The sequence below is a fragment of the Lactuca serriola genome, chromosome 5 (assembly GCF_051521515.1).
Source record: "Lactuca serriola cultivar US96UC23 chromosome 5, Lser_US96UC23_V15, whole genome shotgun sequence".
NCBI classification, from domain to species: Eukaryota; Viridiplantae; Streptophyta; class Magnoliopsida; order Asterales; family Asteraceae; genus Lactuca; species Lactuca serriola.
In genome coordinates, this window is record NC_136412.1 from 284,853,933 (window position 1) to 284,926,021 (window position 72,089).

The 72,089-nt window shown below is 35.8% G+C and overlaps 2 protein-coding genes and 1 long non-coding RNA gene across 3 annotated transcripts; 1 reads left to right on the forward strand and 2 right to left on the reverse strand.

The window, feature by feature from the left end:
- Positions 1-17,991: 17,991 nt before the first annotated feature.
- Positions 17,992-18,873, reverse strand: LOC145054517 (auxin-binding protein ABP19a-like). Its single transcript, XM_079002733.1, has one exon. The coding sequence runs from the start codon at positions 18,803-18,805 to the stop codon at positions 18,179-18,181; it is 627 nt and encodes a 208-aa protein (XP_078858859.1). The 5' UTR covers positions 18,806-18,873; the 3' UTR covers positions 17,992-18,178.
- Positions 18,874-19,759: 886 nt separating this feature from the next.
- On the reverse strand, positions 19,760-21,016 carry LOC145050583 (uncharacterized). The gene has a single exon (XM_078998809.1). The coding sequence runs from the start codon at positions 21,014-21,016 to the stop codon at positions 19,760-19,762; it is 1,257 nt and encodes a 418-aa protein (XP_078854935.1).
- A 14,883-nt stretch (positions 21,017-35,899) lies between these two features.
- LOC145051683 (uncharacterized) lies at positions 35,900-39,694 on the forward strand. The gene is made up of 2 exons (XR_013683770.1): positions 35,900-36,009; positions 39,485-39,694. It is a non-coding gene; the product is annotated as an uncharacterized LOC145051683 (long non-coding RNA).
- The last annotated feature ends 32,395 nt before the right edge of the window (positions 39,695-72,089 follow it).

A 72,089-nucleotide genomic window follows, 5' to 3' on the forward strand; every position in this document is an offset into this window, starting at 1 on the left:
AATGAGAACGCATTGACGACAATCCAAAACCCCAACCTCTACTGATCGAAACCCATGCGAAACTACACATACCAACTCTAAAGTTGATCAACTATTGCTCCTCCTGGAGTATAGATAGCAATCTATACGTTGAACTAGAAAATCTCTCAACAATCGAAACTTGACCTCAACGACCCAACCTCCTCGAAACTGGAACATTGGTGAACCCGAAAGAAACACTGACCACAATAAGATCCCTGTCCAATGACTACCTGCCGTGAAGATACTCATTCTCTCCCGAGTACATACAACACGCATCATCTCACTATGTATCTTGCCTTGACTACCACAAGACCCAAGCCTTATATACCTGGACCGCAGATCCCCATAAACCAATCTTTTGCACTGCAACTTAAATGGATTGCGGATCCTCCTAACATAATACCCAGTTCTCCCCCAGTTAGGGTTTGAACCATCGCTAATTTGCATACCAATCAGACTACACTATAGACTGGATCACCATATATACCATACTCGACTCTTGGGGCGTACCATGCAACACTCGATGATCTTCCAGATAAAGACCTAGCAACTCCACGTATTCTGAATCTCATATGGAAACCTCGGAAACTTTCCAATGTGACTGCTTCCAGTCACCCAAAATCTTACTCGGCTGCACAAATAGATATTTCGACAGTCCTAAAATAACACTAACTCTTTATCTGGAAATAATGGACTATCGCACACATGATTCTCTGAATCCTCAACCAACACCCCATCGTAAGAATCGACATAGAAACAGGAGACCTCACTCTCACAGTCGATTCCCAGCATAGATAACAAAGGTCTTCGTCCCAAGATACTTCCCCTGGTTACCTGGAACTGTTGCTAGAACACACCTTACCATGCTCATTTGAGGCGTATCCTTGTCCTCATCTATCACAGTCCCCACTGATGATTCCTTCCGGGCATACGAATAACTCAAGGCACTCATACCACAAAAATACCTTTGGTGCTAATACCGTAACTATCTAGTACCCCACGGGGTCTTCCTCAAATCTCTAGAATCAAAAGCTCACTCATCTTTCCTTCTAAAACGAAAAGCGATAATAATAAAATCCTTTACATAGAATTTTCCATCACAATCCATCGGCCGATCACTCAGCTCAGACTGCAATCCTCCACAACGCATCATCTCCTCTTCCTTTTTGAGTCCTGCGACTCCAATTGGCACCTCACCAGTCAAATCCCTCGAGATCTAAACTTAGATTTTCCTCGCAAGGTATACTCCATTTAAGCTCAACCGACATGGCCCTCTAGCCCCATAATTTACCATATCCACTCTCATTCTGAACAAACACAACCAGATAACCGGTAAAGACGGAAACACACTCTGCTAGAAATCATGGTACCCAAACCATGTTATCTCCCCTCAACGTGCTACTTAGAACCTTTGAAATTCTTCTTGTTTCAAGTATGGGTCGTCTGCTTTCTTTAGTACGGGCCCAATACTACCTTCCACATCTACCCATACTTACCACAAGGATCATCCCAGAATTCCTAAGTAGCTGATCAACCTTCCCGATCGACCAATCCTATTCCACATGCTCGCTCCCCAGCGAATACTCACCTCTAAACAACACACTCATCGGAATGAAATTACTCCCTAGGATCTCCTAGGTTCCTACACTTCTCTGCCACAAGCTGCTGAGGAACTCCTCACAATGTCAACTAACTATTCTAGCTAACTTGCATCACTCATGAGTTCCACCAAGCACAAAGGAAGTAGTATTCGGGCATCGAGCGACCTCCACCAACTCATATGACCACTCTAGCATACAATTCCAATTGCTCTATCCACAACACAAAAGGCATTACCGAACTCAGGCAATCCTACCTCTCAATTCGTCGAAGATCTCTAATCATACATATGCAACACCAACAGCTCACATAACAAGCATAAAGGCATCTCTCCTAAGCAGGCACACTAGCATGCAATATTGAGCAAGTCCCTAGCCCTAAACTAGCATGTAGTTCTATCAGCTCATAATAACAACACATAATCATGTAAGGGTATTTTGGGAAATCACCGCTCGGGCTCTAGTTGATTGTACACACCACTTTGGATCTGTTTTCAAAACTCTTTAATCTCTTTGAAAAATCGTGTGATGAAAAATCATTCTCTGTTGAAAAGTTATCAACTCCTCAGTTTGAGTCCATACATACCCGAGGGTGTGCCCGAATCCCTCAAACCAAGGCTCTGATACCAAATTGTAACACCTTGAATTTCAAGACAAAATTTTCATTTTTAATTCTTAAAATATTACTCATAAATTCGAGTCATCACATATATTGTATGTTATTATCAAAACAATATCAAAGTATCCCAAAATCCTCAAATCTCCATAAGCTGACGGATGTGTGCAATCATGTCTCCGCCTTCCCGCGATCCTGAGATGTACCTGAAACACATTTTACACAAACACTGTAAACACAAAGCTTAGTGAGTTCCCCAAAATACCACATACACAAATAATAAACCTCTCATGGCTATGTCTCGGTTTGGACCCTCCCATCAAGTGTCTCAATGTAGACCCTCCGGTCTCACGGCTCGGTATGGACCCTCCGGTCATGTGTCTCGGTGAAGACCCTCCGGTCATAGCTCAACATATATATATATATATATATATATATATATATATATATATATATATATATATATATAACAGCATAAGTCACAAAGACAGAATGCATAATAACACATAAAGAGGATAAGACCCTCCGGTTGGTAATACAAATAAGACCATCCGGTCAATAATATAAACAAGACCCTCCGGTCAACAACATAAATAAGACCCTCCTGTTAATAACACAATTAGACCCTCCAGTCACTCATGTATTACCACACAGGTAAGTATAGTGAGAAGACTCATCTCAACGCTTAGCGATTAATCCTACTCTGCCGCTGTTGCTGCTAACCACTCCCGATCTGAGCCAAACAACCAAAGCCATAATCAATAACTGAACAAAGCTAGAATCCAGACCTAGGCATAAAGATAGCCCAGATAAGCAAGCCCACTAACGACCTAAACCTATTGGGGCCACCAAGGCCCAAAACCAAAGGATTCACAAGGGCCCACTAACGGTCCAATTTTCCAAATTGGGCCCAACCCTATATAGACCTAAACCTAAAGCCCAATAATCCTTAGTCCCAAAAAGTTGATCTCAAATGGCCCAAAAAGGCTCAACGCAACAAAGTGGCCCAAGAACGCAAAGCCCAAAACACCACAAGCCTAAGCCCGACTAAACGTCGTACGCTGGGCATACGTTCAGCTACGCTGGGCGTACACAACGAACCAAATCACGAATCATGCATGGTACATTGGGAGTATCAAATCTTATGTGGGGCATAACTCGGATTAACCAAAATTGATTTCATGACTTAACCACTTAAGCTCTTTGCACCCAAACTTCAGGGAACCTTCGAAATTCACTCTTAATTGATAAAGTTGGAAACTTTATCAGTTTGCATGTCTTAAAGAGGCCTAACAATGCAATTTAATCCTTTGAGATCCATAAACCACCTTAACATATGCATGGTCCATTCATAAGCATCAAGCAAGCACCTTTATGAACTAATGACCTCAGAGATACTAAGAGTAGCATCTCAAAGCCCCTGGAGTGGTGGCAAACCACTAGATCTCACGCATGAGACAAAATGGGACCAAAACTCATATAATACTATATCTAAGTTTCAATTGAGCAAGGTTGGAGCTTTATACCTCTAATGAGCTGGAAATAAAGAAGAGAGTCCAGATCTACAAGCCTTCCCTTTGATCCACCAACTTTTATCAAGTCTCAATACTTAAATGAACACCAAAACCCACTAAAGATGCACACAAGGAGCTCACAACATTCTTGGGGGAGGCTAGGGTTCATAATTAGGGTTTTAGAACCATGGAGGTTGATACATAAAGGAGTCTTGAAGTTATAATGATCTTTATATAGTGCCCAAACCCTAAAAATTAGGTTTGGCATCTTGATCATTACACGGGGTGTACCTTTAGGTACGCGGGGTGTACTCTTTTATCACACAAACTACCTTATCCATATCCAAAGTTGGCCTAGACTTTCTCCCTTAAAGCCTCAAAACCTTATCATACCCGGATTACGGCCCACGGGGCTTAAATGACATAACGATCCTGAACAGGATGTTACAAGTTCTCACGACATGAAGGGTTTCCCATCACAACGTGAGGGTAAGATGGATGTCCTGACTATTTTGTTTGAGGATTCTCATGACATGACTGTTGATTTGAGGATGATCGAGTTGAATCAGGACTAAGTTAGTGATAAGGATAGACTCACTTTCTGATGTTGTGACTAAGGATTGGTCACGCCGTGAGGATCAATCAATAGGAAAGATGACTGTTCACTTTGACCACCACTTTGAGTCTCCCCTCTCCTCTCTTATTTATTTTTGGATTTCTTAGTGGATTTTGGAATGAAGCTTTTTCAAGATGGATTTTTGGAGCCTTGTATAAGAAGATCTCAACTTCTAATTATCTTTTGGACCTTGGGTATGATTCAAGTTTCCACATTTATGCTTATAAGTTGCTAGATCTAGTCTCCTTTGCCCCTTTTCTCCATGTTTGTGAAGTTTTGAGTGACAAGGTTCCATAAAGTTGGCAACTTTATGGATCCTTGGGATCCTTTTTAGGTTTGATGTTCCATATCTATGCCCTTTTGATGATTTTGGATCTTTGGTGCAAGTTTGGGTCCATTTCTTCCATGATTATGCCCTAGGGTGAAAGGGACATGCAGTGGACATACATGTCCATAAAGCACCGATTCTTATTTTGTATTTGGAGTCGGAAAGCCACTAAGGAAGTATGAATGAATGGTTGGGATGATTAAGGACTTAATGCAATTAGGAATCCATATCAGTTCTCATGATGTGAAGGGTTGGCCTTCACGACGTGAGGATAGTTTGGGTGTCCTGACTGTTTTGTTTGAGAATTCTCATGGCATGACATAAGTTCTGTCACAATGTGACTGTTGATTTGAGGATGATCAAGTTAAACTGATATTTAGTTAGTGATTAGGTTGGACTCGCTTTCTGATGACGTGACCAAGGATTAGTCATGACATGATGGCCAGTCAATGGGAGAGCTGATTGTTGAATTTGATCGTTGACTTTTGACCAAGGTTGACTTTTGGTCAATTTATAGGTTTTAGGGTGTAGACTGAGTGGGTACTTCTTTATTGTTATTTAGGTGTTTTGTAGTACCATCCTTCACCATGTGAGAGCTATTGTGTTTTAGCTATTACCTATGATGTGGGTCTTCTACTATACTTGCATGTGTAGTAGTATATGTATGTCGACCTGTTGGGTCTTATTTGTTGATTTTTGTTATATGTGAAATGAGTTGTTGCTAACTTCTAGACTGTTATATGTCCATGGGACTACTAATAGTCTCCAAGGTTGTTGATAACTTGTGAGGTTTGTTGTTAATACACGTGGCGTGTTGTTAACCCATTGGGACCACTGATAGTGTGACATCTCATTTCCATGTTTTTACTTTTGACCCTTGAGATAAGATTTGTTTGCAAGTTTGGTCCTCCATTTTGTAATAGAGGGTGCAACATGATTACGCTGCGCATACACATTGGTACGTTAGGCGTACTTGGCCCCGTGCATGTACATTGGGCGTACACATTGGTACGCAGGGAATACGCAACATGGACTCAACCTTAATATTTAGGGTTTGTACACTATATAAGCACCATTATAGTCCCAAAACCTTTCCTCTTATTAGCCTCCATCCTGAAATCGACCCTCCTTGCAAACCCTAATCTATTTTGAGCATTATGAGCTTTTGGAGTGAATAGTGGGCTTTCTTGGTTGTGAAGGAAGATCATCGAGGAAGTGGATTTGCTCTCAAGACTTTGGATCCAACATTTTCTCTTCATTATGCATCTTGTGGATGTAAAAAGCTTCAACCTTGGTGTATGTTTCTTATTAATTTAGTTTTAGCTCAAAGTTGCCACCTTTTTGTACCAAACTTGGTCCTTGTGAGTAAGAGGTACTCTATGACGTTTGAGTTGTCCTTTAAGAGGTTTTAGGGTGTGTTAAGTCATAAAATAGTGTTTTTGGTCATTAGTTTCTCTCCATGATTGAGCTAGATTGTCTTAATGGGTAAATAAGCTAGGGTTTTTGAAGCTAAGGTCTTAATAGCGATGCTAAACCATGAAGTTGGAAACTTTATAGTTAAGAACATCCTTTTGAGCCTAGAACTGGATTTTGGATGTCAATAATTAAGGATTAAGCACTTAATGGTAAGGTGGTGAGCAACAACATATGTTGGGCGTACCAAGGGGTACGTTGTACGTACATGGTCAGCTCCCCGATCCTTGGTCAATCACTTAGTACACCCCACGTACTCACCGAGTCAACTTGGTTGACTTTGACCTAGATTTTTACTAGGGTTTGACCTAGGGGTATTTTAGGTATTTTGACCTATATGCTAAGATTGTGTCATTTAATTTATTAAGGTGATTGGTAACATTGATCTAGGAGCAGCGTGCTATTCAATTTGCTTATCTGTTTGTGAGGTGAGTTTTCTCACTATATTAATGGGTCGAAGGTACTAATGTCGGCCCCTTACTTGTTATGTGGAATACTAGGTCTTTCTGTGATACTTGTATGAAAGACCAGGGGGCCACCCATCCCTCTGGAACGTATCGCAATATTGTCCGCTTTGGGCTCCCGGCATGAAAACTTCCCAGGGGGTCACCCATCCCTGGGTTACTCTCGCCCAGGCACGCTTAACTGCAGAGTTCTTATGTAGTCTGTCACCCTCACAGCTTTAAAACACGTTGTGACAAGAAAGGTATCCACACCCCTTATAAGGAAATGTTTCATTCTCCTTCCAAGTCGATGTGGGATCAGGTGCAACCCACATTTCCTTATATATATATATATATGAGAGAGTTTTAAATATGTATAAATAATACATATCAATTATATTCTATTTATAAAAAATTAATAATCATAAATTTTAATATATTTTTTATAATTTTTCAACGCATATAAGATTTAATAATAAAATAGTAAAAAAACTCGGGCTTCGCCCCGGATCGGTATTTTTTTAAACCTTTTTTCCAATAAGGGCACCGTACTTTAAAAAGTTTATTTTTACCTAGAGTAGCAACGTTCTTACATAGTGCTACAAATGCATAATATAATATCCATTGCTATCATTGGTGATTAAATATATGTGTATTTATTTGAGGAAAATAAGACAGTTTAGTAGAATATCGAAGGTGGGGGGGGGGGGGCACCAAAAGCGACAATACATAAATTAATGTGGCAAAAACTTGAGGTGTCACATTTGGTAAATGCAAGAGACCAAAAGTGGGAATCTTTTGAACCCTTTATGTCTAGCAGTAGAGGATATCGAAGTTGGGGCACCAAAAGTCTCATCTCCACAAACTAATATGGTAAAAAGTTGATGATGGACCAAAAATGGTAAAGTGTTGAAACTTTTGTGGCAAAACTTTGAAAAAGTTGAGGAGGGAACAAAAGTGACAATGTGTTGAAACTTTTGAGGAAATACTTAGAATAATAGAAAATATATTATTACTAAAACCTTTTTGCTTTCGTAACATCTCAAAATCATAACCAGTTTAAACTTTTCAAATTAACCCATTTACTAATACAAGTGTTTACAAAACCATTGTTTTCAAAACATTATTCAAAATAGAGTTTCCCAAGATCAATAACATAAAATCAGGATGTGTATGGTGATGCCTTCTCCTTCCCGCGATCCTCGGAGGTACCTAAAACCATAACCAAAAACTATAAGCCAATGCTTGGTGAGTTTCCCCCAAAGTACCACCACACAAAACACATATCGTATACAAAAAGGCATGTTGGGTCCAATCAGTCATCGGACTGGAATATCCCCAGGTCCACAGCCATAGGTCTGGTTTACCCCTGGCCCAATATACTACAGGTCCACTCAGTCATCAGGCTGGAATACCAATATACAGTGGGCCCACTCAGTCATCAGACTTGAATACCCTCGGGTCTACTCATCTATTGGGCTGGAATACCCCCGGTCTGTTGACTCAGGCACAAAGCAGTAGAGTCTCAATCCCATACAATATGTCGACATATAACAGATAACAAACAAAATCAACATACAGATAATCATGCAGTCAGAAATCACAGGTAGTCCTACAGATCTACCAACCTACGCATATTAGCAACTGTCATTTAATCATATAGGTCTATTCCATACTCAACATACTATAAACCAATGTATAACAGAATAACATCCACCGGCCTTGGTGCCTTCGACCCGCAAGTATAGTGAGGAAGACTCACCACACAGTCTGAACAATAGTTGATGAGGTCTCGACTTCGAATCTCAACTCTAACACTCACTTATTCATCCAAATGCCCAATTCTCAAACATAATCGAAAATACCCAAAATATGCCTAGGTCAAAACCCGTTAAAAGACAATATTCCCAAAAAGTCAATTGAGCCAGCCCAGATGAGTACGCCCAGCATACACGATGATTGAACATGTACAGACCTGGTAACCACGAACGAGCATCATATGCCTTGTACGCCCAACGTATGCAGCTGGCTGCCAACCCAACTCATTAAGAGCTTAACCCTTAAGCCCATAAGTCCATTTTCCAGATCCAAGTCCAAAATGATGTATTTGACCATAAAGTTTCCAACTTTATGGTCTTGCATGGCCATTAAGTGCCCAACACCAAAGATCCTAACCTGTTAATGCATTAAGACCATGCACGGGAAGAAACTAGTGTCCAAGATTACATTTTTATGACTAAAGAGGCTCTAAAACCACTGAAAGGACAAATCGAATGGATTGTAGTAACCCCTACTCATAATACCAAGCTTATGGGACCAAAACAACATAAAATCAAGCCCAAACCAAGATCTAAGTATAACTTCACCAAGTTTAGAAATTTATACCTCCAAGTGGTGCCAAAATGATGGTGTGATTCTGAATCTAAAGTGCTTCACTCCTCCAAGATGGTTTCTACTTACTTCCGTCTTCTTCAAAGGCACAAACAAACACACTCAAGCTTAAAAATGCTCACAAGGTAGATTAGGGTTTGCAAAAACGTTTTGAGAGTATGGAGGTTGATGAAAGGAACTAGGTTTGATAGTTAATAAAGAACAAATATGGTCCAAACGCTAAATATTAGGGTTTGGGACTTCATCCCGTATGCCCAACGCACGTTGCTGCGCCCCATAGTTCCAAAAATGGCAATATTAACCCCTTCCCAGCCACAAATCTTACATTTTAAGAACCAAAATGTAATAAATCTCAATATAAGGGTCAAAAGCGAAAGTGCCTCAAAACCATATGTTACAATTCTCCCCCACTTAACCTAGAATTTGTACTTGAAGTTTGCTGCAATAAATAACTCTTGGTAGTGCTCCCACATCTCATCCTCGGGTTCCTAGGTCCACTCGGAGCCTCTCCAATGTTGACACTAAACCTTTACCAAAGGTATCTCCTTGTTGCACATGACCTTCATCTTTTTCTCCAATTTAGCCATTGAGCTTTCAATATAATTTAGGTGCTCATCAACCTGAATATCATCTAAAGGAACCATTGCCTCTCTGTCCAACACAGACTTCCGCAACTGGGAGACATGGAAAGTGTTGTGGATCTGACTGAGCTCACTCAAAAAATCCAACTAGTAGGCTACCTTGCCTACCCTGGCAATCACACGGAACGATCCAATATACTGGGGATCCATTCCCCCCTCTTCCTAAAGCATATCACACCCTTATAGGGTGAGACCTTCAGTGGCACCAAATCACCAACCATACAGACGCTCATAAGGCGGTGCACTAAGGCAAACATTCGTCAAGCGGTCTTCGATGCACAACCAATACATCAACCAACAACTTTTCTGACCATGTGATCCAACCAGCTAGTCCCTGAGTCTCCTGACTCCCAAAAATGCACTAAGATCCAACAAATTACATGCAGAAATAAACAGACTTGATCACTGGGCCCACATTCTATGTCTGTCATGCTCCCGTTATTATGCCGATCTTGTTAACATTCTATCATTCGTATGGAAACTCACGACCAATAGCACGGGGGCCTAAAGATATTGAACCTCGTTCCATCGCCTTGCAGGCACCCAATCAACGTCCCTCTCAGTGCCAACCAAGCACAACAATGACATACTCTTTTACCATGCACAATTCCTTTCACAGTATAAGCTGCTACCAATGTAAAATCCGATGAAAACATGGCCGCACACGAACCGAGAATGGAATAATCGGTCGCACTCTTGTTCCAATTCATCGTCTATAACCCAAAATAAGAACCATGCATATAGTTCGAACCAAGTGCTCCATTGATATCTTACCCATCCCACACACACCCCTCACGACAATATCTAATGAACTTACCATAATACACACCCTTAGGGAACCCATAACCTTACCCAAATGTGGTGAAGTACCTGAGTTCTAACAAAATGATGATCCTCAATCATTAACATAAAACCTCCTTATAAATGATAGAAACAAGATCAAATATCTTCATTGAGACTGAATGGATCCCATCAATACGTAACTAGCTCGATAAAACTTTTAAGGTTATCTAGAAATACTGCTAAGAGTCTAGTCGGATCCACCCAAATACCAACCCTACCAGCACGACATGACAAAAATTAGAATCCACAAAGATTTAATGTTTCTTCTGGAAAACTGAGAAGCATTGTCCCAAATTCTAGACTCCCAATAACCAAGGAGATCTTCCAAACTCGAGGCAAACTTTACGATAGGTTGATGAATCTGTTGAAATTTAATTGATGCATCTCAAAAGTTCCGAAGAATCTTAGCTTTGATGATGTATGAAATTACCAATTGTCGAGAATACATTGACACATAATCTAGTGAACCAAACCCACGCGGAGATGAACATACCCATCTTTGAAACTGATTTATCGATTGACAACTGCCCAATCTAGACTGTAAATAGTAGTCCATACAACGAGCTGATAAATCCTTCGATAACCGACACTCAACATGAGCGATCCTAGCGCCTCCTCATCTATTCATTGGCATCCTAAATGGAGCCAATGGCTACAATGAGCTCCCTAGCTAATTACTTCCTATTGAGAGACAACTCATATATTTACTAAACACATTCATCCAATAGCCACTTGCTCTACAACCCTGACTTGACCAAATCTTGAACCGAAATGCAGTCTTCTACATGTCATCCTTTGTAACCCTCACCTGGTGATATCCCGACCTCATATCGATCTTGAAGAACCAAGATTCTCCTTGCAGATGATCAAAGAGGTCATCAATCCCTGGAAGGGGATAGCAGTCCTTCACCTTCAACTTGTTCAACTCCCGGTAATCAATGCACATCCGGTGTGAACCATCATTCCTCTTGACGAATAATAGTAGTGATCCTCACAGAAAATTGCTTGGTGGGATAAACTGCTTGCCTAACAGATCCTAAAGTTGAGAGGACAACTCCTACATATTAGGCGGTGCCAAACGGCATGGTGCCTTTGTAATCGGAGCCGTACCTGGCACTAGGTCAATCCTGAACTCAACCTGCCTATTAGGAGGCACGCCAGGTAACTCCTCCAGAAATGCATCCACAATTGGCCCATCTGAAACCGATGTCTGCTCCCCAACCCGTGTATCAACCACATAGACAAGATAACCCATAAAACCATGTTGAATGCACTATCGAGCCCTGGCTGTCGAACAAAACCCTGAGCCAACCCTGGTACCCTTTTCATAGATAACCAGTTCTCCCCCACTTAGGGTTTTAACTACTACTTGCTGGCCCTCGCAATCGATCATGGCACCAAACCTGCTTAGCTAATCCATCCCCACTATCACAAATACATCCCTCATTGGAATAGGGATCAGATCAATTGGATAAGGCACCCCAAAGATCTCCAATACGCAACCCTGATACACTTTGGATGTAGAAACCCCATGTTCGTTGGCGATAGAAATCCGCGATGGATCTTCCAACTCTTTGTATACAAAATGGAATATAACAATTCCTGAATAATAATTAGAAATCGCAAGGAAAATCCCAAACCTTATATGAGTATGTAAGAAACCTTTCCATCATTACCATTTCCAACCCTTCAGGAATGGTCCTCATACCTTATGATTCACAAAGCACCCATACATCCGAATCCCTGACCCATTACGGCCTAAAGATGCTAGCATAAAAGTTCTAACAAGCTACTACACGAATAACTATCTATTCGAAATTGAACGGATGATCAAAATTTCATACCTGTGCCTTCTTGCGTTTCAACCTTGACCTCCTGTCGGACGGTGGACATTTGGGTTTGCACTCCCTCCGCTACCCATGTAGGAAAGTCATGTTTGAGATGACCCAGATGGTGTTAGTGGAAACACATCCGATCCTTTTTTCAGTCGCGAAAGACATGCCCTCTCTCTCCATACATATAACATTTGAGCATGAGACAAGCAAACCCGTGGGTTCCCCCACACTTCTCGCAGATATCATAGCTCCCTTGACTTCCATTGCCCATGTTAGCAGCCTCGAACTCTTCATCTATTGCTGAAAGAGCCTTCCTTCTCTTTCCGAGTCGTGCCCACACATCAAGATCTCCCCCAGTAGTCATCTCAGTGGTCCCCCCCACAGGCTGCAAGGCTGCAGTTCGCTCCTTGAGCTTGGCAATTAGCCTGCTAGTGACCTGATCGACGATACCCAATAATTCTTTATGCAATATCTGTGAAACCTCAATGGTAATCATCTCCCACATCTGATCGAAAGTCCACCTTGACATATCCTAGCCATCAGCTCCAGATCCCCTCGTGAACTCCATACTGAAAATGAACCAAAAGCATCAGAAATGCGACAATATATCTTGCTACAACCACACAACGAGACTACCCCTTGGGGTTGTGACTTCGTTGTTATGTGTACGCAAGGTTGTAGAACTTGTTACTCGGTACCTGTTCGGCTGACTACCGAGTAGCGAGTACTCGGGAGTACTCGGGGAGTACTTGAATTTGGAAATTTATGTAGAAATATTTTTAAGGAAATTATATATGTCAAAATCATAAGATAAATTCATAAGTTGATTGAAATATATAACAAAATTGGATATATGTGAATACACAAAAAATGAAAAACACATAACGGTCTCACTTCGTGAATAATTACTGAAAATTTAAGATATATATATATGTAGTAATAATCACATGTGTGTGTTAAATAATAAATCATTAAGTATATTATACATATTAATCACCGAGTTGACTAAATTTCACAACATTACTCAGTTCGTAAGGGGCCGATCGGGGAGTACTCGAGATTATGTAACTCGCCTCGGCAAGGGGGGAGTAGCGAGTACTCGGAGGAGTAATCGGCCAACTCGGCGAGTTTTACAACACTGTGCGCACGGGTCATGTGCTTTCAGCAGTACGGGCTCATACTACCTTCCACACCTACTCGTATTTTTCTCAAGGATCATCACGACCACCTAAAACTAATACAACAACGGAGATATGCATACATCCTATCTTACTCTCTCTCGAGTGGCTAAAACATTCCTCCTCACGCAGACCGCTCACAGACATACTCATTCATAATGATACTCCCAACACTTGATAAATAGCACATAATGAGTACTATGTACTCCCTATCATATCCTAGGATCCATACCTCACCTTGCCATCAACTGCCAAACGACCCCCATCGGTGCCAGTTAACTACTACATGAATACAATCACATGCAACATAACTTAAATAATCTTAAAATAAAAGATTCAGCCCTACAACGGTTGTACTCAAGTAAGAGCTGCACGGTAGGATCAAATCCTTTACCCTAAATTTGTTTAACCCATGCAACATGTGACTTAACGTATTCAATTTGTAGTTAGTTCACACCCGAAAGAGTTATACAACAATCAACAAGAAAACTCTATAGGAAATAAGGCATCTTGTAATTAGGCAATTTTATCATGCAATTCCTGAAGATCCCTAGCCTATCACTAGCATGCGATTCTAACATATCATAATATTATATAATAGTGTGGTAATTTGGGGTCTACTTACTGGCTTCGGCTGATCGTACACATCATATCCTTTCTTGGTTACTTTTGAAAACAATTTTGGAAGCGACTTTTGAAAACCATTTGGAATTTGTTTTGGAAATTATTTTGAAAACTTTTACATATCCTTAGTTTGAGTTTGGATTCGCACGAATGCTCATTTAATTCTCTCAAACTAGGGCTCTGATACCAATTTGTAACGTCTAAAAAATCACAGCCAATTTAAACTTTTCAAATCAACCATTTACTAATAAAAGTGTATACAAAACCATTATTTTCAAAACATTGTTCAAAACATAGTTTCTCAAGATCAATAACATAAAATCAGGATGTGTATGGTAATGTCTTCGCCTTCCCACGATCCTCGGAGGTACCGAAAACCATAAACAAAAACTGTAAACCAACACTTAGTGAGTTTCCTCCAAAGTACCAACACATAAAACACATATCATATACAAACAAGCATGTTGGGTCCAATCAGTCATCGGACTGTAATACCCCCCGTCCATATCCATCGGTCTGGATTACCCCTGGCCCAATTAGTCATCGGACCAGAATGCCAATATACTATAGGTCCACTTAGTCATCGGACTGGAATACCAATATATAGGGGCCTACTCAGTTATCATACTGGAATACCCTCTAGTACACTCATCCATCGGGCTAGAATCCCACACCATATGTCGACATATAACAGATAACAAACAAAATCAATAGACAGATAATCTTGCAACCAGAAATCACAGGTAGTCCTATAGATCTACCGGTTTAAGCATATCAACAACTATCATATAATCATACAGGTCTTTCCTTACTCAGCATATCATAAACTAATGTATAACAGAATATCAATCAAATGGGCCGCCATTGGTGCCTTCGGCCCGCAAGTATAGTGAGGAAGACTCACCTCATAGTCTGAACAGTAGCTGATGAGGTCCCAACTTCGAATCTCAAATTTAACCCTCACATATTCATCCAAATGGACAATTCTCAAACACAATCCAAAATACCCCTAGTTCAAACTTGGTCAACAGCAGGTAAAAGTCAACATTCCCAAAAAGTCAAGTGAGTTAACCCTGCTGAGTACGCCCAACATACTCAGTTGTACACCCAACATACACGATGATTGACTAGACACGAACCTGGTAACCACATACGCGCATCATATTCCATGTATGCCCAACGTACGTAGTTGGCTACCAACCCAACTCATTAAGAGCTTAACCCTTAAGCCCTTAACTCCATTTTCTAGATCCAAGTCCAAAACGATGTCTTTGACCATAAAGTTTCCAACTTTATGGTCTTGCATGGCCATTAAGTTCCTAAAACCAAAGATCCTAACCTCTTAATCCATTAAGACCATGCATGGGTGTTGGGGGTCAGAAATGGCATCGACCAAGTCCTCTCATGATAGCCAGGAGTGCCGCAATCGAATGCCTGGTCCTGGAGGGATGAATGCGCTATATAAGTAAGGTTGCACTCTTTCTAACACCAATTGGTTTTAGATCAACCGGCAGCGCTGATGCTCAACAAGTGGTATCAGAGCCAGTGACGAGAGTTCGATTCTCTCAAGGAGAAATTTATGAGGGGGGATTTTTGGGGGTTAGAAATGGCATCGACCAAGTCCTCGCACAATGGCCTGGAGTGCCGCAATCAAATGTCTGGTTCTGGAGGGCTGAATACGCTATATGGGTAAAGTTGCTCCCTTTCTAACACCAACTGGTTTTAGATCAACCGGTAGCACTGATTCTCAATAATGGGAAGAAACTAGTGTCCAGGATTACATTTTTTGGACTTAAGAGGCTCTAAAACCTCCGAAAGGACGACTCAAATGGATTAGAGTAACCCCTACTCATAATACCAAGCTTAAGGGACCAAAAGAACATAAAATCAAGCCCAAAACAAGATCTAAGTATAACTTCACCAAGTTCAAAACTTTATATCTCCAAATGATGTCAAATGATGGTGTGATTCTGGATCAAAAGTGTTGCACTCCTCCAAGATGGTCTCTACTTTCTTCTTTTTTCTTCAAAGACACAAAACACACACACTCAAGCTTAAAAATGCTCACATGGTAGATTAGGGTTTGTAAAAACGTTTTGAAAGGATGGAGGTTGATGAAAGGAACCAGTTTTGAGAGTGAATGAAGAATAAATAGTGTCCAAATCTTAAATATTACGGTTTGGGACTTCACCCCGTACGCCCAACATACGCAATCGTACGCCCAACGTACGTGGCTCCACCCAACAATTCCAAAAATGGCAATATTAGCCCCCTCCCAGCCAAAAATCTTACATTTTAGGGAACAAAATGTAATAAATCTCAATATACGGGTCGAAAGCGAAAGTGTCTCAAAACCAGATGTTACAGTTTTAATTTATATATATATATATATATATATATATATATATATACACACACACACACACACGCACACGCACACGCACACACACACACACATAAATTATAAAAATTAAAACCAAACAAAAAAGAGGAGAGAAGTGTGGTAGTTTTACTACACGCAATGGAACTTACCGCTGTCAACACAAGAGGCGGTGTGGTATTTCCCTTAGGGAAAATGACTGATCAAGATAATCATCTTTTTCATTTTGTTCACATTTAGACAATTTTTTTTGTACACATTTGACCAATTAACTTGTTATATGTGTTTACATATTACCATTGTCAACACATTTAACAAGTTAAATAGTCAAATGTGTACAAAAAAGAAAATTGCATAAATGTGCACACAACGAAAAGTTAATTACCCTAATAAGTCATTTTCTCCACTTTTACTAACGATTTTTTTGATATTTGTTTGTATTATTCTTTTCAAACGTTAAATATAAAGTATCCATAATGTCTTAAATATTAATTAAATATTAATCAATTCTAAACTTTACTTTTTAATTAATAAATATGTTTTTATTTTGTGAAATATTATATATAGCCTCATATATATATATATATATATATATATATATATATATATATATATATATATATATCTTTTGTTTTTAAACATTTATAATATTTTTAAAGTAAATAGTATCTGAAAAAAAAAATTAAAGTTTTAACAATAAGTAAGGAGAGTTTTGTAAATAAATAAAAAGAAAATATTGCATGGCAAATAAAAAGCAAATATTATATATATATAATGTAAATGTTTTAAAATTATTCAAACTTTTTAATACTTTTTAATTATAAATTTATAAACTTTTTTTTAATATAACGTTTTAAACTAGTATTTAATGAAAGTATTTTATAATGATATAAAAAAATGTATTAAATTGTCATACAAAATCTATGTAACACTTTAAAAATATTTTAAAAGAAAGTTTATAAATAATTGTATGAAATGTATAAAAAACAATTGTATGAAAATATATATAAAAAAAAGTTAAAAACTTGTAAGAAAAATTTAAAACATTTATAAAATATTTGGTTTAAAAGCAATTGTATGAAAATATTAAAAAGTTTAAAAAATTATAAGTAAAGTTTAAAAAATTGTATTAGAAAAACCTATAGAAAAAAAATATCATAAAAATCTTGAAAGAAATTATAAAAAATCTTACGAAATTTATAAATAAATAAAAAAGTTGCATAAATATAATAAAAAAAAAAAAGTTGACTAAACGTTAAAAAAAATAATTACTCTCCACTTTCCTTTACTACATCAACCCAGTATAGATGGTCCCCTAGTCTTTATACTTAAGTTATACTAACTAAAACTTCATAAATTTAAAGCCAAATTAAGGACCGATTTGCACAAAGAAAACTTTGACAACATTTGATGTTAATAGACACTATAACAATATAACACTATACGTGGTTTTTGATATTTTAACTTTTATGCCAATCTAGAAAACAAAGTGGGTAAAAAGAAACTTGAATTAAGACAATAACAGTACATCAAACTTGACTTACATGAATGTCCTAAATCTCAAAACAAACATAGAATGCCATAATCATTAGGTTAATGAAAACGGACATAAAAATAGATGCAGGTAATTAATCAACATAAAAGAATGGTGTAAAACGTGACATCTCCTCAATATACTTAGCCAGTTCCACCAAGAACAGCCTTAAGCTTCTTCACTGTAGCATCATCAAGGAAGGTAGTCGCCTCCACCAACGAAGAAGGCAAATCATTTGCAAACAAAGCAAAATCAAGAATCTGTAAGCCAGGTGTCGCGCTACTGAAGCTCGCAAATGCAACAGCTGTCACCCCACCAGCATTAACTTGAAAATGCAACAGCCCTTGTGGGAACACCATAAGATCACCCTTCTGTAAAGTCTTGACATAAACAGTGTTAGCCGATGAGATAAACCCAGCCTTGATGAACCCTTGGGTCACCAGTAAAAGCTCGGACCCACCTGGGTGGGTGTGCATTGGGACCACACCACCCGGGGCTAAGTCCAACCGGGCAATGGAGATCCCGAGCCCGTTGACTCCGGGCAGCTGGGCAGCGAATGCTGGAGTGACAGCGGCTTTGATGATGTTGGAAAGGTTTCCTGAAGCACGAAGGCCTGTGGATACAAAGTCATCAACTGTGACTACTGTGGCTGGTTTGCAGGCATATCCAGCGGGGCTTTCTGGGAATTTTACGTCTGCGACACAGAAGTCTTGGACTGCTGCGTGAGTGGTGAAGGTGAAGAGAGAAAGGAGTAAGAGAATGTGGATCATTTTTACTTTGGATTTGTGATGTGGGATTTGAATGAAGGATTGATGAGTGTTGTGGGATGTTTAGGTGGTGTTTATATACAGGGTGGATGTGGTTTTGGTGTAATATGAAGAGATAGCCATGCAAAGGAACTGCAACCATAGGATTTGATCTTCTGAAAAAAGTGGAAAAGAAAGCTGGAGTGGTAGTGACATCCATGTTACTAGCTATAGACGTCGATACAACAGATAAGACCTTTTAGGTGAAGAAAGTTATTACAAAAAGCGAATATTGGCTCTGAATTTCCAATCATTGGTAATTCCTTTTTTTATAATCTTTCTATACTTGTTAATTTTTTTGGCATATTATTTTCCACTAATTTTATTTCACAAAAACATATTTTCACAAACTTTTTCAATGATAACCGTTTCAAAAAACAATTCAAAATTAATTCCTATGTTATATAAAGACCCTCGTATATATAGTTTGTTGTTTTTAAGTATGTGTTGCATTTTCGGAAAATAACATTTAACATTAAGACGGGAGAGTGGCTCGCTAAAGGCGCCAAGTCTACTCCGTAAGATGTGCTAAGAAACTTCCCGGATAAGGCTCCTTGTTAGGGAGGAGGGAGTCCTTCCCTTTCAACTCACTCAACCCACTGCCACATCAGTTTTTTTCTATTCTCTCACTTCAATCTTTCCCAACCCACAACTTATGGAAATCCTATCTTTCCCAACCCATTCAACCCACTTTCCACATCATTTAATTAAATTAAAAAAGATAAAATAAAATAAAATATAACATTTTTTATTTAAAAATAAATATTTGCTAATTTAAAACAAAAAAAAAACAAAAATAATATTAAAAATAAAAGTAATTAAAAAACCACACTACAAATAGAAAAAAATACACTATAATTAAAAAAACACTTCAAAAAGACAAAATAATTAAGATCCTAAAACGATAATTAAAATTAACTAGTTATCCAAAGTTGAAATGTAGACATGTTCAATGTGATCGGTAAGATCAGATCGAAGCTGGTGGTGGGTTTCATCATTGCGCAATTCATGTATGATTTCTGGGTCTTCGACTTTGTCATTGGGGGGGGGGGGGGGGGGGTCGGGCTGATGAAGAGGAGATATCGCAGCACCATCATCTTTCAGTATCATATTGTGCAGTATAATACAAGCATACATTATGTTTTTCGTTTTCTTCACCGTCATAGCCCGTGCCGGCATCTTTAATATGTCCCAACGTCCTTTAAGGACCCCAAACGCACGTTCTACGTCCTTTCTTGCTGATTCTTGTGCCACCTTGAACCGTTTCTTTTTGTCTGTTATTGGATGTGGATATGCCTTCACGAATACAACCCATGTTGGATATATTCCATCGATAAGATAGTAACCATGCTTGTAGTGTTCACCATTCAGATCAAATGAGCAATCAGGTCCTGTTCCATGATATTTCTCATTAAACAATGGTGATTGGTAGAGGACATTCAAATCATTGTTCGAACCAGCTACACCATAGAATGCATGCCAAAACCATAAATCTTGTGATGTCACTGCTTCTAGTATCATTGTTAGATACTGATGGTCACCCCTCATGTATTGGCCTCTTAGTTCTGTTGGACAATTCCTCCAATTCCAATGTGTGCAGTCAATGCTACCAAGCATTCCAGGGAATCCATGTCTAACTTCATGTGCTTCATACAATTTTTGAATGTCAGTGGATGTTGGACGGCGTAAACATTCAGCCTTATACATTTGGACAATACCATAGCAAAAGTTTTCTAGAGCTTCACGAGAAGTTCTTTCCGACATATTTAGATACTCATCTAATGAGTCTGGGTTATAACCCTTCGCTAATTGACGTATTGCTGAGGTGCATTTTTGTAGCCCACTGAAACTTCTCTGATTTGTTGCATCCCATGTCGTTTGAAGATATGGATAATTCATCTCTAGGTCACCAACAAGTTGCATAAACAAACCTTTGCTCATACGGAACCTTCTACAGAATAGATCATGACCATATGTTGAATCATCTGCAAAGTAATGTTGGATCAGTAGTTGTTCAACATCTAAACGATCTCTTTGGATTGTGTTTCTCCTTTGATTGTTACTTGAGCTAACATTATTCTGGAGAAGAAGTTGTGCAGTACGAGATAATGCAGGTAACAAATTATTGTTGATAAGCTCATCCTCAGAAGATGAACTATTGTTGTTACCATCCATTACTATTTTGCGAACGTTTGGATTCATTTTGAAAGAGAGAGAAACGATAGAGAGAAAATGAAACAAACATATATAGAGAGATAATGAAACAAGCATTCATATATATAGATAGTGAAACAAGAGAATCTTAATAAAAAGAAAAAAGAAAAAGAAAAAGAAAAAGAAAAATAATCTAAAAAAGAAAAAGATTCTCAGTAAAATGATGTCGACATTCTGAACTTCACGGGTTCTACAACTCCCAACCATATTTAGTTGCAATTTGTCGTTTCCTTTCAAGAACCGTGCTCAAAATAGCTCCATTCAAATGATCATGCGGTTGTAGAAAATACTCCATATCTTGGTTCTCTATCTCTCGCTCCAACAATTGAGCTTTCAATGCTTCATTAGCTTCGAAAATGCGTAATTTTTGTTCCCGGTACCGTTGTCTCTGTTCCGCCTCTGTGTTGGTTGTAGTGTTGATGCTGGCAATATGGTTGACAAGATCAAACATTTCATTTTGTGTTGACGATACTGATGCCGCTTTTTTCCTTTTCTTTTTCTCTGAGGCGGTGAGTCTTCAACATTAAACGGTTGTTGTTGTTGGGGGAATCTGGGAGGATACTGTGCATTGGAAGATGTTGTATGGGCGTTAGATGAAGATGTTTTAGTTCGTTTTGAAGGAGGCGGGGAGTCTTCACCAACTTTTGTAACCAACGCCCATTTCGCGTGGTCTTTCAACCACTCCCAAGCTTTTTGATGAGGAAAGGATTTTTGATTAATAGTACTCCGATACTCGCTTAGTGAGGCTTTTAAAATATCAGCCTCAGATCTCCCGCTAGCCACACTGTTCATCGTACGGTTATAAATGAAATTGAAAGCGTTACATTTCTTTTGCAGGTCTTTCTATTTTGAGTTTACTTGGTGTCGTGTCCGATCCGAACCTCCAATCTGAACATTAAAATGCTCTAGAACTCGATCCCAAAATGCATCGAACCGTTGTTGGTTTCCACGCTGTTTATCTTGAGAACAATCAACATATGCCCTAGCCAAAGCCAACTCTTCGCGTTCCACCCATTTCTTTGACTTCTGGCGGTTTGTAAAGGTGCATTTTTTTTTCAACAACAGGTCGCAACTCCTCGCTAGTTTCTTCTTCATTTCTTTCGGGAACCGGATTGTCACTAGAACTCTCAGATTCTACGTTATGAGAATCACAGAACTGGAAATGCTCGGGTTGGGAAGATTGAAATTGAGTTTCTGGAACCCTTTGAGAAAACTGATTACATGGATTATAAATCAGATTTTCCTCTGAAAGCGTAAATGTGTTGTAAGATTGTTGTACTGGATAATATTGTTGTGGATAGTTTTGGTTTTGTTGGTAAATTTGGTATTGTTGATAGTTTGGATTTGGGTTATGAAAGGTTGGAGGAGAAAACGGAATATTTTGACTTGAACCGTCTTGCGTGGATTTGCGTCTTTGGTTAGAACCGGTTTGTTTACCTTTGCCTCGGAAATCCATTGAAGGTTACTAGAGGAATTGAGCCAACTTGTAAAATATTTCCAGACAAATCACACTACAAATAACACTACAAATAAGTAAATTTTGCATTTATCGTAAACTTATAAAAAGAAAGCAAAAAAGTAGATAAATTAATAAAATAAATACTCATGGGTGGCTGGTGAATATTGTTCAAAAATACTCACATGCAATAAAAGTAAATTAAAGTTTGGCAGGAATCTTTGCATACAGTGATTGCATCACGCATGCATGAATAGTTAAAGAAAAGTTGAATGGTCAAGGAAAGTGATTGCATGCATGCATGAATAGTTAAAGAAAAGTTGAATGGTCAAGGAAAATTGAATGCATTAACTCACGGGTTGGTGAACCCTATAGAAACAAACAACTCCTCCAAGCCGCTAAACCCAATTAAAAGGAAGTTGTTTGTCGGCGGTACCGGGGGTACCGCCCTAACCCATTTGTAAATTTTGAAACGAGTCCTCCAAGTCTGTGTGGCCTTAGTAAGAGAAAAAAGAAAGAGGCAAAGAGAATAATGGCTTGTGATTGATATTTTTTCTTTTGTTATTTTAAATTAGTTCTTTTGATTGGTTCTTTTCATTTGACTTTTTTTTCTAAAATCCAAGTGTAATATTTTTTTTTTATGATAAAAGCTTAGATGGAAGGTAAATATGTGATGTGACAATGTACTTAGCATGTGCTAAGTAAGTTACCATTTCATATAGTTTAATTTTCGATATCTTCTCTAGTAAATAGAAATAATTTTGTCGATTGTCAACTTCTAATACATTATGTCACATGATTTTTTCTTATTATTTTTATTTTTTTCCATATGTCATTTTATGTTTTTTTTTTTCATTTTATTAAATGAGAAATTGTCAGAAAATACTCAATATTTTCGAAAATTTTTCACTTTAGTCCAAAATTTTATTTTTTGAATAAAAAAGTCTCGATTATTTGATTTTGGCTCAAATTAACAAAAAATATTTTTTTTCTTTAAACATTAAATGACATATTATCGTGTAAAATCAAATAATCGAGACTTTTCTGTTCAAAATATAAAATTTGGGTATTGAGACTTTTCTGATAATTTCCCTTATTAAATTCCTCATAATATTAAATGTAATAATAAATGATATATCAATTTCATTAATTGACTTTTCTTTTAATTTCAAAATTACAAAATTAAAGTCTCATTAGCTTTCTTTGTTTATTTATCTAAATTCAAACTTTTGAAATGTTTAGAATTTCATATTTAGATTTTCTTTTAAATAAATTCATATAATACATAGGTCTCACACCAAATAATATTTGAAAGTTTTGTCAATTACCTTTTAATATAAATTTCAATAATATTTATTTAGTTAAATAAATTAACTATTAAAAAATATAAAGTTTTAATATCGAATACAACTATGGGTGTAAAATGAAATGTTATTAAATATAAGGAGAGTTTTGTCATTTAAAAATCTCTGATAAAAAAGCCATCAATTTCTTTTCTAATTATTATTATTATTATTATTATTATTATTATTATTATTATTATTTTATTTATTTATTTATTTATTTATTTATTTTGGCAAAGAAGATGATGTGTAGTGATCATGATCACATTCATGTCTATTTAAATTGTTTTTTAGGGACCATGATCAAAGTGCTTTTTAGCCAACTAGTTAATGATATCCATGCGATTCACTCTGTGCGCATGTCTTAGAGATATTTTAGGTGCATTTCCTTGCTTAACCCTTGAACACGAAGGACGTAAGACTATGTAACAATCCTTGATTATTTTATGCATATGAATATATACACATAGTTTGGAAAAACTGTAATTAACTAGTTTTTTTAAAAGACTTTATAATGCCATAGGTTTAAAAAAAAAAATTATTGTTGGTTCAAGTGGAAATTTGGCGATTTAGGTAATTCGGTTATCAAATTAATAGTTAAAAGGGCTACGATTTGAAGTGGTATTTTTTGCGACCAAAGGGGATAATGAACGGATGGCCACAATCTTCTTCCATATTTATAAGTCTTTGGCCAAAAGTCTCTTGCTAAAGCTAAAAGTTGCAAAATGAGTGTCTTGAAGGTTAGGTAACGCGTTAAATGGTCTTCGGCGAAAAATAAATGATTTTAATACGAAATGAGAGTCTATCAATTTTGTAAATAAAATAAAAGGATATTACTTAATGGAGTAATATATATTTTTATTTTGATCTTATTTGGTAACATAAATTTTTTTATTCATTTGAACATTTAACTTATTTCTTTTTACGTATCTAATTTTTATAATCGGGTACTCGGGGCTAAACCAGAAAAATAACGTAATATGATAATATAATTTTCAGTTTGTATAAATTTATTCTTTAATATTTTTGTACACGTTTAGTCCTTAAGATCGGTTTCTTCGGTTCTGTTCACGACATCCTACGTGGGACAATCATTAATGATGTGTTTTCATATGTGGCCCGTCCCTCACTTATATCAGTAACTGTTAAAACATTGTCGTGTACATCTTAAACAAATAAAAATCACTGTTTGGTTGTACTAATGGGTAGCTCAGGGAAGCTTCGTCAAATCCTTAAAGACACAACCTAAAAGCCAATGTCTCTTTACGTACGACACAATTAGTCAAAAACATAAAAATATAAAAAGAGTTTTTTGCTGTGAATTAATAACTGAAAATAGCAGTGAAAATAACTTAATAAAATTCAATAATAAAAAGTGTTTTAGTTTTTTGTGATTTTCCTAATTATATAATCAATACAAAACTTGGTTATTTAATATATGTTCTATCTAGAGTGGTACTGAAAACTACTAACAAGCTCTAGTTAGTTCTCTTTTACCTAGTTAATTAACTAAAACAAGCTATTCAATTAATCCTAACTTTTTACTAACCTAATTAAACACACTTTTAATAATGTTAGGAAAACAACATTATGATATGTGTAAAATTCTCAGCAATATTTAATACTTCTAACAAACCATGGTGATCATTCAAAGGGATAGGATGACCATTCTCTAGTTCTTCTCCAAACCATCCAGCAATGACTTCGTTCAGAAGGTACGAATTGCCGTGGGGATGGAGTCCAGCCATGTTATCTACGCGAGAATTGGGGTAAGAAAATAATTATTAGACGAACTATCTAGATAATTATTTAGAAAATCTTCATTAGTTACATCACTATTTGTGAAGTGCATACCAGTTATATGTAATCGAAACAGGATAGGCCTTCGAATAAGTGACCTTAACTCCAAATTCACAAAGAATAGGGGTAAAGCAAAATTTTCACATATTTTAAGTCTATAACATCCTAGTTACATATAGCCTTAGTGTTTCCACCTAGCAACTATCAACTTAGTAATGAAGATCCCGTTTAGTTCTCAAGTATGAAGTACTTATAGTAACACCAAATACCCCTATAATATTTTTGGTTTATGTTCTATTGTTCTCATTGTGGTATTGTTGGTAAGATTTTAGACTTGTTGCAACCACACAACTACACTTAGGCACATGCTATTCAGCCCTTGGATAATATAGTTGATCAGGCTATATCTTCCCAGTTTTGACTATATGTCTCTAAGTCTACTTGTGCTGCCCAACAATCGTAATTCTTTTGTATTGTCCTAGTGACACTGATTTTAGTATGAATGCAGGCACGTATACTTAATTAAATATTTTACTATTTAAAGTATAAACTCTTGGTCAGAGTATTTTAATCCCATTGTATTTATAGTCTGTATATCTTTTATGGGTTGATATACTTAATTCACTATAAACAATGCTCTGATACCAATCTGTCACACCCCAAAACCATGAACGGCGGAAACGTTATGGGGCGGAGGACGTCATGTACAGTATCACAACAATGAATAGTAGTAAACAAGCAACAACATCATCCATTGCATTAATGATATAATTTTAATACAAGTGTTCTGATATGTCTAATAGACACTAAAGTATAAATCAAAATGAAAGATGAGTCTTGAACGAGCTCTATCTTCTCTAAACCTTGCATCGGTACCTGTCTACTGTTGACCTGAGGATACAAGATATTTTGAAAGAGAGTATCAGCTTTAAAGCTGGTGAGATCATAAGTATTTTAATGTCTTATTTTGTATGTAAGTATTTGTACGTATATGAAATGTAAGTATTTGTACGTATATGAAAAGTAAGTATTTGAAAACGTTTTGAACATCCTAGAAAGCCCTATGCATCCTACTGAAAGTAGCCTTCTACCAAGGCATCTAGTAACTGTGTGTGTCTCTTGTAAGAGTGTGTATTTTCCCAATTCTGACTATCATTAACCAAAAATATAGCTTCTACATTGGCGTGCATCGTGTGAATGTTCACCAAGTGAATGTAATGGGAAAACGAAATAGTACTATGGTGTAGTATCAAATAACTACAATCGTACTAACTACCTTAAATCTATTGTAATTTAAATTAACATGTGATTGACCTGTATCCTGCTACCGACTCTAGTAAAACGAAGATGTAAGACGCCGTAAGAAATGGCATTTGGCACTCGTAGACTTGCAAGTCCCACTGTAGCGAGCAACAAGGTGTAGGATAGTCAATCCAGTATAGATCTATACACAAACTCATATGCTCCCCAATTAAGGAGATTCGGGATACAAAAACGGTCATGGCAGGAAGTGCCATGACCTGTCTAATGGTTCACATAACTACATGAATGTACATGTAATGAATATGCTAACTGTAAAGTGTACTCTTTCCCTGTCTAGCCTGTATGTACTGAAATGTTCTGCGTGTGCTACCTGTAATGTGTGTTCTCTCTATCTAGCATGTATAGTAATGTACGGTGTGTACTAGCTGTAATGTGTGTTCTCACTATCTAGCATGTATAGTAATGTATTGTAATGTTCTGTGTGTGCTAGTTGTAATGTGTGTTCTCTCTATCTAGCATGTATAGTAATGTACCGTATATACTACTCGTACTGACTCATGAATGAACTGACTCATTGTATGTTTCATTGTTCTAGTAATAGTATTAGTATCTTCCTGTGCTACCCATGTGGTAGCTTACTAGTAATGTAACTGGTACATATGAACATGGAAGTATACCCTTGCTACCCAAGGGCATTGAACTGACTGGAAGAACCTTTATGACTATATATGTATACATAATATATAACTAATATTTAGACGACCTTCGGACGGATAATCGATGCCCTAACGCCACATCCCAACGAGGAAAAGGAGGTAAAGCGAGCTAACCTTCCTAAGTCCTTTAAACATTACTTATGTAACTATACATATCTAGGCATGCAATTGACAATATAAAAGCATAAAAGAAGTTTTGTAAAACCATTGAAAAGTTTAGTATCTAAGAAAGGATGACTTGATGTCAAATTGTAAAACGATTTGCATCAGTTTGTTTGATAAGAACAGTGTAAAGTATAAGGAAAACATTTGTTTTGAATCATAAATGTAACAGGGTTTGAAAAGATACACTCAGTATGCAAGACAGTTTAACAAATAGTTTTAATTGAGTAAAAATGTTTTGGAAAGCCATTTGAAGTAAATTGTTTGGTAAAACAGCTATAAGAGTAGTAAATCCTTTTGTATGCTACTTATTAATCACTTGTGATTAATATAATAACTAGCATGATTCAACTTGTATCCCCTGCCCATAAAGCATTTTAAAACATTTAAATCATTGATTAAGGGGTATGAACTCACCTGTAGCAAGTGGTTGGGATGAACTGACTGAAATAGGATGCTAGGTGTCAAGTGAAGACTTGTACACCCTCTATGATCCTAGATAACATATAATATCACATATATATAACCAATTAGCCTTTAAACAACTAATAAACAAAGCTAAGACACCCTAGGACATGCTAAACACTTTATATAAATGTTATAGGTCCCAAGGATTGCATCTAAGTGTTGTAGGGAAAGGCTAGTGTGTTTGGGGTTCAAGGAAAACTCCATTTGGGAGTTTACGGTTTTGTGGTCACTAACAAATGGGTTTACGGTCGTAAACCCTTGGGTTTACGGTCGTAAGCCCACACACTTTTTGACCATTTGATGTTTGAAGCCTTAAGAGTCCCTAGAAGCTTTTCTACTTGATGTATGTGACCATGGAAGTTACTAGGGCACCATTTCACTCCTAAATGGAGTTTACGGTCCCTAAACCATTTTCCTTTGGGTTTAATACCGTAAACCCATAAGGTTTATGGTATTTGGGGGTTTTCAAGTCCTTAGCTCATCAAGGTAATTGTCTAGGTTAGATTCTAGGCATAAGGAATAAATATGGGACATTTATACACTTTTTGGGGTGTTTACAGTTTTGGGAGATCCGCAAACCGTAAACACATATAAATGAGTGATTTTTGTGCTTTTTGTGATAAACTCATCAAGGAAGGATCTAGACAAGTCCCTAAGGCATTGTGAAGCACATAGGCACCCTTTTGCACCATAACTTGGTGTTTACGGTTCAAGAACTACTTGAACCGTGAACACCTTGTTCTTGGTGTTCTAGGGACATTTCCTTGATATTAAGATGTATAGCAAGCTTTAAAAGACTCTAGGATAGAAGTACTTACTATGTGGAAGCTTGAAAGGAGCTAAAAGTCCAAGAACACTAGTGTGTGTTCTTGGTGAAAATGAAGAATCAATCTTTTGGAATGATTTCACGATTAGAAATGTGTTAAAACACTAGATTAAGTCATTTAATAACTTAAGAAGGCTAGAAACACTTACTAGATTGAAGATCTTGAAAACTTTTGGATGATACTTGAGAGAGAAAAGGGTTTGGATCTTGAGATTTTTGGAAAAAGTGTAAATAATGACTAACACTCATATATATACTCCCAAATTTAGGGTTTTGGCAGAAAATATTTTATTCGGGCAGTAAACTCTAATTTCTTAGAGTTTTGGAATAACAGTGCTGCACAATAATCCTAGGGCATCCTCTCTCCAGATATCACCTGAAGTGTAAATCCTAAAATACTCAAACTTGTTCCGAAAAGTTTGAAATTTAGCAGCAACTTTTTTGGCTTCTATTGCATTGAAGGGTTGCAAAGAATAGAAATTTCGGGTTGTCACATATAAACACCACCATGCATCAATATATTACAACTGGAATTGTTCACATCGAGTACATTGTTTTAACATTACATATCCATACATAAATTGTTTGATAGATATCATAAGCAAAACACCCTAACATACTTGGTACTTATTCCTCGACTTACCTGTTACCTGAGAATACAAGTTATTTTGAAAAAATGTCAACATATGAAATGTTGGTGAGTTCATAAGTATGTTGTGTTAAAATGATTTGCGTAGTTTGTAAAACCCAGAAAATCCGATATTTTCTGAAAAGACCATTGTTTAAAAAAAAAGGTGTGAAGATCCATACCATATGCATGATGATTTCAAAACATGTACAATTGAAGAACTTTAGTATTTATCGTACAAGTGAAAATGTTGAACTTCCTCTGGAAACCCAATGTTTTCCAAATACATAAAATACAGTGATTTCTCAAATTGTTATACCGCCACAATGAATGAGTTTGATTACTCGGGTGGTGTTGGATTAATTAAGGTTTGTGAGTTGTTATAATAATGCATTAGTAATGACTAGTTTATAACTACAGTTTACGAACGATCCTTAGAGGCGTCGTCCGTTATAACTCACTTAATCCAACCACCTTGATTACTCTCGATTATCGCCCTGAATCTGTTTACGTTGATTACTCATAAGCCTAGCAAACGAGGAAAAGAGGAGTATAAGTCCTGCTACTTCCGTGAGTTTACTTTAGGCCGTCGGGGATGCGAAAGACTCGTTGGTCCATCTCGCATTTGATTACTTTGACCTTACTGGCAATACTATTGGATCACTAGGGCCCAAAAGCACTTGAGAGCCATTGAAGGTCCCTTTATATGGAATTGGGCCATAGAAGGCCCAATAACATATAGACATTATCCCTTGGGCCCAAAGATCATGTTAATGGACTTGCAAGGTCCAACAAGCATGATTTGAAACTTTCAAGCCCAACTGTCGAATGTTTACTTGTCTTAGGTATCGCTTATCTATTGGAGGGTTCGATTTAACGGTTGTTGTTTTTGTATCGATTCGAGACCAATCGATTTGTTTATAACGATATTTGGAGTTAAACGTGTATTCGTCTTTCAATTTTTCATAAGTCATGGTTTTGTATTTGACTTAATGAAATAATTTGCTTAAAACAGTGGTTTGACCTTTTCAACACCTTCCTTTTTATAAAAATGACAGTTTTAGTCCTTTATATAAAAGAAAAGACATTTTTAGCCCTTAAAATATTTTCTTGACACTTTTGCATCATAGATTTGTTGAAATGATAGTTTTAACTCAAAAATTATTTTTTTAACAGTTTCACCCCTTTCAGAATAGTATTTTTCGATTTAAAACCCAACTTTTCGCAATTTTTACAGTTTTGGCCCAAAATCCAAAAACTTTACATTTTTTTTATCCTTTTTGGCAATGAAAAGCATTTTTGACCCTTGAAATAGTTTTGTTACACTTTTTATCCCCTGATTTGAAGAAAGTTTCATTTCAGCCCCTTTAATTGTCATTTTTCGCAATTTTGGGCTTATTGGGCCGAAAAGCCCAAAATTAGTCCATTAAGCTAAAAATTTACATTTCAAGTCCTTTGAAAATTTTAATATTCAGAAAAACAATTATTAAAACTGTTTTGACTCTTTTGACCCTTAAGAAACCGTGATTTGGCAACTTTTAACCCAAATTTTTGTATATTTGACAATTTAAGCCCAAAAATGGGTTTTATGTTGAAGTATGTTTAACACAATCTTATAAGTTATTATTCTTGACTTTTTTGGTGTAAAATAAATTAGATCATGTTTGTTTACTTTCTCATGTCATAGATCTCGAGTTAACACCCCTTTTTAGTTACATGTTCATCACAAAAACACATAAAATCATACATACATGCATAAAATCACACATAGCATACACATACACATAGATCTACACATTTTCTTGTATTCTCCCCCATAAAACATATGAAAATCGAAAAGAGAGGGGTATGAAGCTCACCTTAAGTTGTGGTTTCGGTTTTTGAAGGAAGAGATGAAGAAAGTTTCGATCCTAGCAAGTCTTCTTGGAGGATCTCGAACTTAGATGTGTCTAAGAGGGTGATCATGAGTTTGAATAGATTAGGAAGAGATTTTTGATAAGCAAAAGAATCAAGATCATATATCCAAGAAATAACTTACCTTAGATGATGAATTTGTGGAATAATCTCCTTGGAAAGCTTCCTAAATCTCGAAAATTTGGTGAAGAGTGAACAGAGTTTCTTTGAGAGTGTTTGAGTAAAACGTGTGTGTGTGTTTGTGTTGGTTTCGGCCAAGAGAAAAAGAGAGAGGAGGGAAGAGATACTTTTGAGTTGACATGCATGAAAACATGAGATTTTTGCATGGGGTTCCAATGGTTAAATGTGAGGTGGCAACTTAAAGTCAACTCCTTCTCTTTTGGGTTGTTGGGCCGAGAAAAGGAGAGGGGAAAGAAGGATTTGGGCCCTTAAATGCTCAAGCCCAAATTGTAAACTCATTAGGTGATTTTTGGTCCAATTAAATCAAAGGATGATTTTTATGATCCATTAGGGCTAATTAGATTTGTTATGGCCCAATAAGGCCCATTTAAGATAAACTAGTTCATTTTAGGCTTGTAAGGCCCAAAATATTAAGTTTCATGTATAGGGGTCCAATTAGAGCCCATTTAAGAGTTCTAAAACCCAAAAAAATCAAATTGGAAACTTATTGGTCAATTAGGCCCAATAAGGAAATCCTAGTCCAAAATGGACTTAAACCGGGATTCTTAGGGTTTCCAACGTTTTGTTGACTATTTTATGCGCTCTTATAAAGTGTTTGATGGAAGTTTTGTTGTTATTGAATAAGCATCATACATGCTTTCACATTGTTGGTTCACATTTGTTATCATTGTTCAGTGTTTACAAGGCACCAAATTCCTAGCTGTGACAACTTAGGAAGCATGACCCGCGTTTGGAGATGGGTGGAATCCATGTGTAGTTAAATGAAGTACATTACCCAAAAGGACGTTTTTTAGAGTCACAGGCATGAAGCACGGAGTGTGCTCGGGTTTCCAGGTCGTGCTCTTCAGGCGCAAAGTAATAATCCTAGAAATCTTGTAAAATCAGAAATAAAATGTCACCGGGGAGTAAGCAGGGCTCGTGCTTGGGCTATGAAACTTTAAATATCAAAAATAATGCACTGGTTGGGATCAGGAAGCAGGCACGGACCGTGCTTGGGAAGCACGACCCGTGATTCAGGACCAAAGTTTTAAAAGGCCTAAAAAATCAGAAATCTTTCGGTTATGTTTTGTAAGTGGAGAACGGCCCATGTTTGGTAAGGCATGGCCCGATCTTGGTAGTTTTTTTAGAGTTTTGAATCCAAATATGCTCGAAATATGCATCCAAGTTGCTTCCAAATCACTGTTCCACTCGAAATATCTAAAAATGACATAAAAATATGAGCGGTACGAGAATTTTCTAGCGAAAAACATGAGTTGAAATTTATTTAAACTAACAAACATGAAAAAGCATAAAATATGATGTAAAACACTAATAAAAACTAATATAAAAGATGCATAAAATGGCATCTAACAATAACTTAATTCACAAATTGGTCAAATAATGTTGGTGCCCTAGTTTTCTCCAAGTAGAAGATGTTTTCAGCTTCAGTTGCATCTATCTCTATATCATACAACAAGGTTCTTTGTTATTGTTTCTTCCCAACTCGAAGATATTTTCTCCAAGTAGAAGATGTTTTTAGCTTCGGTTGCATGAAAGACTCTAAACTTTTTTCCAGGTTGTTCTTTTGTCATGGAAGTGCAAAATCGAGTTGGGATGAAGTAAACACAAAGAATCTTGTTGTCTACAATGGAGATAGATGAAACCAAATTTGAATACATATTCTGCTTGGAGAAAACTAGGAAACTAACAATATTTGACTAATTCATGAATTAGGTTACTGATATAAGTGAGTGATAAGCCACGTATGAGAACACCTCCTTAATGATTCCCCATCGTAGGATGACATGAGCAAAACCTGAAGAAATAGGTTATTGATACATGAAGTGACCCTCGACAACTAAGATTATTTTGGGGGTTTTCAAAGTTCTTTTGGAGTAATGATGCGAAGAGTTTTTGGATGGGTGATGAGATGAAATTTGCTTTTGAGTTATTGCAAAGAATTGATAGACTAAAGATGATATGCAAAGACTGGAGTTAAGGAGCTTATCCAAAGAGTTGAAGTATGTTTTTTCTTGATATGTTGCAAGGACTAGAGTACCTCAGTCAACTTTTCTAAGGTACAGTGTTTGATGATGTTTTTCAATCAATACACAATCAATACAAAAATATTTTATGTAGATTGTTGTTTGTTTGTTTGTTTGTTTTGTTTTCTAGTTATTTAAATCTTAGGTTTTTTATGTAAATTTTATTTTAATTAATATAGTGATTTTTATTTTTAATTAATTTTATGTTTATTACTCATCTAAAAAAATTATAAATCATAAAAATCAATTATTTTTATTAAAAAAAAAAAGAATGAAGGAAGCTTCCCACACACACTTTGACTTTTGGTGAAGAAAAAAAAAGTAAAAGAAATGATGACGTCGCAGACAAAAGATGAGGGAAACTTCCCGTACCACCTCTAGACTTATAAGAAAAGGAGGAAGCAAAATATGATGCCTACCACCCTAAATTTTCTGATTTTACAAATGATAAGGAAAAAAAACTAACATCTTAATGCGTTTTGTGGTCCATGAGAGCACATGGTAACGGAATTAAGAAATGCACAAAACAACATAGCGAGACAGCTATCCGATTCTAGTATTCTTATTTTGTCCATTTCCTCAAACGTTGAATTACAATTTACAAACCATTCTCTATAAATAATGTATGGCAATAACTAGTTCTCCTTTGGGTAAGGTGCATTCTGATTGGCTAAAGCAAAATATAAATGTGGCCCATTTTATCATTTTCCACAAGGGGCTTTATTGATTATATTTTAAAGATTCCTAGGTTTTTATAATTGTGAATTTACAGAGCATATACACAAAAAACCACATTAGGATATTGATGTTTGGGACCTCGGAGTTTTCAAATATAAAATGGGTACAAATTACATCGTTATTCTTCATAGTGGTGATTCTTTGTTTGTAAGTTTGTGGTATCAAAAGCTCGAGTACACATGATTTTAGATTTCTCATAAAAAAATTATTCTTTATTAACTGAGTTTAAAAATGCATCTAATGTCATATAAATACTTCTTTAATAAAAAAATTTGAGTTGAAGAAAAGTTTAAAATTTATTCACATATGAATTTACCAAATAAGACCATAACTGTGACACCCAATTGAATTAAATAGGATTAAACATGAATTTATGTGTAACGAGTACAAGTGAACATAACACATAGTATAGGGCCTGTAATGTAAATAATGGGGAGTTTTTCTGTTTGGCCAAGGGTAAACCGTTACGCAAGCTTTTGAGTTATGTTACCTTTACCGATTAGGACTTGATTTGAAGATTGTTCCTTATTCATATAATAAATCGATATTTATAAATCAATCAAGTTTATCCCAAAAGCAATTTGCATAATAATAATAATGTTAGATAATTATGGACCACATCATATATATATATATATATATATATATATATATATATATATATATATATATATATATATATATATATATATATATATATATATATGTAACTAGTTTATAACCCGTGGAAACCACGGTTAGAAAATTAATTAAACTTTCTAAGTAAAAACTTAAAATTATTAATTAATAATTTTAAATAACTTATTAATTAAAAGATATTTTTTTAGTTTTATATATATATATATATATATATATATATATATATATATATATATAATCGTTGATTCAAATAAATACGTAAAATATATCATATTATAATTTGTATAAATTTTATTTTATTTTTATTCTAATATTATTAATTTAATGTAATTAAAATGTGATTTAAATTTTGAAATTTGAAATTTGAAATGGAGAATTAATAGATTGATAAATGTCATGATATTAATTACAAGTGTCATAATATTTATTACAATGGCTAACATGGTGACACATGGCAAAAAAACTACTCTTTTATTAGTATAGGGAGAAGGGAGATGTTATCATTAAATCAAGTTATTATTATAAGACTATAAATTGTTGATGGACCGATTTATAGATATTTATTTACCTTGTGGGTTGAGTTCCCGGTTTGACTTAAAATCCTCAAGATCCATTCCATCTCTCACATTATGGTTTATCTTCATCTATAAATACATGTGATGAGGAGCATATCGACACACACGAAAATACACATGAAAATTCGTTTAAGGTTTGATGAGGGATTTTAGAAAGAGCTCTTGTGATCAACTGGAAAACTCAACCTAGTTTTTCAAATTCGAAGATTATAATGAAATCAGGTATCTAATCGTTCTTTCTTGATTAAGCTTTCTTGTAATCAAATTCGAGCTTAAGATCTTTATGCTTCCGCGTTTATGTTTTAGTTATCAAAACATCCAACAATTGGTATTAGAGCCTACTCGAATCTAATATCAGAAATTTAAGTTTAGGTTGATTAAGATATGTGTGAATATTTTAAATTAAGCATATCCGTGTAAATTGATCTTCAACAAGAGAAACGGGTTATTTCAACCGTATATTTTCTTTGTTTGGGTTTTATTTATTAAAAAAATGCTTATCATATTTTTGCAAACCCTCATGATTTTTGTCGCTTTCAATAATTAATAGTATGGCTTCATTCCTTTTATTTTAGGAATTAAATATGGATATAATAAGTCATATAAGTTCCATTTAAATTGTGTAAAGTCTGTCTTTTCTGACATCATTTATTAATTTCTTTATAAGAATTTAATAAAATAGTCGTATCTTTTATTTTGTATTTAAAAGTTGTGTTTGTATATTTGTCGGTTTATTTTTTTAAGCTATAATGACACTGTATGTACAAGTATAATTATTTTATTTAGTTGTGAAATTTGAATAAGGTATGAAATCCATTTTTTTTTTATCATTTTATGTATCAAGAGGATTTCATAATGATCAATTTTTAGCAAATACAATTATATGGGAATATTATTATGATAGATTTTGATTTGATTTTATTGTTGTTTTCTTTTCCGAACATAACTATGTTGACATCATTATCTTCATAATCTAATTGGCCTAAAATATTGTGGGGCATTTAAGGAAATTATTAGATAACATCTTTTGTTATATATCAATTTGACACCATTTCAGGTATGGTTGTCTTTTATTTATGGTTATCAATAAATTCGGTTATGCTATTATTTATTTTCTTGGAAAATTTAGTGACATTATATATCGCCAAAGTGATCCCTTTTTTGTAAATATTAATTTTCTAAGAATCTAAATATTATGGTTTATATGTTTATTAATGTGAATATTAATTGATCCAAATGTAGGTTAATATTTGGCCGGATAAATACATGTTCAATGATAAATATGCGACAATTTTTAGGTTACATGTCATTAATAAGTCAATCCAAAGAGGGCTTATTAATTGATATGATATATTGTCAATTCTTATTATCAAAATTTATAGTTTATGTGTTTATTAATGGGGGTATTAGCCGAACCAAAGGTAGACTGCTATTTGGCCGAATAAACATATATGTGGTGATAAAAATGCGGTGATTTGTTTTTTGGTTCCATATGATTAATAAGTCAATCCAAAGAGAGGCTTGTTAATTGACATGATTTATTGTCAATGTTTATCTCTAAAACAAGGATATCTCTTGCAAGTTAGTATTACTTATTAATGTTGTGTTGATACCTTGTAAAGATGTCATAAATTGAATTTATTGATTACAATTTATGGATTAATAAGCATAAAAATAGATTTGTTTATGTTTGAATAATGGTATTATATCTGCTAACATTGATCACATTTATGATTTATGTACTCAATGAGATTAATTTTAAGGAATAGAATAAGTGCATTATGTTAGTTCTCAATTGCATGGATATTGACCTTATATTTTGGATAGAGCAACAATCTTTGAGGATGTTGAGTTTGGGGGAGAAACAAGGTTAAAACATTGTCCTTAAGGAGGAATCAATCTTGATTCCTATTATTGCTTTTGATAGTATGCAGATTATGAATCAGTAATCGATAATGTTATTCGATCTCCTATTCAAAATACACAAACTCATCAGCCTCAAATTTGGATATCCTATGTGTGGTACCACATTTTTCATCAACTTATTATCTCTTTTGGTTTTGAGGTAAATACAATAGTTGATTTTGTGTATCACAGATTAAGTAAAAGTAAATTTATCTTTCTGGTTTTGGGCAGCTATCTACGAAATTCAAGTTTAGATCATAAGAAAGCAACCAAATGGATTTTAAGATATCTATATATAACAAAAGGCTATGTGATCAACTATAGGAAATTCAGATGTTTTGGAGATCATTTTTATTAAGAAATTGATTTTATTAGATGCCAAAATAGTTATAGATCCATATCAGGATACTTTTACATATTAGCATGATGCGTCATTTCATGGAATAGACTACGGTAACTTTTTCCATAATGGCAGAATAATTTGTAGCATGGAATATGGTTGTGGAAATTTGTTACGAGGCTAAACATTATTGGTATTAAAAGACCACTAAAGTTTTGATAATAAGTCAACAATGTTATATTCCAACAATAGAAGTTCTATTAAGTCAAATCATATTGACATAAAGTTTTCTTCTGTTCACATAATAGTGCAAAACGGAAATATATATAGCACATATGAACAAACTCCATGAAAGCGGATCCTCTCATAAAGGGATTACCTCCCTAGGTCTTTCATGAGCATACTACACACATTGGTGTGATATTTGGTTTTAGTGGGTGTTTTTATGGTGCTTTATGTCTTGTTTAAGAACAAGTATGTTTTTCTGTACATAATTAAGAATTCAGTTATCTCCATTATTAGTTGCACTTATTTGAAGTTTGATCACACTTCAATCTAAAGAGGAACTCGTTGGAAATCTATTTAGATTTCAAAATCACACATCATGTTTAATCTATGTCGTTAGTTATATATGTATATGTGATCATTGATAGGTTTAGTTACCTAAATTGTAACGAAGACCGCTTTGATCCTATACTATTATCAGGGCCGGCCCTTGGCAAGTTCACAAGGTGCATAAGAACAGGGCCCCAAAAAGTCGGAGGGCCCAATTTTTTTAGCAGCTATGTTACCTATGTTCAACCCAAAACAAAAAATTAGGTTAATATTCTATTTGCCGGCATTTATCAGTCCACGCAAGGAGCGGGAAAAAGCAAGAAATTTCGGGAAACCCAAAAGAACGCTTCGATTTCTTCATCAGATCTTTGCTTAGGCATGTGGCAAGAATTAAATCTGCAATGGTATTGTTTGATTCATATCAGTGATTTTGGAGGGCAATGAGGCAATCAACAATCTTCCTTCTTTCTTTTTTTCTTCACAAAATTCTGAAACAAACTTACAACCTGTCTCAAAAATCAGAAAATCGTTCTTCACTTATTTCTTTTCGAAAATCAGATCTTATGCTTTGTGCCCTGTTACGATTTTCATTTATAATTTCTGGCTTTTTATGTGTTCATTGTATGTTATTATGATTTTGTTTCTAATTTCTGGCTTTTCTTTTCTAATTTTTGGCTCTTTATTTATCATTTGTATGTTGTTATGAATTCGTGTCTGATTTATGGATATCTTTTTTGATATCTTGTTTTTCTCATCTGATTTCTAACTTTTTAATTATGTTTAAGTAGTTACATAAGCGAATTTGAAGATAAGTGTCATGTTTTGATTTTATTTTATTGGATTATATCTTGTTCTTATTTTTGGATTTTTCTCTTGTTTTGTTTTGTGGCATTTTAGTTATGAAGAGGGAAAAGCTTCGATAAGACACACTCACCTGATGCCTTAGATGTGGCTCCACATGTATTTCAACATTTTATTACATTTTTAATCTATTGCATTTTAGCAGTTGTTATTCAGTTGTATACCTAACGTTTTACATATTTGGTTACATTATTTAAGGATGTTGAGGTCGAAGTTCCTTGAAGCATGATATTGTTGAAGTTCTAATTTGTACAAGATATTGGTTGTTTAAAGTTAAATCTATTTGTGTTCATTTACTTGCTGAAAATTAGAATATAGTGTATTAAGTTATTTTGTAAGGATGACATTATGATTGTTGTTTTTTATATGAGGACATTATGTTTGTTGTTTTATGTATTTGCAATAGAAAATTAAAATTTATAATTGTTTTGCTTAAATTTTGAAATATTTCAAATTTTAGGGCCTATTTTTTTTTTGTTATCGCACAAGGCCTTCAAAATCTCAGGGCCGGCCCTGACTATTATGATTCGTGGACGAGATTCTTTAAGGGTACCAATATTATGATAACATTCATTAGAGCGCTTAAACAGTTATACGTACATTTATATATTCGTGGTCTAGTGGGAGATTGTTAGATAATTATGGGACCACAACATATATATGTGATGTTATCATTAAATCAAGTTATTATGGTAAAAGTATAAATTGTTGATGGACCGATTTAAAAAAATTCACTTAACTTGTGAGTTGAGTTCTCGGTTTGACTTAAGATCCTCAAGATCCCTTCCATCTCTCACATTAGGGTTTATCTCCATCTATAAATACATGTGATGAGGAACAGATCGACACACACAAAAATACACATGAAAATTCGTTTAATGTTTGCTGAGGGATTTTAGAGAGAGCTCTTGAGATCAACTGGAAAACCCAAACCTAGTTCTTCATATTCGAAGATTATAATGAAATCAAGTATCTAATCGTTCTTTCTTGATTAAGCTTTCTTGTAATCAGATTCGAGCTTAAGAACCTTATGCTTCCGCGTTTATGTTTTAGTTATCAAAACATCCAACAAATAAGTCTTAGCTCATTCCTTACAAAAATATTCATATTTGAGCTTTTATGCTCATTGATATAGTAATCATAGTTAACATACAGGGAAATATTTAATAGACAAATTAAATATCATTCTACTTTTTATTCCTACAAATCCTCCTACCCATTTAAATGATAACATGCGTCACATTAATATCTTAAAATATCACTAAATTTCATTAAATGAGCATTAAATGTTACACATGTCACAATTTAATTGGATAGAAGAATTTATAGAAACAAAAAAATAGGAGGATATTTAATTTCTCTATTTAATAAGTATCAATATTTTAGTCCATGATATGGGTTAAAACTTCCGAAAAATAATTTGTTGGCAGGTTTCGAAAATTTAGCTAATATCCTGTTTTTTTCGTTAATTTGGTAAAAATATTTGGATGTTTACGAGGATTACTATATTTTTTAACAAATAACCAAAATATTATGATTTTTTGAAGATTATCCTTGAATTAATATATATTATTGTTAACAATTCATTAAAGCGTAACATATATTTTCTATTATAATCAAATGAAATACAATTTTTGCTAATTTCAATGAATGAAAATGTGGATTAAGTACTTATATTGTTTGCTGACCACTTCAAACTCTTTACATTCATCTTATGTATCGTTATGAGTATCATGTTAATATGCACTATGTGGGTGTTCATCTGATGTTGATGTTCTTTTAATGTTATTTAACCTAACTACCATCCGATCTCCATACATTAGCAACCATCACTTCCATCGAGAGTTAAAAGTGAACATTGAATGCTAGTTTAAAATAAAACAAATGAAAGGTGAGTATTTATTTAAAATGTCATTCAACGTTCACTCCTTATCATAATATGTGCTAGCTGATGATTTTTATCAGGTAAGATATGGAGGTTGGATGGTAGTTAGTTTAAAAAACATAAAATGAACACCAACATCAGCGGGACACCCATAAAATGTATCTCACCATGACAACCACAATGATGCATAAGAAGAATGTAGAGAGTTTTAAATTACCATCAAACAATATGAAACTATTTAGTCCATCTTTCTACTTCTAGAAATTAGCAACACATGTATTTCCTTTATTTATGAAAAAAAAGATGTATTACATTTACAAATGATTTGATAATAATAATAATGTACATTTGTTCAATAGTGGTCTTAAGAAAAGTTTAAATATTTTGGTTGTTGGTTAAAACAAAGTAATCATTAGGAAAAGTTTCAATATTTTAACCAAATTAACAAAAAAAGACAGGATACCGGCTAAATCTGCAAAACTGATCAAAAAGGGTTTTCTGAAATTTTAGCCAGCATTATGTGTTTTTCTGTTAATGAATTTTAATCGATCGTTTAAAAAATGGACTAAAATATTAAAAAATTTACTAAACATTTCCTTTTATATATATATATATATATATATATATATATATATATATATATATATATATATATATATATATATATATATATATATATATATATATGAAAAAATTCAGTAGAGAACAATTATTAATCAAGAAATCAAGGAACCAATCCAAACCGTCGAAATTTAAAACGATCAACGGTAAAATGAAGAGTTGTAGACTTTTACAATTGACGCACATCCACCGGATCATAACAAAACGTACTTCCTTTTTTTAGTTTAATTTTTTTAGGTCATGTTTTTTATAAAAAAAAAACAAATATATCATTGTTCGTGATTTTCAGTCATCTTTCTATAGAGATCTATATTGATATATAAAAAATGATTCTTTTTCAAAAAACTCACTTCATTTTCTTTGTTTGTTGAAAAGTTAAGATCTATTTTTTATAGAAAAAAATTAATAAATATATCAAAATTCATATTTTTTGGTACTCTTTAAACATAGACTCATATTGATGTTAAAAAAAATTGATATTTCAGTTCAGATTCACATTGTGGACCTGTTCAAAATCACATTGCAAACTTGTTCAGATTCACATTGCAAATATGCTCAGATTCACTGTGTGAATAATAGTAAGTCAGATTCACATTGCGAACCTGTTCAGGTTCACATTGTGAATCTGCTCAGATTCACAGTGTGAATAATAGTAAATTTCACCAACTTAATTTGCGAATGATCGAAGAGTTGAAATAGTAAGTTAAATTCACATTGTGAATGTTACAAACTCAAATATTTACGGTTTAGATTCACAGTGTGAATCTGAACTGATCAAGCTTTTTCACATTATAAATGTTAAAAATTGAAATATTTACAGTTTAGATTCACAGTGTTGTGAATCTACACTGATCGAGTTTTTTTTAATCGGTGTTGATGTTTATTAATAGAGTATAAAAAATTACTCTCTCCGTCCCATAATAATTTTCCACTTTTGATTTTTGAAGTCTTTATTCATCAACTTTGACCTTAAATATTGTTATTTGTGTTATGTATTACTCGTTGAAACTTATAGCAATGAAAAAACATTTAAAATACAATCCATTCATAAAGTTTGCATTAAGTTTTATATATCAAGGACAAAAATATTTAAGGTCAAAGTTGAAGAATAAAGACTTTAAAAGTCAAAAGTGGACAATCAATAAGGGACGGAGGTAGTAATATTTTTGGTATAATTAGTTTTTTTTTTTTTTTTTTTTTTTTTTTTTTTTTTTTGGATAAAAATAAATTTAAATATTGAAAAAAATAACAAAATGAAGTGGGTTTTTTAGAAAAAAAAATCTTTTTTATATATCAACATAGATCACTATGAAAAGAGGACGAAAAATCGTGAACAACGAAAAATGTGGTGTGTTTTTTGGTAAGGGGGTGGATTTTTTGATATAATCTGGTGTGTGTGCGTCCAATGTAAAAGTGTACATCTATTTCCTTAGCCGTTGATCATTATGATTTCGGACGCTCACGATTGGTTCTTTGATTCCTTGTTAATTATGGTTATTTATTGAACCTCATCGTTATGTTTAAATTGTGAAAGATATTTTATGAAAAATCCACGAGCCTAAAAGGTTTGATTTAGATAACAATAAGATAATTGATTGTTTAATATATATATATATATATATATATATATATATATATATATATATACACACACACACAATACCCGTTTACCCGTGTCAAGCGACAGGTGCGAATAAATTTTTTTTTTAAATTAGTTCTTAGAGACGATTAGTTCTTTTACACAAATAGATTACTACATCTAAACAATTACCAATAAAAGTTAATCGTACAACAATTTTTTATACGCCACATTTGAGGTATAAACTTCGTCCTCGTTGAACTTTTTCAGCATTCACTAATACCTTTGGATTGACACATAATTTTCCTTTGGACAATGCAACATAAAGTTTCTCATGCTTGAAAATAGTTTTCAGTCGACTGATTTTTCTTTAAGCAGACACTAATTAATTCCATTTCGATGAGTAGTTTCTTGTTAACGAATAATTTTCTATAACTTTATTTTGACGAACAATGATAGTTTCTTTAGAAACACGTGAGGTTACAAAGAACAAGAAATGCATCAACATATATCTAAGTTTATTTTGCGGGGATTGTTTGATGAATAGAAACTACTTCCATTAATCATAAACTAACAAAAGTACAGAAGGATTGGAAGTAAAGATCGGAAGTGTTTGCAAAACTAATTATTCACATATATATTATTGCTAAAAAAAAAAAAAACTTCTAAAAAAAATCAAAGAATCATAGATGTCCATATAAGAAAATGAGAAGTGTTCATTTAAAAATATGGTACAATATCAATTTATTTTTCAAATCAAGGGATATCTACTTAGGACTGAATATTTTGTCAAAAACGTCCAAGTCAAAAACCTAAAGTAATGAAATTCTTGACATACACTAAATATCTTTGGCACCAATCCTGAGTTTTCTTACTCAGTTAATAAATATTATAATGATATTATTTATGGCATATATGCCAAAATAAATGTCGACAACAATTCGTTGGGAAATGGAAAGTATGAACTATGAGGAATAAAAATTTATTGGAGGTTTTGAGGTTTGACAGCGTAAACTCATGTTGTTCATGGCCTACTCCAACTCAAGTATAGTGACCCATTATGGGCTACTTCAATGGCCCAAAACAGGGGATCACAATGTGGATATATTATCAATTTTTCATAATAGGGTAATTTGATTCATATTCATCTATACCAAATATTATCAAATATTATCAATCTTGAACTCGTTTTGTTGAGAGATGTCTCTCCCACATTTTTTTCAGTTGCAAAAAACAGCATTGACTTATTAGTAAAATTTTATTACTTGACACCTGAACAATCAAGAAAATAAGAATCACTCTACCCAAAAAGATAAGTCGTTGTTCATTTTGTGATTCATGCGTCGACCACTTATTCATCTCCTTGGTTGTGGATGGAATTGAATTTGATTTAAATTTCATTTTTCTTGTTTCATGTTTCTACAAATTCAATGTTATCGAATTTAGTATGCAATAATTATTTTATATTATCATCAAGAATATGTAGTCACTAACGACTATAAGAATTTGGATGACACACAATTAAAGCAACAATTCAAACAATGAAGATATCAAAATTTAAAAGGAGTTCGCAGTTTAATTAAAAAACCAAACTATATCAAGGAATATCATGTGTATTACTGTTGTTTATTTTTGAGAAAATAACAAAATTAGCCAAATACACTAATCACCTTACAAATTTAGCTAAAAAATTGAAATTGCAAAAATAACCACTGAATTCGCAGATAGAAAAGTTCCATCTGCGATTTTGGCTTTCCATCTGCGAATGTACAAGTGCCTAAAGCACATCGACACTGGTACATTCGCAGATGAATTTTTTTTTTCAATTTTTTTTTGTGTATATATAGTGTTTTAGCAGACTTAAATCGCAGATGGACACAGTCCATCTGCGATTTCCTCTCCAGTTCATCTGCGAAATAATGTTTTTTTTTTAATTTTTTTTTAATTTTGATTATGAAATCAATTGGTTTGACTACGAAATAACCTTACTATATATAAACTTTTGTAGAAAATTATCAGTTTAGTTGGTATTTCTTTGGGAAATTTCTTTAAACTCTCTCTAAAAAATGATTGAATATCTGGTTTGTCTTGTAACCAGTGGGAGATGGCAAGTAACCAAACACTCAAATCTGGAATATGTATGTCCACAGGGAGGTATTTCTGAATTCACGTTCATATTTTATGAGTATATTAGTTATAGTGAATTTGTATATTTGGTGAGAAGCAAAATTGGTTTGTTAGACAAATATAGAATTAGTCTTCGTTTCTATCATCCTGAATTGAACTATCATATAGCTATAGTTGAAGATATGTATGTTAGAATGTTGATAAATGTAATCAAATGTAGCGAAGGAAGGGCTGTGAAAGTGTTTGTGGTGGTTGATGAAGGAGATTTGGTTAATGAGGCTAGTCAATTTCATAGTGTTGATGATGTTAATGAGGTTGGTAATCTATGCAATTATAAAGGGAGCAACGATCCGATAAGTACTTTCAATACTCCCAGTGTATCTCAATTTCATAGTGTTGCTGAAAATGTTAATGTTAGTTATTCACCTATTAACTATGTGGATCCTGAGAATTACAAGTATGTTGGTGATGATGATGTTGGTACATATCTTAATGACGTGGGTGGTCGTTGTGTTGATGTTCCCGAACAAGAAGTTAAAGTTATGAATAGGCGTGTAGTAGATAAAAGTAAAAAGAAAAAAAAAATATGCGTCAAAAGATGAAAAAAAGCATGTTTATGGGGATTATGTTGATATTGTTGATGTAGGTTTAGATATAACCGACTTAAAAAACAATTCAGATGGAGATGAGTTGGGTGATGAATTCAAAGTTAAGTTTCCCGATAACCTTTTTTACGGTATACCCCCTCTACCAGAATGTCCAGTTGATATTAATGAAGATATCCCAACACAGATGGTAGACATCAATCTTCAAAAGATTGAATGTGAGAGTATATTTAAGAACAAAGAACTTTTAAAGCGGTGTATTGGTAAAAAATGTCTTCGAGAAAGTTTTCAGACGAGGACAAGTAGATCCACCAAATCAAGGTATGAGGTTGTGTGTGTTTCGAAAAATTGTTCTTGGTTACTAAGACCGAAAACAATTAAAAATTCTGATGGACTTTTCCAAGTGAATAAATTTGTTGATGTACACACATGTTCTTCAACAATTTTGCAACCTAATCATCGACAAGCAAACAAATATGTTTTGGGTGAATATCTTACTGATGTTTTGGCTGAAGATTATAGTAGAGTTTATCGGGGAAAATATATTGTTAATGATATGAATGCTCAATTGAATATCAATATCTCATACCATTAGACATGGTGTGCGAATCAATATGCATTGTTGTCGTTAAGGGGTACGAAAGAGGATTCTTTTACCAAAGTTCCGACTTATTTCCACAACTTGGTCAAACATAATCCGGGTACGGTGACACATATTAAAACAGATGGTGATGATCGCTTTGAGTTTTTGTACGTCGCACTTGGTTGTTCGGTTAGTATTTAAATATTTTATTATTTTTTCCGTTTTTTTAGTGTATTTGAATAGATATATACAATGTATTGTAGGTACGTGCTTTTGTCAATTTCTGTAAACCGACCCTTGTAGTAGATGGAGCCCACCTAAAGGGCGAGTTCAAAGGAACCATGTTACTTGCAGTTACCAAGGACGGACAAAACCAAATATTACCGGTTGCATATGGTATCTGCAAAAATGAGTGTACAGATTTTTAGACATTGTTTTTTCAAAAACTACGTGATTGCATAGGCAATATGCAGGAGCTTACAATTATATCTGATAGGTCTCCATCTATAGCAACATCCGTTGCCAACATTTTTCCTCACGCTCATCACGGAATATATGGTGTCCATTTGTATTTCAACATAGTATCTAGATTCGGGAAGAGTAACACAATTAAAGGAATTTTTTGGGAGGCTTGTAGGACGTACACAGTTGATGCTTTTAACGCTGCCATGGATGTTATGAAAAAGACAAAAGAACGAGTATGAGAGTACTTAAAAAGTATAAATCTAGAAACTTAGTCTAGGGCACATTTGAGAGGGAACCGATACAATCTAATGTCGTCCAACAGTGCAGAGTCTATAAATGTATTATCGAAACACGCACGTAAGGTGCTAATACTTATATTGATCGAATTTTTTTTTTTCGTGCAACAACAATCCGTCCCCTTGTAAACAAGGGGCGGAACCAAATACGGTATCTCTAAATATATCACGTCTGACACCATCTAACACTTCAAATACTTCCCATATATTACACCCCGATCTTTTTAAGTTTACAATTGCTTTCACATTGAAATTATTATAATCATGTTGCACAAAACACAATAACATATTAGAGAACTAAACAAATATTTCATTTTAAAATATATGATTATTAAGTGGAATAATAACATAAACAATAATAACAATGCAAATACAAATATTTAATAAATAATTTGTATATTTACGCTAAAAAACAATAACATATTATAACAGTTTTTCAACTTAAACGACAAATATATAAACAATTTTTCAAGTTATACGACAAATATACAAACAATTTTTATCTTTCTAATTATATAAAATAACATTTTCTAACCATATAAACAAACAATTTTTCAACTAAAACGACAACTAAATTAACAATTTTCCAAGTTATACGACAAATATACAAACAATTTTTAACTTTCAAATTATATAAAATAACATTTTCTAACCATACTATAAAATCTTTTCTACTAAAACAACAAATATATACAAAATTTCAAGTTATACGACAACTATACAAACGACTATTGTACACATATTATAAAATTTTCTAACCATACTATAAAAAAATTTATATTTCACCAACAAATATATACAAATCTTCAACTTATACGACAAATATATATACAAACGACTATTCTATACATACTGTAAACATTATTTTAACCATTTTTCAATTTATAAAGACAATTACACGATAAGAATATACAATTTTTCAAGTTATACAACAACTATACAAACGACAAATAACATATTCTAACCATGCTATATCAATTTATCAAATTAAACCACTAACCAAAACATTATGTAAACATTATTCTAACAATTTATTTAACTAATAAATTAAAAAAATTAGCATATTCTAACCATTTTACTAAATGTACAACCACCCGATGCACACTCTACGCAGTCTCTACTTGTACATTCATACGACCACTAACAAAATAGCATTTAAACTTCAAGTTTACTAATAACAAATATTAAAACTATCAAATACAACAAACTTACCCTATCACAAACAATATAATTTCATTTTTTTTTACACTAACTAATAAAATAAATAATAAAATAATAAAGACATATACTAAATAAATGTTAATTAAAACATAAAAAGAGTTAAAATCTAACCATACTTGCGGGATTATTGAAATAATCCTCCATTTTCTTCAAAAAATCGTCAAAAAGAATCCCCGAGAGAGAAAGTTTTTCTGTATTGAAGAGTGAAAAATGAAGAAAAAAAACGTTTTATAGAGTTTTCAGCGGAAAATCATAGATGAACAGTGCAAATCGCAGATGGGGCTTTTCCATCTGCGAATTCAGTGGTTATTTTTGCAATTTCGATTTTTTTTGCTAAAATTGTAAGATGATTAGTGTATCTGGCTAATTTTGTCATTTTCTCTTTATTTTTCCCTGCCTTCCAGTTTAATGGATATCATTGTCATGTAAAACACAATTACCAAAGGGCTTGTAGCCCAGCGATATCAGGTGGTGCCCTCCCTCTTTTAGGTCGAGGGTTCAAGTCCCGTTGTGGATATAGGTGGAATAGGTGTTGTTAGCTTAGGAGTAGATTAAATTTGCCGGTTCAAAAAAAAATGTAAAACACAATTAATGATGAATAAATCGATTCGGATTGATTCTTTTTTACCAATGAAATGGGTCATAAAAAGTGAAAACTAAAACCGACAATTCTAACCTTTGTTAAACAATTTGATTACAAAACCTCTGATTTGGTGAAACGAAATGTAGTCCGGTGGCAAAAGTTATCCAATGATTTCAATTTCTATCTACATAATTCAAAAGACCAGAAAATTGTAATCAGCAAATTACCAAAAAAATTCAATAAGTTAAAGGTTTAATAGTTATTATATGTGGTTGAAAGAAAGAAAAATCGATGATAAAAAAACAAAAGTTTGCTCACCAAGACTAGGGATCTCCATAGGAGGTGGACGGCTCTTATTTTTTGGTCCCACTTGTTCAGGTATACTTGTGGGGACAATGGCTACATAAGTTTCTATCTAGGGATGGAAATGGGGCGGGGTTGACCATCCTTGTCCCCATCTCCGAGTGTCTAACATCGTCTCCATCCTCATCCCCATCCCCGACGGATGCGGGGAATCAAATATCCTCCCCTTTGTATTTTGGGCTTCTCCCCAATTGATCCCCGACCCATCCTCAATCTATCAACATAATAAACTCAACTTAAAAAAAATTAATTAATTATCAAAACCATATCTCATAATTAGATTCTGTTTATATCAATCATAAAGTTTAACAAGTATCAAAACCAAAATCAACGATTTGATACACAGATCGTCGAACAAAGTGACGATTGATAAACTCTTGGATATGGAAACATAATTTGGTATATAGACTCTATCTCTGATGGTCTAATATATATCAAATCATTTTAGTGGGCTTAATTTAAATTCAATAAATGATCGATATACTAATATATATATATATATATATATATATATATATATATATATATATATATATATATATATATATATATATATATATTCATCAAAGTGGGGGCGGGGCAGGTTGGGGATTGTTATACCCGGCCCCATCCCCATCCTCAGTTTTAGCATAATGGGATCCCCAACTCCGTACCCGGTACCCGTTTTGGCGGGGAATACCCGTCCCCGATTGGGGCGGGTTAACCGGGTTCCCCACCGGGTCGGTAAAATTTCCATCCCTATTTCTATCTAACATGGTGAAATTATTTCAGCCAAAGTTGTTAAAATCGTGAACTTATTTAAGATCCTTTTTTACTTTGCAAAATCATAATCATAAAATCGAATCGGGATCGTAAGATTATACACACACACACACTCACTAGACATCTACCCGCACAAAGCAGTGGCGGCAAATAGTTTCATTCGACAATTAGTTTCTTTCGATAATTAGTTCGATTCGATAATATGTTATATTTCAAGGAACACAAAATCGATACATAATGTTATCAGTCGATTTTACGGCAAAAATAGTTTCCTTTCGTCAAATCGTTTATTTTGGCGATTATATTCATTTCAACGATTAATTTCTATAAGGAAACACATCACCTTCCAAAGAGCATGCAATGTATCGAAATGTGTTTTGCATCCCACAAAGACCGGGCACATTGTTCTGGTATGCTCATGATTATCCCAAATTGCAGTTTGAGGTTTGCTAACTTTTTTTTATTAATAATATCATTCTTGAAATTATATCAAGTATCCAACTAAACATCATTCATGTAGCTACACTTAGTCCCACTAACTACTTCATGATTCGTAGGATAACTCATAGCAATTCTTGTTGAAAGTTGTATGAATTTACCATAAAAAACGTAATTGATAACCATTGTAAAGAAGATAAAAAAATTTCTATTTCTATAAAGAATAGCTAACCATAAATTTTGTAAAAGTAGCATTATCAAATAAAACAATTATAAATATTGATTCCTATTGCTATTAGTGTGAATTGAGGCAATCCCCATTAAAAACAATGGATTTGTCGAGCCAAATAAGAACAATGGCAGTATATACAGAAAAAGTTAAGTTTAGCAATTGGAATTCAAACCTATCTCAAGGGCCAAATTGTCAAAATCATGGAAAATATTTATTACTCAACCGAATTTAAGTTATAGACAAACCACGAGCAACTCTATATAATGTCCTCAAATCCAAATCAACATCAAGGACAAACTCGTCCAGTTAAGGGAAAATTTACATTACTAAACCAATTCAGCCATAATCAAAACAGTAACATCAAAAACTACAAGTAAGCATCAACTGTACGTAAATTTCCAAAACAATTTTTCATTTTTAAACCATACTTTTAATCATCAAACAGTATTAAAACATAAAGTATCCAATGTCATCATCATAAAAACAATTCCTAGAATCTCAAACATAATCTCTATGAGTGTGTACAGGTTATGTCGGTGCTTTCCCGCGATCCTCGCTAGTACCTGAAACACATAACACAACAACTGTAGGCATAAATGCTTAGTGAGTTCCCCAAAATACCACATACAACACATACGCCTTTCCAGGCCATAACTCTGTGGGACCTTCCGGTCCAAGTATCTCAAGGGACTTCCGTCCCAAATCCCGATTGACCTTCCGGTCCTACCCGTATTGACCTTCCGGTCCATGTCCTCTTGACCTTCCGGTCCATATCATCTTGACCTTCCGGTCCTTTTCATACATAACACATACATATCACATATCAGTATATATAACACATATAAGACCTTCTGGTCACACATAAGTACCCTTCCAGGTACAGTATAGTGAGAAGACTCACCTCAATGAAGTCGGATAACTCTCGTGCTCAACGTCCCGACCTAGCCTCCTCCTACCATTCAAATAACATCCCCGGTCAATACTCTCTCATAGTCTCATCTTTAAAGATTGGGTAGAAGGCCATTCTACCCCTTCCTAAACTCTCTTGAATCAGTCTTGACCAGAACCCTAAGGTCAACGAAAGTCAATGGTTAAACTTTGACCCGACTCGTCGAGTGCACATGGGCGACTCGGCGAGTCCATGCGGGTCCTCTGAACCCTTCCAACCTCTCTTGTCTTGTCGAGTCATCCTTCCACTCGACGGGTTCCTCCTGTCACGAATCGCGGGGCAACCCCGACTCGACTCGTCGAGTCCACTTATGAACTCGGCGAGTCGCTTCTATGGCCACACTCAAATGACCTTCTAAGGTCAGATCTGCTTCTCTAATCTATAGATTTGATCTTCCCAAGCATGATAATCATGTAAAGGTCGAATATTGGTACACATGCAACACACCCAAAGCTTCTTTTGGTGAAATAACCTCTAAAATGGCCTCCTAGGCTCATAACTCAAAAGGTATGGCATAAAGCAAAGTGGTAAGGACTCTCTGGACCTTTTAAGGTCCAGATCTATGAACCAACTCGCTTTGGGACCTCACATACTCCATATTCAACTAAAAGAAGCATAAATAAAACCCTAGATTTCACTAGAATCATTATGAACATGAGAATGACACAGATTGTTACCTCCAACATCTTCCTCTGACCAAATAGAAATGGATCCAAGCTCCTCAACCCGCCTAGCTTGTTCTACCTCCTTCCTTCTTGCTAAAACACACAAGAAATGGTGAATTAGCCTTCTTCTTGCACCACAAATGATCTCTATGCTCTCTAGGGTTTTCAGGGGAGTAATGGCCGGAAATGGAGGCCATAAAGGCCTTTAAATAGGGCACAGTCGCACAGACCCCGAGAATTAGGGTTTCATTCCACAATACGGACTCGTCGAGTCCACCTTGCCGACTCGTCGAGTCCGTTCATTAATCTAGTCAGCAAGTCGCGGTCCTACTCGACGAGTCCACGACTCGACTCTTCGAGTCCCTCTCTTTACTAAAAAAAATCGAACATAATACTTGAAACTCCAGGTGTTAAAATTCTCCCCCATTAGAATCAGACTTCGCCCCCGAAGTCATGATCCGCAAACAACTCTGGATGCTGCTCCCGCATCTCCAACTCCGGCTCCTAAGTCAGCTCGGACCCTTTCCGATGTTGCCACTGGACCTGAACCAGGGACACCTCCTTGTTCCTCAAAACCTTGATCTTCCAATCCCGAATTGTGATTGGCCTCTCAGCATAATTTAGGTTCGCATCCACCTAAATATTCTCCAGCGGCACTACCGCCGATTCGTCGGCTATACACTTCCTCAACTGAGACATGTGGAAGGTATCATGAATCTGGCTCAACTCCGTAGGTAGCTCCAACCGATATGCTACCATGCCTACCCTCGCAGTCACCCTGAACGGCCCAATATACCAGGGCCCCAGCTTGCCCCTCTTCCTAAAACGAATCACTCTTTTCCAAGGAGACACTTTCAGGAGTACGAAGTCTCCGACCTGAAACTCGAGCTCGGATCGTCGCCTATCCGCGTAACTCTTCTGGTGACTCTGAGCTGTCAACAACCTCTGCCTGACCTGCTGAATCTGTTCTGTCGTCTGAAGCACTATCTCAATGCTGCCCATCACTCGCTTCCCTAGCTCTCCCCAACATATGGGAGTCCGACACCTCTTCCCATACAACAACTTAAAGGCAGGCATACCAATGCTCGAATGGTGACTGTTGTTATATGAAAACTCAGCCAACGACAGATACGTGTCCCAACTCCCACCGAAGTCCAAGACACATGCCCGAAGCATGTCCTCGAGCGTCTGAATAGTCCGCTCACTTTGTTCGTCCGTCTGAGGGTGGTAAGCGGTACTGAAATGTAGCCTCGTGCCCAACTCCTCGTGGAACTTCTTCCAGAACCTGGAAGTGAAACGTACATCCCGATCTGATATAATCGAGATCGGCACTCCATGTCGCGATACCACCTCCCTCACATACAACTCTGTCAGTCTCTCAGCAGAAGAGCTCTCACTGATAGCAAGAAAGTGAGCGCTCTTCGTCAGCCGGTCGACGATCACCCAAATCGCGTCAACACCCCTCGGGGTCCTCGACAACTTGGTGATGAAATCCATAGAAATTTGTTCACACTTCCATTGAGGAACCTCAAGGGGCTGCAACATGCCATACGGACGCTAGTGCTCGGCCTTAACCTTGCGACAGGTTAAGCACCTCTCAACAAACCATGCTACATCCCTCTTCATACAGGGCCACCAATAATCTTTCTTCAGATCCAAATACATCTTAGTGGCCCCGGGATGGATTGAAAATCTCGATCTATGCGCCTCCTCCATCAAAGTGGTGCACGCCCCACCTGCATACGACACCCAAATCCGACCCTGAAAGGTCATAAGTCTGCGGCTATCGGTAACGAACTCAGGTACCTGCCCAATCACCCGCTTTCTCTTGCGGTTCTCCGGTCTCACGGCCTCTGCCTGGGCCTCCCGAATGATGTCCAACACCGGATTCATCACTGTCAGTCGTATACAAATGTTTCGAATCGGGGCACTCTCCGCCCTACGGCTCAGGGCATCAGCTACAACATTAGCTTTGCCCAAGTGGTAAAGGATCTCACAATCGTAATCCTTGACCACGTCCAACCATCTCCTCTTGCACATATTTAGGTTGGGCTGATCCATCAAATACTTCAAGCTCTTGTGGTCCGTGTATATGGTACACCGAACCCCATATAAATAGTGACGCCAGATCTTGAGGGCGACTACCCCTAATTCCAGATCGTGTGTGGGATACCTCTCCTCATGAGGCTTCAGCTTCCTCGATGCATACGCTATCACATGACCCCTCTGCATAAGCACTACACCCAACCCCGATATCGATGCGTCATAATACACCACAAAATCCTCCATCCCTTCCGGGAGGGCTAACACCGGGGCTTCGCACAATCTCTGGCGAAGTGTCTCAAACGAGGTCTGTTGCTCCGGACCCCATGAAAAAGTAGCACCCTTCCGGATCAACCTGGTGAGAGGCACGACGATCTTGGAGAAATCCCTAATAAATCTCCGATAGTAGCCGGCCAGTCCTAGAAAACTCCTGATCTCAGAGGGTGATCTCGGCACCTCCCATCTCATAACTACCTTAATCTTGGCCGGATCGACCAATATCCCATTCTGGTTAACGAGGTGCCCCAGGAACTGGACCTCTCGTAACGAAAAATCACACTTGGAGAATTTGGCGAAAAGCCTCTCCGACCTCAATACCCCGAGAATCTCTCTCAGATGCTCCTCGTGCTGCTCTCTAGATCTCGAATACACCAGAATATCATCAATGAACACGATTACCGACCGATCCAGCATCGGTCTGCACACCCTGTTCATGAGATCCATGAATGCTGCCGGTGCATTGGTGAGCCCAAAAGGCATCACCACAAACTCGTAATGCCCATAACGAGTTCTGAACGCCGTCTTCTGGATATCTTCATTCCGCACTCTCATCTGATGATATCCTGACCTCAAGTCTATCTTGGAGAACCAAGATGCCCCCTGCAACCGATTGAACAGATCGTCAATCCTCGGTAAAGGATAACAGTTTTTGACCATCAACTTGTTCAACTCCCGGTAATCAATGCACATCCAGTGTGAACCATCCTTTTTCTTGACAAAAAGGATCGGCGCTCCCCATGGCGAGCTACTCGGTCTAATAAACCCCTTCCCCAGCAGCTCCTGAAGCTGCGAGGACAACTCATGCATCTCTGGCGGCGCAAGGCGATAAGGCGCCTTGGTGATGGGTGCTGCTCCCGGAACCAGATCGATGCAAAACTCCACCTGCCTCTCGGGAGGCAAGCCCAGCAACTCCTCGGGAAAAACATCCGGGAACTCGCGCACTATCGGAACCTCATCAATCGAACTTGGCTTCCCAGCGGCCACTCGTGTGTCCATCACATAGGCTACACACCAGCTGCAGCCCTGCTGTAAACTCTGCCTCGCCCTAGTAGCCGAACAGAATGTTGTCTCAGAACGGGTACCCTCGCCGTACACCGTAAGTACTCCCCCATTAGGGTCTCGTATCGTCACCAACTATCTCTCACAGTCTAGAACAGCCCCAAAACGGCTCAACCAATCCATGACCACTATAACACAAATGTCCCCCATTGCAATTGAGACCAGATCAATCGGGAACTCAACACCGAAGATCTCGAGTACACACCCCCGAATCACCTCAGTAGTATAAACTGCTCGCTCGTCAGCTATGGAAACCTGAAGAGTTCGACTCAACGCCTCTCACCGGATATAGATGTGCTGGCTAAACGCTAAGGAAATAAACGACTGACTCGCACCCGAGTCAAATAACACCAAAGCAGGTACAGAAGTCACAAGAAAAGTACCTACGAATATCATGATATAAGCACAACACCTTAAACTCAACATAAATAAATTAAAGAATACATACTAGTCACAACATCGGACGCTGTGCGGACCTCCTCCGCTGTCAACTGGAAGGCTCTCTCGCGAGCCTTCGGTGCCTCGGCCTTCATCGGCCGAACCTCTGTAGCTCGCACGGCGGTATGGGAAGATCCCTGCGGTGCTCCATGTGCTGTCCCCCGCAGTTGCGTACACTCGGCCTTCTGATGGCTTGTCTGGTTGCAATGAAAGCAAACCATGAATCCCTTGGGGCAATGCTTAGCGATATGCCCCTCCTTGCCACATTTGTAGCAAGAACCCGATCGACAAACCCCCTCATGTCCCTTGCCGCACTTTCCGTAAGTGCGGCCCTTTTGGCCTCCAGATCTCGAATCGGCGAGCTTTCCCCGCTTGGCTGCCGGCTGAGACTGTGCCGGTCGCCGATCCATTCCCCAGGACTCGGCCTCCTCCCTGGCCTTAGTCTCCAACTCAATCTCCCTCTTCCGGGAATTTGCCTGGAGCTCAGCAAATGTCCGGTAAGTCGAGTTCGATACGAGCTCCTAAATATCCCTCCTCAGAATGCCCAAATACTGGCTCATGCGTGCCTGCTCAGTAGACACTTGCTCAGGGCAGAACATTGCCCTCTCATGAAACTTCCTGGTAACCATAGTAACAGAATCAGTACCCTGCTTGAGGGTCAAGAACTCCTGAGCCAACCGTTCCCTCTCCACTGGGGGAACAGACTCATCTCTGAACATGGTGGTGAACCTCTCCCAGGTCACCTCTGAAATCTCTGTAGGAGCGAAGGTCGCCATCACGAACTTCCACCAGTCATTCGCCCCCAAGCGAAGCTAGTTCAGCGCGAACCGTGCTCTCAAATGCTCTGGACACGAGAAGGTATAGGAACATCCCTCAATATCAGCAATCCATCTCATCGCAGCGATCGGATCCTGCATCCCATCGAACTCTGGTGGCTTCGTGCTGCTGAACTCTCGGTACAGCAACGAGTCACCCCCTATGGCCTGGCCGCAGCGACGGTTGCGGTGGCCGCAGCAACAATAGCATCAGTAAGAGTGGCGTACCGTTCATCGAAAGTCTCGATCAACGTGGTCTTGATAGACCCGAACATCTCTGGTATCTCAGCTCGGATGGCCGCAACCACCTCCTCATGAATCAACCTACGGATCTCCTCATCACTAACACCACTGCTCTCCGGTGTGTGGCGTGTCCCAACCATGATGTCTCTCTGAAATACAACATAAAATATCAGAGATCTGCTCGAGCGTACTTGCACTCGATAACACAACCCTACTTGTTCCCCTAGTGCCCTGAGGATTCTTACTTGGACCGCATACTGATACGGTGTCTTCGGTAGTACGGGACCTTATACTACCGTCCACACTGCGTCAGTATTCACCCCAAGTCCCCCTCCTTGGATCCCAGTTCACAAGTACTCTATATCTCGCTAGCATAGGCCACCCTTCGGTAGACCTCTCATAAGCTCCTCATTACTACCTACTCACCCTCGAGCATCTAGTAGCAGCAGAAATCCTCCTAGGCTAAGGCATCACAATCAGGCAACTCTAGTCCTAATATGAATACCTATCCTACTCTAGCATGAGTATCATATCATAACATATCTCATAACACATAATGCAAGGGTATTTGGGGAAATCACCGTTCGGGCGCTGGCTGATCGTACACACTGCTCCGTTCTGCCTTTCTCAAAATCTTTTACTCTCTTGGAAAAATTGTTTATTTTATGAAAAACTTTCTCAAATCCTCAGTTTGAGTTCAGATACACCTGAAGATGCACCCGAATCCCTCAAACCAAGGCTCTAATACCAACTTGTAACAACGTAAATTTCTAAAACAATTTTTCATTTTTAAACCATACTTCTAATCATCAAACAGTATCACAACATAAAGTATCTAATGTCATCATCACAAAAACAATTCCCAGAATCTCAAACATAATCTCTATGAGTGTGTACATATCATGTCGGCGCCTTCCTACGATCCTTGCTAGTACCTGAAACACATAGCACAACAACTGTAAGCATAAATGCTTAGTGAGTTCCCCAAAATACCACATACAACACATACGCCTTTCCAGGCCATAACTCTGTAGGACCTTCCGGTCCAAGTATCTCAGGGGACTTCCGTCCCAAATCCCGGTAGACCTTTCGGTCCTACCCGTATTGACCTTTCGGTCCGTAACCTCCTGACCTTCCGGTCCATGTCCTCTTGACCTTCCGGTCCATATCATCTTGACCTTCCGGTCCTTTTCATACATAACACATACATATCACATATCATCATATATAGCACATGTAAGACCTTCTGGTCACACATAAGTACCCTTCCAGGTACAGTATAGTGAGAAGACTCACCTCAATGAAGTCGGGTAACTCTCGTGCTCAACATCCCGACCTAGCCTCCTCCTACCATTCAAATAACATCCCCGGTCAATACTCTCTCATAGTCTCATCTTTAAAGATTGGGTAGAAGGCCATTCTACCCCTTCCCGAGCTCTCTTGAATCAGTCTTGACCAGAACCCTAAGGTCAACGAAATTCAATGGTCAAACTTTGACCCGACTCGTCGAGTACACATGGGCGACCCGACGAGTCCATGCGGGTCCTTTGAACCCTTCCAGCCTCTCTTGGCTTGTCGAGTCATCCTTCCACTCGACGGGTTCCTCCTGTCACGAATCGCGGGGCAACCCCGGCTCGACTCGTCGATTCCACTTATGAACTCGGCGAGTCGCTTCCATGGCCACACTCAAATGACCTTCTAAGGTCAGATCTGCTTCTCTAATATATAGATCTGATCTTCCCAAGCATGATAATCACGTAAAGGTCGAATCTTGTACACATGCAACACACCCAAAGCTTCTTTTGGTGAAATATCCTCTAAAATGGCCTCCTAGGCTCATAACTCAAAAGGTATGGCATAAAGCAAAGTGGTAAGGACTCTCTGGACCTCTTAAGGTCTATATCTATGAACCAACTCGCTTTGGGACCTCACATACTCCAGATTCAACTAAAAGAGGCATAAAGAAAACCCTAGATTTCACTAGAATCATTATGAACACAAGAATGGCACAGATTGTTACCTCCAACAGCTTCCTATGACCAAATAGAAGTGGATCCAAGCTCCTCAACCTTCCTAGCTTGTTCTACCTCCTTCCTTCTTGCTAAAACACACAAGAAATAGTGAATTAGCCTTCCTCTTGCACCACAAACGATCTCTCTGCTCTCTAGGGTTCTCAGAGGAGTAATGGCCGCAAATGGAGGCCATAAAGGCCTTTAAATAGGGCACAGACTTCGAGAATTGGGGTTTTATTCCACAACGCGGACTCGTTGAGTCCGTTCATTAATCTAGTCAGCAAGTCGCGGTCCTACTCGACGAGTCCACGACTCGACTCATTGAGTCCCTCTCTTTACTAAAAAAAATCGAACATAATACCTGAAACTCCAGGTGTTACATCTACTTTTGGTTCATTGGGCATCAAAATAGCCATGGATCTTGCAACAATAAATTATTGCATATGATGCAAACACCTACTCCAAACTCGCAGAAGAAACCTCAAGATCTGATGTGCACACATCTCAAAATCGTAACATCAATTGATAAGGGGTTTACCTACTCAAATGAGTACATCATTTTACACTCACATAAAAACAATAATAGTAACTTCATGAGGGAGAGTTCTAGCGGGGTGAGATAGTTATTGATTTTCGATCAGAGAATGTGTTTTTGAGTGAATATCAAGAGCGGTTTGGGTTCTATTTAAATCACATGAAAACATAATTTGGAGGTAATAAGTTTTAAGATAATAGGAACACCAATTATTAATAAATGAACATCAATTAGTTTACCCTTTACATAACAACCAAGTTCACCCTTTACATCACATGCATCCTGTATTGTTTTAAGTTTTAAGATAATAAAAACAACAATTGACAACATTGATGATAAATATAAATCAAAACAGGAAAAGAAAATGCAATGAAAAAGATTAAGAAAGGAAAAAATAAATCAAACCTAGTGGCATATTTGACCCATTCCTGCACTGGATAGAAAATCAAAATAATACAAAATTTCATTTAGAGCTCGTGAAAAGGGTCGAAAAATTCAAACAAAATGAAGCACCATATTTTTGTCCCTGTTCTTGTTCCTCTTCATGACTAAAATTTTCATTCCAACACCTCCGTTCGGTTCACCTTCCTGTCACACTCATCGAAGATTCAAAACACCTTGCCGACTAGAAAAGAATAAGTATATATGGCGGAGAAGGGAGACATATCGTGGCAGGTGACATGTTTTTAATGAGAAAGAGAAAATGAGGTCCAATGGAACAACACAAATCTAATAAAGAAAGAAAGAAAACCAAAAAAAAGAGATAAAGATCATACCTATCTGTTGGATTAGTGTCTAAGTCCATAACTATTTTGATATGTACTTGACCCGATGGTGCATGGTCCTTTTGGGTTGCCTTCACCAAAGCAACTTGATAGGATGAATTATGGAGAGAAAGGATTAAATATGATTTATTAATATATCATGGGAATAATATATTAAAGGAGAAATCATATTGTTTAATTAATATTAGTCAATAATTAATTGGTAATTAGTTTTGTGACTAAAAGAGATTAATTAAACTTAAGGGACTGGAATTGTAATTATAAGATAATTGCAATTTGGGCCATGGATTGTCTTAAATCAAAAGGTGGACGAATTCTTATGGGAAGCCCATAAGGAAATCGTCCAAGGGCTTGATTAAAGGAGTCTATGGGTTGCTTAGGGCTTAAGCAACCAAATTAGGGTTTCCTTGTTAGATAACCCTAATAGCCTCACTATATATAGAACCCTTAAGGCTCAAAAACGGGGGGAACTTATTTTCTAGGGTTAGAATACGTTTTGGGCAGCCTCTAACCTCTCTCCTCTTCATCCTCTTGCTTATGGTGTTTGTGAGCCATTAGAGGAGTGACACTTGTGACTCTAAGCCTTCCAAAGTCAATTCAAGGAGGAATTGGGATTGTTATTGCTACATAACAATCAAGGTACTATCTTAAACCTAATTATATGTTAATATTGATTTCCATATGTTAGAATTAGGGTTTATAGTCTTGGATAACTTGCATGTACAATAGAGAAACCTAGATCCAAGCATTAGGGTTTGTATGAGCACATAGGATGTCTTATGACCAAAACCCATCAGTGGTATCAGAGCCTAGACTGGTTTCTATTGTAATGATGCTTGATATGTTTAAAAAATTTGATTTTTTGGTTTCTGGAGGCTGGACTCGCCGAGTCCATAGCTGAACTCGCCGAGTCCAAGGTGACTCGACGAGTCCAGGCTTGACTCGACGAGTCAACTCGTCAGATGGAGGTTATCTCGGGATTTCTTGTTGTTTTTGCATTGGGATAGTTACCTTATCATGTTAGATCAATATTAATCCGATTATATGATATATTTGACTATAATTTTGATCTAATTGAAGATATTTATCAATTAATAAGATAATTGTTTCCTTATAAGATAATTGATTAATTATTTTGACTAAATTGATAAATTGTTTTGCAAGAAATCATTAAACAAATCAAATATGGATAATTATGTGATTAAATGTTAATTTAAATTATTTGTTATTTGATCCTTGTTGTTATGAAAAGTTTCATATTTTGCCCTTTAGCTTTTATAGTTTAAATTTGAACCCAAAAGTTTTGTTGTTTTGAAATTTAAATAGTTGAAACCCTTATGTTTTGAAAAAGGTTTCAAAACTTGCCCTCAAGTTTTGGAATTTAAATTTTGATTAATAGTTTAATTTTGATGTATATTTAAATTCTAAACCCTAATGTGTTGAAATGTTTCAAAACTTGCCCTCAAGTTTTGGAATTTAAAAGTTGATTAAAAGTTTAATTAGGAATGTTAAACTCTAAAACCCTAGTATTGTTTTGAAAAAGTTCAAATCACACCCTTATGGTTTTATTAATTAATTAAGGTGTATAATTAAAAGAGGTTTAATAAATCCATAAAAGCTTTGGTTTACAATTTAATTGAATTAAAGGTATAATTGTTAAATTTGACCACATAGTATTTTAAAAGTGTTAAAATACACCCTATACTATATATATAACATTAAAAGTCTAACATTATATATATGTATGAGTAAAAGTCAGTCTTACCGTTAGTAGGCCTCATTCACGAAGCTGGTCTATAAGGGGTGTTTAAGGAAATTGCCTATAAAATGGCGATTGAATGGGTATCCACTCTTACCCACCGCACTCTTGACTAGTGGAGGGTCGCTAGCCGAACGGGTAGGATAGGATGAAACCTTCCATTATAAGTATAATGAATTATTAAAGTAACTAAATGTTTTCATAAAATTCACAATCTTAGTTACTTAGGCAAAAGTGAATTGATGCAATTCCATGAAATTACACTTTGTGCCCTTGCAAAGGCGTTAGTGGAGCGTGTGTGGTTTACCGGCACACTAAATGGTTCTAAGCAAAGGTAGCAAAGGGTGACTCAATGTTTGTCATAGTTCGGTGGAGCGTGTGTGGTTTACCGGCACATCGAATAGGTGACTGTAACATGTGAGGGCACCATGTAAGTTTGCATGGTTATTCACACCCGTTTTGTGATCCTCGGCATCCCAGTCACAAACAAGAGGGGCATATCGAGATTTAAACATGCCATTGAAAGTTCAATGAATCTCAAAGGATCTAGGAGTTTTCATAGATTTAAGACTTAAATTTCTTTTTCGTTTTTCATGGTGGAAATTAGTGAATCGTCATTCACTTACCTTCAAATTTTCTGCAATTTGGGTTATGGCATCCCTCTCCCGAGTTGTAGAATATTGTGTTGGGTCCTAGCCTTAGTAGCTCATTTGGGTGATTTGCTAAGGACTCATTCAATCAACTAACTTGAATTCGTTTTCTCCCGTATTGTAGATGTCAAAGTTCGACAACTATGGTTTTCCCAAATCCCGTGGAACAAGCATTCAACATGAAGATGATATTCCACGATTCGATCGAGGAACAAGAGATCATACTTCACTTCCTCCTCCTCCTCAAACTATTCTCCCTAACCCACAAGTTCAAAGGCTTGAAAAGTTCAAGATCACTCAAACCCTTTTGGCAAGTAAACATAAAGAAGGAAAGTTGGTGTGTTCACACGTCCTAGGGATGAAGTCACACATTGATAGGTTAAGAATGTTAGGATCCGTTGTCTGTGAGGAAATGGCTGTTGATTGGGTTCTTCAGTCACTTCCTAACTCATATAGTGAGTTTGTAAGAGAGTACTATATGATGAACCGTGATGTGACCCTTATAGATCTCACCTATATGCTTATTGCTGCTGAATCAGCAATGGTTTGGCGCAATAGAAAAGCAAAGTTGATTGGTGAATCTGTCTTCAAGACCTCTATGGATATAGAAAATGGCAACGAAAGACATGCTATGATCGAAAAGTTTGATCATAAGAGAAAGGCAATGTCTAAAGTAGTTCCATGTCATGTTCCTAAAGAGTCAATTTGCTTTTATTGCCAAGAGAAAGGGCATTGGAGACGAAGCTGCCCATTAACCTAAGAGATCTAAGAGATGGGAGAGTCGAAACGTATGGCTCTAATATAGGTAAAATCCATTGACCAACTCTTTTAAGCTTCATTCTAGATTCTTAATACATAATGTGATAAGATTACAATTGATGTTTTGTAGAATCGAAGAAAAGAAAGGGAGCTTAAAGGAAGAAGTGAGCAGAATCCAACCATGAAGGAATGGATTTCGATCACATTTCTCGAAGATTAGATTCTTAAGCTACTACTTAGAGTTAGAGTTAGATTGCTAAGAAAGATGTATTAGCATAAGTTTTTCAATGAATTGCATTGTAAGGACAAATTTTTCCGCAATAAAATAAATTTTGATTTTATATTATTTATTTATCCTTGCAATGGCGTATATGAGAAATTGATGTTTGGATGTTTCTATTATTAGCAATAATGGATTTGGTTCTTATTATGTTATTTATGGAAAGTCGAGAATTTACCAAATAGGGAGAGTTTCTCATCGCCCAAGTTTCAATTGGACAGAAACTTGGAATCATGCAACTTGGTTGCACGATGAATGAGAAATTTCATAATTGGAAATTAGACAAATTCATTGACAAAGTGTCAAGTGAAGGACTTGGAGATCGAATACACAAAGTTGCGTGTTGGTCAAGTCCACCATAAGAGTAACAAAGATATTCGTCATGATTTACTAAAGGTTTAGTAAATGTGATTATACTTACAAGATTAAGTGTAATTCTAGATTGATTGAAAAAGGTTTAAATCAATAGTAGAACGAATAAGAAGAATCAAGTAGGCAGAAAGATAAAAGTTTCTCCATTCTAAGAAGAAGGGAGAGTAGCTTTTATGCTTTAGGATAGGTCTTAATGATTAAGAACCATATCTCAATTGATCCTTTAAGTAAGTCTTAGTACAATTATATGTTTAAGAAGAGGAATCAAGAATTGAAGAAATGGTTAAATCAAGAAGTCAATCATACTTCGTTCCAATAACAAGTCTTAAAGCTAAGATTGTGACATTGAGCGAAAAGTATTAAGAAGGTTTGTAACATTCATCAAATGTGGAAAGTTGTGATGTCTTGGATAAGACAAAGACCAACTAGGACCAATTTATGAAGAGTTTTGATAAAAGCTACACTAACTCTTGAATATTTGTTTGTCAAGAAATGTTTTGACAAGAGAATCTTATATCTCAAGGAGTCAGTGGGAGTCTTAATGCTCTTGAAAGGTTTCAAGAACAAATCAAATAAACCTTATCGATCATCACTAGCACACGAGTTGAGGTTTACAACCTATCGTGTTGACATTATTTTGTTTCTGTGCCAATCCAATCGAGTTAATTATGCATGTGAGTCCTATGAGTTCTCATTTGAATGCATAAAAGGCAAGGACCTTGATCAATGGAAAGTACATTGATAAGAAAAGGTGAGCTGCTTAACTACTTGGAAGACATGGTGGGCAGCTGTGCTACCATAAGGCAAGAAATCGAGATTAAGAAAGTTCAATCCATATGAGTTTGAATTTGTCGTAAACTTTGGTTTTGACAAATTCACATGGATAGGAACAAATATACCGTTAAATCTAAGTGTCATAAGATTTCCTCCTTCATGAAAATGATTGTGAGGAAATGCTTTCACTAAGAAAGATTTTAAGAAGATAGTGATTGTAAAATTGCATTCTCGAATTCGATTATGGTTACGGTATCCCTTTCCATAATTTGAATTGTGAGGTGTATAAGTTCAAGAAGCCTTGATAAAAGATTATCAAAGCATTAAGTATTAGAAACATGGACTTAAGAAATTCAATAGGTATTGTTTTTCTGAAAGTTAAGATGTTTATGAATACATGTCGAAGCTAGTGGGAGCATAAGTGTTATGTTTTATAGTAATCATCATGATAGTGGGAGCATAAAAGTTATGATTGTATGATTATTAAGGAAAGTATTGCAAGGTTAGCAATATTAATTATAGAAAACAAGAGTCATACTTTGCAAAGTTGTAAGAGTTGAAAGGTTGTTTTGCTATAATTAAGGGAGAGAATATTATGCTTCATTTCAAATCTAAAGGCTTAGGTTGTGGAATGTTAATAGATTTAGTCAAAGGTATATAGTGTGTTCTTGAAATTTCGATTATGATTACGGCATTCCTCTTCACAATTCGAATTTTGAGAACATAGCAAATAAAACATTATGCGTTGTGTCTCATACGCTTCGGGTATAGGATCGATTGCAAATGCTTTAATGATTGACCATTCTAAAAATTTTCAAATGTCTAGCGCATTTAGAGGGAAAAGGGACTAGAATTGGTTTTGACTAAAACAATTAAACAACTATCAAAGGACAACCCAAAGTTCGACGAGGATTGGTCGCTTGTGAGTAGTTGGAAGTATAGTATTGGAAAATATGGAAATGTTTCCATATTGGATGGACCATATCGACCTTATTATGGATAGATAAGATTCTATTAGGAATGAGTTGTCATATGGAAAATATGGAAATGTGTCCATATTGGGAATTGAATATTGAAAATCTATGACTAGATTAGAAACTTTTATGCAAAAGGATGTTCAAAGGAATGTACTTTGAGTGAGAGGCATCATATCTAAGGAATTGTCTTGTAACAATCTCCGATAGAGGACTTTGTAATATCATTGACAATAGTCTTTGTGACTTTGGTGCAGTGACATTACGAAAGGATCAGTGCATAAAATGTTAGAATCTAGCATATTCTATAAGTAGCAAGAATTTGATACTCTTAAACTTATGAAAAATGGATTTGGAGTTGTGAAATGAGAATGATTGGAAATGTGTCCAATGTGATCTATTTCACAAAGTAAGAACCATAGGTAAACATTGTGTGCATGCTAGGAGCATGGGACAAGTGTTGTAATTCAAGTAAGAAGTTGATTACTCGAAACGACAAATAATGAGTAATCAATATGGTGATAAATAAAAGGCGTTTTATTTATACTCAAAGGTTTGAGGCCATATGGGATTCGTATTATTCTTGTGTTTCACATTTGCATGTTTTGACTTCCAGGATAATTGAGTTTATTAAGAATAATCGAATTATTCAAACGGGCCACAGTCGTTCATATGTTGGAAGTAGATATGAATGAAGACTGTCGTGAATTGGTGTGTGGATTGTCTAAAGAGCATTAGACATAAGCAAATGTTTGCTGCAACATTCATGAGTGCTTATGAATGTGATTTGAGCATTGGATTAAACCCACGCTCACTTGGATCACTCCATGAATTGTATCACGAGTGATTGATGAGACGATAACATCTTATATTCTTGAAACCGAGATGTGTGAGTTGTATCTTGCGAATCAGTTGCACATTGATAATATGTAAACGCACTAGTTACTTGGTGTTATAAAACATATTGTTGTGTGTGATTCGGTTAGTAAGTGCAAGCGAGCATTGTATCAAAGTTTATCCGTTCCTTTTATCCAAAGAAGGATAAAAGCGATATCTTTGGGCCCCTCGATGATTTAGTGATGACAAACGTAAATGCTCGGCCGGGCTAGGGCTAATTTGATTTGTTCAATTAGTCAGTCGTCATAAATCGGGAATCGAGATATAGTACAAAGAGAATGATTTGAAATCATATCTCATATGATATCTAGAATGGAGGAATATATGATCCCTTATCTAAGGACACGCGTATCTGATATGATCAGAGTCGACAGCGGCTTTGGAAAGCTACGATTGCAGATCAGGATCTGAAGTCATACGCAGAATAGTTGTTAGACTTATCCAAGTGGGAGACTGTTGGATTAGTGTCTAAGTCCATAACTATTTTGGTATGTACTTGACCCGATGGTGCATGGTCCTTTTGGGTTGCCTTCACCAAAGCAACTTGATAGGATGAATTATGGAGAGAAAGGATTAAATATGATTTATTAATATATTATGGGAATAATATATTAAAGGAGAAATCATATTGTTTAATTAATATTAGTCAATAATTAATTGGTAATTAGTTTTGTGACTAAAAGAGATTAATTAAACTTAAGGGACTGGAATTGTAATTATAAGATAATTGCAATTTGGGCCATGGATTGTCTTAAATCAAAAGGTGGACGAATTCTTATGGGAAGCCCATAAGGAAATCGTCCAAGGGCTTGATTAAAGGAGTCTATGGGTTGCTCAAGGCTTAAGCAACCAAATTAGGGTTTCCTTGTTAGATAACGCTAATAGCCTCACTATATATAGAACCCTTAAGGCTCAAAAACGGGGGAAACTTCTTTTCTAGGGTTAGAATACGTTTTGGGCAGCCTCTAACCTCTCTCCTCTTCATCCTCTTGCTTATGGTGTTTGTGAGCCATTAGAGGAGTGACACTTGTGACTCTAAGCCTTCCAAAGTCAATTCAAGGAGGAATTGGGATTCTTATTGCTACATAACAATCAAGGTACTATCTTAAACCTAATTATATGTTAATATTGATTTCCATATGCTAGAATTAGGGTTTATAGTCTTGGATAACTTGCATGTACAATAGAGAAACCTAGATCCAAGCATTAGGGTTTGTATGAGCACATAGGATGTCTTATGACCAAAACCCATCACTATCTTCGGTGGTGCTAGAAAATAATAATTCTTCTTTGTAGTTTTTGGATTAGGGTTTCGGAGTGGCTCTTGGTGATAGAGAACGAGGAAGGCGGCGCTCTGATGGTGACAGAGGCGGAGATCGGAACCAAATAGAGAAACAAACACAAACACAATACAGCCTGAGGAATTGTTTGGTGGAGATCCGATTGCAGAAAACTGTATTTGATTGTGGTATAGTGGGGGTAGATTTATGCAGGAACGTGTTTACATAGATACCAGAGAAGTAATATTTGGCGAGATCTTAAGAGTCAAACGAAGTCTCAATCAAGGGATTAAGGATCGGGTCAAAATTCCTAAGTAAAAGAGATCAGGAATTTTTTTGTCTTCTTCTTGTAAGCAATAACAAACCCGAAGTTTGTAAAACCTAAGTAAGCAAAATAACAACTAATGAAGTTCTTGATGTGCCCATATCCAATGTTGTATGTTGTTTTGTCTTGAATCCGATCATTATCAAGATCGCCCATGATCTTTTCCAACGTAATAAGATCATTTCAGTTCATCATAGGAAAATCGAAGATGGTGATTTCAAAAGGAGTGTTATCCGATCTGATAACCTTGTATCGATAATTTTGAATTATACCTTCAAAAATCACAACTTTTGTTATCGAAACAAGCGTAATTATCTTCTTCAAAGACCAGTGCTCCTCTTTTGTTTTTTCCAACGACAACATGAAATCTAATCTTTAAGCTTTTATACACTTTATTATCTTAGTAGTTGTCTGGTAGCTTGAACTAAGCAAAAGTAAACATTGAATGATTAAATGGAAAGTCAAGCCGATTGAAATATGAGTTTTCAACCAAGTAGCTTTGCTTTGGTTAATTTTCAAAATCATTTTTTTATTTACCTCAATAAAAAATAGTGGCATTTTTTTATGTGTCAAAGTAGAAGAAAGACTTTTATGGCATATATTTTGTGTCGTTAAACGCTCATGTGATTTACAAAATTCATGCTACTTTTAGTTACATATTTTAATATTTTAGTGACAATTTTATTTGCCACAATACAATTTCATCTATAATATAAAATAAAATAAATAATTAAATTGTAGCACATTGAAAATAATCAAATTTTCATTATTTTTCATCTATATTTTTAAAAATTTTTAAATCGAATATCTAAGTAATTAAATATCAAATATGTCTAAGTACATGTTAAACATAAAGTAACGAACAAAAGTTAAAACATGCATATACAAATAAAATAAAATAAAAACCAAAGACATGTTAGGTTGAATAAATTGTGTTATCCCATACTCTAGAATCAATGCTAGCAATTCCCTGTCAAAAAACAAACAAAGATAATCCAGAATCCAGTGAAATAAGGCTTAGTTTAGAAAATAAATAATATAACACTCAACACAAATAAACTATATTTATAAGAACAAAGGAAAGACAAAAGCTCATAAAAACGATTACCATCATTATGATGACTTTCAGAAGATGCTCTCTAGTTAACTGAATTAGAGTTGTGTGGAATTGTAGAAGTGTTGCCTAGCATCTGAAATAAATTAATGAAAACATATATCATTAGTCTCCATCTCTCTATACCTTTACTAGTCTTGTACAAATGAACAAAAAGAGTGTGTTTAAGAAGATGCATATGTGCACCAAAAAGATTATTCAGAAGGACAAAAGTGGTCATTCTTGAGTCCAATTGGAAATATGATAATGGACTAATTTTAATGAATATTTTTTTGTTCATAAGGTAATTGAAAAGGAACAATGCAATTATAGATGACATATGTACCTATATGTTCATATTGCTAAGAATTCCAGACAAGTTTGCATTTGGAATATGTTCTCGGATGATATTCACCATAACGTTCACCATAGTTTTTAGTTGTTCCCGGATCATTAAAACAAGAAACAACCTTCTCTTTTATGGTAGGCATCCTTCCAATACATCTGATATACCCTCTTTTTTCAAGACATTTAACTTTAGAATAGTCATCATTTGAAAAATCATCTACCGATCCTAGGGTACTTGATCATTGGGTATTTGAGGAGTCGCTTACAATGGCTTGTAGGGAATTCTGCATAATAGCAACATACCAAAAACATGACAAGTGTTTCTTACCCACTGTTTTTGTCCCACTTTCAAATTAATAGCAACATACTTTGAAAGTGGTTGCTATACTATCATAGTATAGCAACCTACTTTAAAAGTATGTTTCTAATACTTTGAAAGTGGGAAAAATAACAAGTTTTAAAACGAAACAAAGAGTATATGACCTGATATGATTAAAAACATGTATATATAATGTCTAGGGAAATTATTACCATAACTTGAGCGACTTTTTCATTCACGATATTTCCATTTTTACGAGTGTGGGTTTTTACATATATTTGTCCTCGTGTTGGGTATACACCATTATTCAATGCATATAACAAGATGTAGTTATGTTTGATGAAAAATAAATAAAAGAATACAAATATAAGACGATAATATAAGTCAAAATAATAAAATATAATACCTCTTCGTGAGCAAGTCGAGCAAATGATTTTGTCCCAGAAACATGGGGCTCTTCCATCTTTGCACGACTCGTTATCCTCAAATCACACATGCTCTACATAATTATTTTGTATATAATCAATATGATGGAATCAAATAGTTGATATCCATAATTAATCCATAATAGCAACAAATTTCATTTATTTACATATAATAGCAATTTACATGCATTTCTTTATTGATAATACAATATGTAACAATCGAAAGCAGTCAAAATAGTATGGTTTGGTAGTGAAGAATTTCTTTAACTAAAAGGTAAAAGTAGGGATTCAATGAATAAAAAAACATGCTAGGCCATTAAGGGTAACCGACCTTTTTTTTATCATTTTACATAAATTTAATTTATCTTTTACCCACAATAGGAATGTACTTTCTATTTTTTAGTGAAAATTTGTTTAACTAAAAGGTAAAAGTAGGGATTCAATGAATAAAAAACATGCTAAACCATTAAGGGTAACCAACTTTTTTTTATCATTTTCCATAAATTCACTTTATCTTTTACCCACAATAGCAATGTACTTTCTATTTTTAGTAAAATTTGGTTTAACTAAAAGGTAAAAGTAGGGATTTAATGAATAAAAAACATGCTAGGCCATTAAGGGTATGCAACTTTTTTATCATTTTCCATAAATTTATTTTATCTTTTACCCACAATAGCAATGTACTTTCTATTTTTTAGTGTAAAATTGTTTTAACTAAAAAAACATGCTAGGCCATTAAGGGTAACCGACCTTTTTTATCATTTTGCATAAATTTAATTTATCTTTTACCCACAATAGGAATG

Excerpts from the sequence above, each read along its gene's own strand:
- LOC145054517 (XM_079002733.1), bottom strand. The coding sequence starts at position 18,805 with ATGATCCACATTCTCTTACTCCTTTCTCTCTTCACCTTCACCACTCAC.
- LOC145050583 (XM_078998809.1), bottom strand. The coding sequence starts at position 21,016 with ATGGATGGTAACAACAATAGTTCATCTTCTGAGGATGAGCTTATCAAC.